The sequence below is a fragment of the Mesitornis unicolor genome, unplaced genomic scaffold, assembly GCF_000695765.1.
Source record: "Mesitornis unicolor isolate BGI_N332 unplaced genomic scaffold, ASM69576v1 scaffold17618, whole genome shotgun sequence".
Taxonomy (NCBI): Eukaryota; Metazoa; Chordata; class Aves; order Mesitornithiformes; family Mesitornithidae; genus Mesitornis; species Mesitornis unicolor.
Genome location: NW_010201327.1, coordinates 1 through 63,813, shown reverse-complemented (window position 1 = coordinate 63,813; position 63,813 = coordinate 1). Strand labels below are relative to the sequence as shown.

The following is a 63,813-nucleotide window of genomic DNA, read 5'->3' as shown; positions in this document are numbered from 1 at the left end:
CCCCGCTCTTCTGGGCAAAGCAGGAAGCATGCCCTGGAGTGGGCAGCTACAGCACTACCCCTGGGACCATGCCTCTCTTTTCCCCTGAAATAACAGGGCCAAGCTTTGCTGCAGAGGGCCCTGTGGATGCAACACAAGGTTGTTAAAGGTAGGTGCCAAGGGACTGGCCCTTTAAACTGGCTTCCTGCGGGTTTGTGATCTTGCAGGTATGAAAGGAAGGGGGGGTGGAGTGGGCAAGGAGGTAAAGGGCAGGTTATGGTGCTGTCTCTGAGGAAGAAAGTATGTGTTGGACCAGCTCAGGAGAACCTGAAGGCTCTGTGATAGCTTCTTGCCCAGAGATGGCTATGGAAAAGGGGAAGAGAGAAGCAGGGCAAGAAAAGGGATGTGAAAAGAGACCTTTCACCCTCCTGCAGGCACTCAGATGGACACAGGTGCATGTACTTGCACTCAAAACACTAGGGAGGGCAGAGGTGCATCATGGCAGGACCTAGCTCTGCATCTCCCCATACCCTTTGTCAAGGGTGAGCCAAGCAGATGCCAGGAGAGCCTCCACCTCTGTCCATCCTGTGCATTGCAGCTGGATACCATCAGTGGGTTGAACCTGCCCCAGACCCTCTTATTTCTCACCTTCCCTTTCCCATTGCTGGCTGGGAGCTGCCATTGGACCTAAAGGGCTGATGCAGACCCTGCCCATGGCTTCATGGGTGTATCTGCATTGCCAAGGGCCATTGTTCCACTGCTTCACATGGCATGGACCTCCTCTGACCACACTGGGAAACAGGCATTTGCCAAGTCACGCTGGGCTTCAGAGGCCAGCTTGGTGCTACACTCTGCTATGGCACCCACACATTTATGCACGCTCACCCACCAGCCTCATATGGACATCTCTCACCTTCCTGCCAACGGAAACTCTTGCCCTTTGCAAGCCTGGCTCGCTCTGAAGATGCTATCAGGAGGTGGGTAGAGGGGGGCTGAGGCTCCAGGTCTCTTTGTTACAAGCACAGCTCCCTCACCTCATGACGTGCCTCCCCTCCTTCTCCCACAAGCCCTCTGTGATCTCTCTCCTCACAGTTACACCACAGTGAGTGCCAGGGCAGAAGATTTAAATCAAAGGCTTCTGATGGTTTCTCAACCCACAGACCAGTCCCATCTCTTGAGTTTGTGTCACTTAACTCACGAATGACCAGGGAATTATTGCAAAGTCTCCATTTGCAATGATTAAAATAGGAGGAAGCAGAATGGAGAGCTCTTGGGTTGGAGAAGATAAGGAGTGGGGGGCTGTGCGTCCACCTGAGAAAGCTGGGAATCCATCCTTGGGTGAGTGGGATGTGGGGGGCTGGGTTGTTTATTCACTTTATCCTAATTGCATCCATCTTCGAGAAGTGAGGCTGACCTGCGTCAACCCAAAGCTGCTGAGGTGCCGTGACTGCCAGGGAGCCCAGGCAACACAAACTGCAATGCATCTCCTAGGTGGGAGATGTGTCTAAGCCTTGCTGGTTGCTACTGAGGACACTTGCAATGCTGTCTGACATCCATCCTGAAGGCATCATTTTCACTGTTCTGGTCCCCTGCTCTAAAGTCCTGACCACTCTCCAGGTGTTTGATGTAACAACGTCCTAGTGCAAGACTTGAGCAAACATCTTCCATGGGGTGCCTGAGGCTCACTGCATTCTCCTGCTTGCCCCACACATGCTTTTCTGGGCTCATGGCATTCCCACATTTGCCCTCATGCACACTTTGCTTTTTTCCCATGTGTCCTCAATTCTTTCCCTGAAGTACTGGCATGGAGCAGAGCACTAGAAAGGACTTTCCAGGCAACCAACCCCTGTCACTTGCATCCATGGGCAGCAATGCAAAAGATCTTTTGGGCCAAGGGCTCACAGAAATACCATTACCACATTGCAAGACACCTCCCAAGCTCTTGCTTTGCCTGACTACCATTTGTGTCCATCTGGTGTGCTGGTGGCATCGTTTGACTCTTTAGAAGACTTATGCAGGCTTTTACAATTGTACCATATCCCAGGCTTGGCTCCGCAAGGCTTTGAAATGGTTTTTTTTCAGAATTCCATTAGTTCAAGCACTCTTCTGACCTAGGACTGCTTTGCTTCTCCTCCCTCATCCCCAACCCTGCCAGCAGTGGAGGAAGAACAGCCATGTCTTCACTGCAATAGCTAAACCAGACAGGGACAGTGGTGTGTTGACTCAGCCCATGACTCTTGTGTCCTGCAGGTTAGCAACCTGAGCTCTGAGGAAATGGAGAGAGGATCAATGCATTGCCTTCTCTTTGCTGCAGGATGTTTTTTTCCCACTCTCCCCCTCCTCCTCCCCCTTGCCCCTTTAAGCTCCATACCACTGCGAAGCAGAGAACTCTCTGGGTGCAAACTGCAGGGGAAGCGGTGGGAGGGTCAGGTGAGGACTGAGAAGGGCGAGAGGAAAAGGTCAGTGACGCAAGCCCAAAGCGATGGCTCTTGGCTGAGCCGCTCTGCTCTTTGTCCGTGGTGCGCTATTTCTACTCGGCAACAAATTCACACATCTGGGGACCACAACTTGCTCTTCCTCCCCCCTCATGGGGGCTGAGGCAGGGGAGGGGGGAAGGAGGGAGAGATATTGAACCAGGCTGCCAGCATAATTTCCAAGACCAAAAGGGATAAAAAAAAACAAACCCCAATGAGCAGTCCTTTTCAACAGCCACCTTCCCTCCAGGCATCGAGCATCTCTGATGAAGGAACCTGCTGCCTGCAAAGGGGCTGGGGAAAGAAGGAAGAATGGGGAGATCCTTTCTTTTGGGGTGCAGGGGAAGTCAGCACTGGGGAAATGTCCTGACATCCCAGTCCTTGAAAAGTAAAAGCAACAGAGCAAGTTTCCCCTTAAAATTAAGGTCTTACCTGGGGAAGCCATAACTAAGGGAGGGGACCCTGGTGCCTGTGGACACGTTTTGTCCTTGGCGTGTTTCCAGGGTAAGCATTTGAGTGGAGCCAAGTGCTTGATCCCCTCCGTGTTTCCCCACTTGGCTGCAGATGTGTGTGAGCGTGCATGTGTGTTTGCCTGCACGAATGTGTGCACAGGTGCAGGCAGAGGTCATTCCCCCCAGACTTTCTCCACAGCCTGCTTCCAGCTGTGGGGCACGGCACCCTGCCTAAAATAGCCCTCATAGCCCCATGCTGGCTGCAATTGCTCTTTTGAGCTGCAGGGAGAGGGTGGATTAAATTATAACTGCTTCAATGCTCTATGCCCTTTCCTGTTTCTTATGCAGGAGGTGCTGGAGCAACAGGGAGTAATAGCATTCAAAAGAGCATCCACCTCCAGTCCATGCATGCCACGGTCAGGAACCAGAAGAGGAGGAAAATGACACCCTGGTCTTGTCTTTCTCTCAAGGAACCAAGTCCCATTTCCCCTGAGACCTTCACATCTCACTTCCCAAATACAGGCACAGTCAAAGGGGCAGGTGTGATGAGATGTGACTTAGGCTTTGTGTTTGTAGCAATGAACCTGAAATGTCTCACATATAAAGGGCTCTGTGTTGCATCTCTGAAGGAGCACATTCAAGGCTTCTTAGAGACCACAGTGGGGAAAATAGTAGTTTTCACACTGCTTGTTTTTTCTGCGGGTGGTGATCTTGCAGCATTTACCAGGATCTAGTTAGTAGTCAAGCAGACTTTCCTACTCCAGCCCCCCTCATCCAGAAAATGAAGTCTTCAATTGCATGCAACTGTACACAAAAACCTTGTCAAGCTGCGGAGCCTCTCTGCTACAGGTGGTTCACCTCAGAGGAGGGCTCCCTAGGAGGAAAAAATCTCTGAAGAGCAAACCCAGAGCTGAAACTCTGACAGAGGTGGGCTCTCTGGAGGAATGAGGAGCCCTTTGGGCTGACCTGTTTCAGAAGGTGATGCATCACATGGAAGACTGAAGTGCCCTTAAGTCCTTGGGGTCAGGTTGTGGACCTGGACTTCACCCTTCCCTTCTATTTCTTCCATCCAGGCAAACTGGTTGTGGCCACTGCCTTTCTCATCATATCTTCTGCCTCCCGAGGTGGGGAAGAAAGAGTAAAGTGCTTGTGAGCAGCAATGTTAGAGGGGCAGATGTGGAGGGCTGAACCTGAGAAAGCACAGAGCAGGGGAAAAAAATGGGTCTTCTGACTGAGTGCAAGGGAGAGACGAGCATAATTCCTGAGCATCGAGCTGTGCAGAGATGGGCAGCTGACTCCAAACAAGTAATTTCTGTTCAGGGATTTTAATGACATGAAAAGTAATAAATGCCACAGTCACAAATCAGTAAGTCCTGGAGGGGTTTAGGGGGGAGCAGAGGATTGGCCTTTGGATAAGCATGACATCATCCAGCAAATTTTAAAACAAATCAACAATCTAATTAACTCCCTTTCTAGAAACTGCTCAGGCACAGAGGTGAAGAAAACAGAGAAGGAACAAGGATAGCTATGAGCAGAGTGGGGGCAGTTGTTGTAATGATTTTTTCCTCTAGAGGAGTAAGGGAAATGTGATTAAATTGGGAGCAGGCTTTGCTAATCAAAGCACCTGAGGGTTTATTCCCAAGAATCTCCTTGCAGTATCATGTCTCACCTTCAAGCAATTTTGAATATACAATAAATCTCTGAATTCTTCTCAATTTATTAGGTCTGGAAGCCATTGTTGCTTCATATTAGACTGGTCAAGCGTTTGCACACAAGCCCCTCTATTTAGAGAGAGATGTAATACATTGGCAAGCTGCAAAACAGAGCAGGGCTTTATCTTTCCAAGACTGCCTAGGTAACAAGGTAATAATCTCCCTCAAGGACGAGAGCAGTCACTGGTGCTGAATAGCAAATTGACCAGTGTTCAGCTCATTATCATGCTCAAGCACAGATTTGGTATAAGGCAGGTTTCTGAATCCAGGGTTGCCCTCCTGTAGATTGTATAACTTGCACAGGAACCCCCTCTTCAGTACAGGTCTGTGAGCAAGTTCAGATGCTCTGCCAATGCATTTTCAGCATTCAATGCCAGGGGAACCCTTAGAGGCTTGCACAGGCACATTTTAATACTAGAAGTCAATAATGCCCCTACAGACCCAGGCAGTGGACACCTGTGTGTGATACAGGATCTGGTGCCTGGCCTGAGAATCTCAGTTCTTGAAGATGGAAAGATGTCCTTTACACCCTGTTGTCTGCTGTGGAAATTGAGACACAGAGAGGATGTGAGAGCTGTACAAATACGTCAACAGTCCCACGGGTACGCCACCTTCCTTCCATTTCACACTTATGAGTTTTCCATCACAGGTGTGCCAGGCTAAGATCATCTGCACACAGAGGCACCACAATTCAGTCGACAGAGATCACTGGCCACACTGCTATGACTCAAGCAGCTGCTGTGCCTCACACACTACATCCACAGGCTCAGACAAGGGCATAGGTTCTGCCCTTCCTTCATGCTTCTGAGCCCAAGTGTACCAAGCACCAGAGTGCCAGGCCCAAGGTGACAGCCCAGGTCTTCAATGAGTGTTTCCAGGGAGGGACTCCAGGTCCATGCAGCCCTTGGGGCACCACAAGCAGCCACTGGGGAGACAAGCATCCACGCTTAGGAGCTCTCTTAAGCCTCAAGTCTGCTGTGTGGGCTCCAGCTTTTCAGACTAAAGTCCTGACACTGTCTAGTTCTACCCAAACATAATGAGAAGTCCTGAGTGGGGGCATCTCGTGACTGTCCCATGCTCTTGCTCATGAGTTCATAGCTGTGTGTTCACAGCCAGGCAGCCTAAGAGTGAAACTACTCGAAAGTTATCGTCCTTCCCCTCCCACCTTTGTTTCCCCACTTCTCTGGGCCTGTGACCATCACTGTCAGGGAGTGAAAGTGAACACCTCCTCCATCTCCTCCCACTTGTGGCCCCAGACTTGCCACAGGTGAGAGTGTCCACAAATGCCCCAGCTTCTTACCACTTTTATCCATGTTCTTCCATAGCCTGCAGGGCTAGGGTTTCCCTACTTTTAAACATTTTGTGTATTCATGTGTAAATGTTGTCTTCTGCTTTTATCAAGTGGATCTATCAGGACACTCTCTGTGGGACAGAAGTTAGAAAGGAAGAAACACAGGAATATAATCTGCTGTGTAGGTGGGCTTAATGTTTGCCGGTCAGCATGGTTTGTCCGTTGTGATACCTGGTCCCAGAATTTAAACTCCATTGCTTAAATGCCTTTCCACTTAAATATGGTGATGGAGATTAACCTGAGAGCAGCGTTTATCCTCTAGCATCCCTAGGGATGATGGAGAAGGAGGAAAAACCTCTTTAACATCAGCCCAAGGTTCCATTTTGATACAAAGCAAAGCCTCTTTTAGACTGGTAACGTGAACAAATTCAATAAAGAGCTCACGGATACACCAAACAGCAGTTTCCCATAGGGCCATTTTTACAGACTTTTTTTCGGAGTAGAACCGCAATTTAAGGGTAAAATAACGGCAGATGTAGAACATCGTCGTAGTTTTGAGAAGCGCATGTATACGAATGGCAGGAAATTCAATGTAAAGGTTGTAGTTAACACAACATTATTTGGAAAGTACCAGAATTAACCTACAGAGCGTCTACAGATCTTCACAGTGTATCCTGTCAGGAAGCAAACATGGGTGGCCATCAGGGCATCTCTACCCTCATCCTCTCACCTCCTGCCGGCTCTGCACCCTTCCCACTGCTCAACCCAGAGTGGAATGAGGACAGGACATTGAGATGGATCTACTGAGCCCTCCACTGAGCTCAGCCCTGGTGAGCCAGATGGTTTGTAAACCACAGGCAGGGAGTCCCAGTTAGCCTGGGACTCCAGTCCCAGCTGAAAGCCAGCAAAGGGAAGGGATATGCCCAGCCTAACGACAGCTAATGAGTTGATGAATAGCGGAATAGTTTGATATCACGTGATAATTTTGTGCTTCACACTTATTCACTCTGTCTGTTCTCCTGTTCACCTCTGCCATTCTGCAGAGACTCTTAGTGGACATGGAACTGAAAATGAGAAGTTTCAGCAGCACTGTTCGTCTCTAATGAAAACAGAGAGGGGGTGGGAAGGAGAAATACGAGCCTATGCATAAACATCTGCCCCAGACTTGGGAACTTTTAAAGCTTACATTGCCCCTGAGACACCAATCTGGCCAAAACACCACCTTTAACCAAACCTCCAACACCACACTTTTACCTGCTGCTTTAACACCAAACAACAACGCTGACTAGTGAGCTTGCCTGTCTCAGTCACCACTATGGGGACAGGAAGGTAATTACAAGAACACCTCGTATGTGTCACTGACAGTGTAGGTTTTTTGTCTTTTGACATTACAAATGGTGCCATTCCTAACAATATCAGTGTAAAGGAGATAAAAAGTGCCAAATTCTCAGTAGCATGGCATCCTGGTCAACCAGGTCCAAAAACTGTGCTGACAGCAAGGGTATTTATCTGTATCAGATGCAGACTGGACACAGTCATGGTATCACATCTGTGTAGGAAACCCTTTCTTATGCTACACAGTTGCTGTTTTAGTACATTTTAAAGTGTGTTTCCAATAGAAATTCAACATGCTGTGGCAGTCTGTATCTCCACGCACCAGTGTTTAGCTGTCTGTTAGCTGGTCCATCAGACCATTCCCCTTCCCTCCACAATTCTGGAAAAGTCAATCAATTCCAGTCACACATGACAAAGAGGTGTATACCTAACTACTATTAAGCAAAGGTGGCTGGATAGACAAGAGCTGGCTCTCCATTAGGACCCTAATTGGGAAAGTCTTCAATGTGAAATCAGTCCTGACTAGATATCAAAACATTCTGCTTGAGAACCTATCATAGAGACCCAGACCTAGACAAAACAGTCTCCAGTGAGTTGGATGACCAGATAAATCCTTGGTTTCCACTGTAGCAGCTGCTCATCTTCTTTAAGGACTGAGTACATTTAAAGTTTTCCTCTTATTTCATTTCAGGTACCACAGTGCATAAACAATCTTGTCTGACTGTTTCATAGTAACAAAAAAAAAAAAAAGAAAAGAAAAGAAAAGAAAAGAAAAGAAAAGAAAAGAAAAGAAAAGAAAAGAAAAGAAAAGAAAAGAAAAGAAAAGAAAAGAAAAGAAAAGAAAAGAAAAGAGGGAAAAACAGGGAATCAGTGGGTTGGAGATGTTTTTTTCCTTGATAAGCTGAGCAATAAAAAATAGGTACTTTGTGGTCTTAAATTCCCAAAGTGATCTCTAGTCTGAAGGAAGGCATAGAATTCTCAGTCTGAAGGGCAAATGGGAAAAATGATGGTTAACATGAATACTGCATTGTAGCTGCAGGGCTGGTGATACCAAGAAGTTACTCATGGAGCACTTCATTGCTTCAGCTGAGGACTTCTGCACCAGAGTAAGCCACATTCATTTTAAGAGCTCCTGGGAAAGGTGGGCTGTGCCCGGATAATACACACCTTTACAGCTCCACCCTGGTGGGAGCCTCCAAGGTGCAATTACCACAGCCAGTGATTACCAGAGCAGAAGAGCACACAGCTCATGCTCTCCCCTGCTCCTCTTCAACAGAGGCTGGCTGGTCAGGTTCCCCAGTCACCCTCACAAAGAGTGGCCATAATAGGAGTCTTCAGATAACTAGCAAGAGCATCCAGATGACACCTCTTAGACTTCTGGCCCATGTCGTGAATGATGAGGAAAGAAGTGTTTCACTCCAGACCGATGGCTGAGTGAGTGCTTGATGCTGGATTAACTGCAATGCTCTTCCAGAAATGGGCATGAGGATCTGCTGTTGCAACCTTCTTCAAAGTGGCTCCACCCATGTCTCCAAATCACTGTTTTGCTCCAACGGTATTTTTTTTTTTGAGGTCTAATATCTTCTAAGATCCAGTCTCTGGGCTGGGTTGCCTGTAACTAAAAAATCATCCTCCTCCCAGATTCTTTTTCCACTACCTGAAACCAAGATCCTTTTGTTGTTAAAGGAGGCCTCATCCTCCAGGTTTATAGAGTCCTCAAAAAGGAACTGCCTGGAGACTTGAGATTAGCTTCTGGCAATTTCTGGTCAGGAAAACCTGCATGCTGGATCTGAATGTGGGTCTTGAGCTGCTCTAGGAGACAAAGATGAGGAGTGTAGAGTGTGGTGACCACTGTGCGTACAAAAAGAAATTCTCATCATCTGGCCCCACACCAGTGGCCATCTTCATGCAGCCCAGACCAGACAGGAAACATAATGTGCTACATTTCAGAGAATTATATTTGTGTATGGAAAAAAAGAGGTGTGCATGTACATGGCTATCTGTGAACCAAGCAACCATAGGGTTGTGTATTTGCAGCTGTGCTTCTCTTTTGACTTGGGAGGGGAGGGCAATGTGTGCTGGGGAAGACATCTGCCTGCGGCAAAAGGATCTTCTAAAACTAAACCTTCCTGGAAAGGCCTGTAAGGGGTTATCAATCTGTGAAGGCGAGGGCACATTAAAGCTTTGGGGGAAGGTGGACATATTTTTTTGCATCCCATCTGGTCTGTTGAATGGAGAAGCAGTGCTGAACAGGTGCTTGTCTGGACTAGCTGCAAGGCTCAGGTCGGACAGGGTGATTCTTTCTTCTGTGGAGCAAGTGGGATGCTCAGCTTGGTAGGGAGGCTGTGGGATGGATGTTCCTGTGGTGTCACACCATCTGCAAGCATGAGGGCTGTGCCCCAAGCTTGCCCCAAGCTTGCTCACACTCAGCACTGCCCTCATTCCTCTCCTGCTCTGACCCAACATGGATCCTCTGAAACTGGGGCACTGGTGGGGAGACTGGTTTCGTTCTAGTGTTGCTAAGGTCAACAAGTTGAGTATTTTTCACAAAGTGGTCCACGGAATTTCTACCACAGATTGACTCCTATTCCCAGTTTCAAAGTGATCTGTGCACGTGTGCAGACCCTGAGAGTGATATGAGTGATCCGTTTAGGTGTCTGAAAAAGGAAGCTATGGGTCTCTTGCCACTGTCCCAGATGGACAGGCCCTTCTCTCTCTCTTTTTCTTCCCAGTGATAGTTGCAAACTGGTCCCAGTATATCTAAGCACTGCAATCTAACACCTGATCCCTCCACCCTTGTTTCTGCACCTATTGCTTTACCAGCAGGAAGTAGAACGTGGTTTGGGGCTTTTTATTCTCGGCCTTGCTAGCCTTTTCGATACTTCAGGGCCTCGTCTCAGTCTGACAAGGCAAGCAAGCAGCAGCTTCCTGTGCAAAGGTGAGAGGGAGAAGACAGAGTGAGACGGTGCACATAGGAGAAGAACAGCTCCGCAGCAGAACTGCTGGGCTGGAGGCATCTCTCCATCACCTGGACATGCACTGAGCTAGGATATCCCCTTCCATCCCTCTCCCTTTTCCCCCTCCCTGTTCCCTTCACAGTTTGATGTCCAGCACCTGCTTCCACCCAACCCTGTGACCTGGTCCCTGGGGACGTCCTTCGCCTTGACTGCCGGGTGCCTGAAGCTGGAAGGTAAAGGGGGCGATGCCAGCTGTCTCCCACACGGGGGTGGCTGATCTGAAAAGCGTCTTGGAGGGAGTTTCAGTCTGACAAACTGAATCTAGCTGCTGGGGAGGGCTGAGCATGTATTTATCTCTCTGTCTCTCCACAATCCTCTCAAATCATACCCCACATCTCACAACCACGCTGCCTGCTTGCCTTCTCTCTCTTTCTCTCCCCTTTTTCTGTTAATGCATTGTCGTCATGTTTTTCTTCCTCTGAACCTAATCTTTTATCACAACGGGAATCGATACGATGCCTCATGCCAGCCCTTTATAAACCCTGTCTTTCCACTCCCCTGGCAGTCCCAGCAGGCTCCAGTGGGACTCTGTCTTGTTTTGCTCAGCTCTGCCTGGGCTCCAGGCTTGCTGAGAGGTGAGAGTGGTCCCTTGTTCTGCAGGCAGAGGAAGACCTGGAGGTACAGGTGTCCAGGTGGATGGGCAGAGGAGAGGCTTGGATGTAAAGACCGTAAGCTCAATCTGTCTAATATGGAGCACAGCTATACAGACTCCATAAAACAACAAATCTCCCTGGGTGCCATGGGCGCATGACGGGTGCTACAGATTTTCCTAATTACAAAGCCCAATTTTTCTGCTACACCTAAAAGCATGGCTCCTTTGAAGGCAGTGCAGGGTCTACTTGGCAAGGATAGTGCAGGGCTTGTGTGTAATATTTTGTGATATGGTAAAGCCTTGATTTTCCAGAACCTGGTAAACTCCTTCTCCTTGATTTCCTTCCCTGTCACAAACAAGCCATTCAAAATCTACCTCCTAAGCCATGATCACTGCAAATAACTTTTGTCAGTTACAGCCAGAGACCCCTCTTAGTCAGCAAGCACCTAGGGCTTATCAAAAAAAGAAGCTCCTCAAAAACGCAAGCCGTGCACAACCAAGGCAGCACTCTCTACCTGAGTCAGCAAGCAGCCTGAAACAACACACACAGACGGCCGTGCATTGACACACAGATTTCCAGAAGGCATTGCTCCTGCAGGCAGCCTGCCTGTGGTGTGCTGCAAATGGTTTCGGTGCTGAGCAAAACACCCAAGGCAGAAAACAATGAGGTGCTGAGGGAAAAGCACAGACTCTGGAGTAGAAAGGGTGAGAGTTTCTAAGCCTGAAAGATGGGCACTGACTTTGAGCCCTGTCCTGGGACAGTGAATGCCTCCTGTGAGATGACGTCTTCCTAATTTGCATTGCTGAGCTGTGTTGGGGGGGCGTCTTCTCTCTTTCAGTGTGTCACCAGTACCGATGAAGCCCTCTTTGCTGCTTCTGTGTCACCTCTGGCTGTTCAGCCTCACGACTCTCTGGCGGGCATCAGACTCAGCACAAGGTAAGCAGTGATTCTCTTCATGCCAGCTGAGTGAGCAGGAATTGGGGGGTCAGCTGGGGTAATGTGTATGCTGCGGTGTGCTGCTGTGCAATGCTCGTGTTGTAACATAGAGCCAGAGAGTTACAGGTCTCTCATGGGCACATCAACCTTCACGGACATAGAGAGGCGAGCAACTCTGCCTTTTGTACTTGGAGAGAGTTATCCAGCAGAGGAGTCAGTCTGTAGTATGGGATGGGGAAGAATTGCCTGAGGTCATGGTTACAGCCTAATGTAATTTATAATTCAGCCACATTGCTGTCCATCTCTTCTCTGCTGGCAGGTGCCTCCAGCCTAACTTGTTGGTATGACTCGCGGGCGGCTCTCTTCTGTGACTGGAACCCAGGCAAGGACCTGGTTGAAGCACCATGCCAGCTGGAGATCTTATCAAATTCATCTTTTTGTGACAGGTGGGTGACCGGAGAGGCTGAAAAAAGCCAATGCTTTGAATGAAAAGTGTCCTGGCAAGTTTACCACTTAATAAAAAAGTAGGCTTCGCCTCCCTAGGTCAGGAGTAGTGGAGTCATAGAGCTGAGGGGCTTTGTCTTGAACTCTGTCTGTAACCCCATGGGGGCTGAGATGCTGGCCACTGCTCAGTGTTTGCCATCTAACAGTCCCAAACTGTCTAGCACAACCCATCTTCAGCTCCATAGCTGTCTGTGCTTCATTTTCCAAAAAAAAATCCCTCTTCCTTGGTAGCCACCGCCTGGACTGAAAAGCATTTTCCATGGAAATGGAGGATATATAGAGGTGGGGAGGAGTTAAAGATATTTGCCAGGATAAGCTGGGATGCTGCAGCCTGAGTAACAATAAATGGCAGAAGATATTGTTTACCTGGTCCTTTCATCTCCCTCAGTTCATGATGTTTTCCTCTCCCACACATCTGCCAGCAGAGGGGTGGGTGTGTTGCCATTACCTCAGTGAGGACTGGCTGAGTCTATGTGGACTCCAAGTAAGACATGTCCAGCCAAGAGACTTACCAGCCTACCCTAGGGCTTTCCTGGGTGCTTGTCACAAGGAGAGGCTCAGTGGGTGGGTTGCTTGTGACTGTCATAGAAACACCTCCCATGGGGTGAGATGGGCAAATACACTCTTGAGCCTGGTACATGGACCTTGAAAACCGAAACATTTATGTTGCTCTATGGGTGTGAATCACAGAGACTGGGGCTGGAATTTGGACTGGATTTGGAACTGTGCCATTGCTTGACCAGGGTGCCAGGACACCACCTCTCTGCACGATCAGCAAGTCCCAGGCTTGATCTGACCTTACAGCTGGAGCTGGCAGTCCAACCTGATGCTCCCTCAACTGCAACCCCACAGATGTTCTCCCACCCTGTCATCCCCTGTGCCATAGCTCAGCTTAGGCTGTCCAGCCACTCTTGTCAGAACAGAAGAGAGGTCGTGGCGCAGCACTCCCAAATGTGACGTGATCCTGGCTGACTGGGGCTTGACCAGGGGTTGACCTGGTTCAGAAGATACATCTCACTTGGTGTCTGAGATCCTACAGGACTGCCAGTGACTTGAAGGAGACCTGTAAACCCTAGAGGGACTGAAACACGCACCTGTCTTCCAGGGCCGCCTTGGTGCATTTGTGGGCAGCAGGTGTGTTTAGGCTCTGCATGCCCCCTGTTATCAACAGGAACCAGAGAAGGTAGCAACAGAGTTTTGTGAAGGTCTGGAAACTGGAAATGTGCTGTTATATTTGTCTTGGGGTGTGTTGAGTCTCCATGTGCCAGCACATAAAATTTGCCTGAGTGATGCAATGGGGCAAGAAAGGAGGATTGCATCCTTGGTGTAACCTGTTCAGCAAATACGGTAGAATGCAAAATGCTTTGAAAGGACTTTCATGTTACATAAAGTTTGACTAAATACAAACCAGCCTTGCCCACTCACTGCAGTTCTCCTGCTTAAAACCCAGGTTATTTCCCTTACCTGAAAAATTCAAGGAGCACTGTGAATTACCCAAGGCAGAACACATGACAGGACTGAGGAGATGCATCAAGACCTTCGGCAAAAACAGTAATGTGAGTAATTCATTTAAGATGTCCTGGCTAACAACAAAGTGGAAAGGATTTGTATGTGGATTTTTGGGTGCATAAATAGTGTGACAACCAGGAGCAGTAGAAAAAGCCCAAACCTAAAGCCTGACTCCAGTTCTGGAGTTGAACTTGATACGTATTTTGATATGCATCGCTCCTGTGGATTCCCCTGCAGGTGGGACTGGCTCCATTGTGAGCTGGGCTATGCTGTCCTGACACATGCAGAAGAGGTGGACAGATCATGTGCAGTGTCCCATGTCTCATTTACCTGGGTTTTGCCCTGATCCTTTCCTCTGAGGAGGGGTGGATATCACCAGCTCCAAGGTCACTTCTTGACCTCATTTTCCTTGAAGAAGACACTACCATTTTCCAGATCATTAACTACTCTGAAGTCTGGTTAAATGCGTCAAATGTAAGATACAACAACACATCACTGGAGCTAATGGTGATGCAAATCCTCTAGCTTTTATTCTTTATTTAAATCAGTCTTTTTTTAGACTCATTATGTATTTCCTTCAGTCATGCCCAGAGTTAATGTAGTCCTTGTGTTTTCAGAAAAAAAAGTACCCAAATATGAGCTAATTTTCCTTATTGATAAAGTCACAACCAGTTCTAATGACAGACAAGCCTTCTTACATTTGCATATCATGTGCAAAGACAAATTGCAGAGCTGGTAAACGGCTCTAAAATATTTTCTTTCTAATCAAGCTAATTTCTTTCTATTGCTTATTTAATATTGTATGATGTATATGGCCCTTTAGTATCATTGCATTTCAAGAGTAATATTTAATACTAATGTCATCTCAATCTTACCAATAAACACAAAAAGTTTTAGCAAAAATATTTTTTCTCAATAAATGTCACTCACAGAAAGTAACTTTTTTCCTTCTTAGTCAGCACATACAGCAGTCCTAGCAAACTAGCATATTACAATATTCTGTGCCTTTCTCTCCAATGAACAAAAAGAATTTCAACCACATGAATTATAAATCTTTCATTCCTCACTGACCACTGAGGCTTATGTCCTTCAGCCACAAATATAATCCATACTTATTGTCAGGTATTCCTAAACCTCTTATGCATAGGCAATGCTTAGAAATATGAATGCTTATCGATGAGCCTTCAGTGTCACTAATGGCGGATTTCCCTTGTAGACTCAGTGCTTCACTGCTGCAGATCGTCTTACCATGTCTGTCCATTGCCAGATTGGAGAGAAAAGGTCTATACCTGCGCGAATAGAAAATTTCAGACCACTTGCAAATAGTGAGTACTCATCTGTCTTGCAGTCTCTGAAGCTTCTACATGAAATAAAAGCTGATTTCTCTTTCCCATCCACCTCTATGCAACATTCATAGCTGACTTGTGTCTTTTCCTTGTCCCCTGCGACAGCTAGCACAGATGATCCATGTTGACTCCTGCCACTCACTCGTCTAACATGTAGTGTCATGTCAGCCACTTCCTGTTGCCCTGTATCTGGGACACCATTAAATGAGTGCTTTGCACTAGGAGTTCTGGCTTCAAACAGCAAACAACAGTTCATCTCATCTCCTGAGAAATGCATGCTGCAAGAAGGAGGGAAAGTTTTGTCCTCTTCCCCTCTGCTTCCTACCAGATATGTGTTCCCACTCTCCTTTGAGTCAGTTTTGGCATGCATCAGTCTTTGCTGAAAGGATTCGGTTCACTAAGCCAGCAGAGATACATCTGCTTGAGTCACTTTTTTTTGCTGGATATGTGAGTTTACCTGATTCAAGGAGACATCCAATAGACTTACTGCAAGGTGAGGCCTTAGAAGTCATGGCTGGAGTCAGGGATGGGGAAAGATCAGCCTAGACAGTCTGTGTAGCTCCATCCCCTGTGGCCATAGCTCTCTGAAAGAGCATCTGGGAACTAGCAGTCTCCCCAGCCACGTTCCATTCCTGTCCGTACAATTGCCTTTTGGATCACCCCTACGAGATAGGATGCATGGCCATGTGGAACTGATTGCACTGACTGCAGGGGCCACTCTCACTGGCGCACAGGATGAGCTGCCTTTAGCATAGCCCAGAGCCAATATGCCTTTTGCCTTCAATGACAGTGGGGAAGAAGGAGGAAGAGAGATGGGGAACTCACTAACCATCTCACATAGCCATGGCTGGCTGGACCCTGAGAGCACAGCCAAGACACTGACCATGCTGCAATGGGGTTTGTGGTGGAGTTCTGTTATGGACAGACAGTGTGGAGGTATCAGTCTTGCTCCTTCTCTCTTTCCAGTAAAGCTGAGGCCTCCAGGGAATCTTCAGCTGGCTAGCAAAACTGAAAACACCTACAACTTAACATGGAGCCTGAATATTTCCTCTCATTATTTGGATGGGGAGCGGGAATATCAAGTGAGGTACCGAACCACGAGTCAGTCCTGGGAGGTGAGTACAGAGTAGGGTACTGGGACTTGCCACCTGAACATCTTTACAGCACTCAGAACTTGCTCCTAGACTTCCTTTCACGACAAAACCAGTTTTGGTGAAGCTGGAGAGAATGACAACCCCCATCCCTTTATCTGTCACCTGCTGCCAGTGTTTGGTGATGACAGAGGCAGATGAGAATCTTATTTTACTCAGTGCTGTCATAAAGAAATCCAGACAGCTCTGGGATAGACCTGAAACAGACCAAAAAAAGCAAAGTAAAGAAGACTTTTCCTTCAGGGTGAATAAGCAATGCATGAGGCATAGGGATCTGAGGCAGGTTCTCTCTGAGGATCTTAGAATAAATGGGTACATTATGCTGTAAGCCATGGCAGTGTGTGGATGATGCACTAATTTTGCTCTTCTCCCAGGAGGCCAAGAACTTCACCATCGTGCAGGACCAGATGTGGGTGGTGTTTGAGAGCCTCTTCCCTGACTTGAAATATGAGGCAGCTGTCCGTGCAAGGCCAAGTGTCTCAAGTACCTACAAAGGCACGTGGAGTGACTGGAGCAAGACAATAGTGTGGAGGACACATCCTGACCGTAAGGACCTGTCAGGCAGTTCTGGCTTGGAGGGGAAAGAGGGGAAAACAAAGTAGAAGGGCCAAAGCAGGCTGGGAAAGCAGGAAGATGATGGGTTTGTGGGAGAATTGTGTTAATCGAAGAGTGATCGAAAGGTCGGAAATGATCTGTCCTTCCTAATCTGTTAGGTCAGGCTGGCTCAACAGGGCTTAAAGGCAAAGACCCCCTGATCAAAGCAGAGCCTCTCTGACTTCCAGAAGCCAGGCAAAATCCACAAGACGTAAATCAGGGACTGCTTCCCCAGAGCAGTCAGGCCAGCTGTCTAACTTGCAGAAGCAGTGGCCAAGTCTGGCATTTTCCCAGGTGCTCCTGTGATCTAGGAACATAAATCCAGCTTTCTGAAGTGGCCCAGTGGTTCAGATTCATTGATCAGTGAAATGCAGTGAAACAGAGCACTCAGCTCTTGAATCAAAAGAGACTTGAGGTTAGGAAGCAAAGTCTCACAGAGAATGAAAGAGACTTACATGCATGTAAGTTCCTTCCAAAAAGGTCTGCTGAGACTTGCATCAGTCATTACCATGAACCACAGCGTGGATGACACCTCTAGCCTTGAAAGATAGTGCCCTGAGCAAGTCTCTTCACTGAGCCATTGTCTGTGGTCTCTGTCATTTCTTTCACAGAAAATAAGCAGATAGATAGAGGTTATTCCCTCTCATGTCCCCCCCACTCTGCCCCTGCTCAGCCCATCCTTGTTGTGCCTAGTGCTGGTATAAACAGAGGAGCTATGTTTAGAAAGGGCACTGTGTTGCTGTGGCGATCAAATTTTGACAGTGTGTGATGTCAATGAATTGGATACAGCCGCAAACTGTTGTCATAGCAACCAAGACCCAAAGATAACCAGGGTACCAGAGGCAGAGGAGACAAAGTGATCTTAGTAGCATCTCAAGGACAGGCAAAGAAAGAACGTCCTAAAAATGTCTCCTCCTCCTTTTATTTTGATCTGCTCCCTCACTACTACTCCAGAGGAGATCTGCAGGCCCTGACCAAGGGGTGCCAGGGATGGAGGGAGATGGATGTGGCAGGCAACGGAGATAGGCACCAGAATAGCAAGACCAAGCACAAGTGTACAGGGGAGATGTGCATGAAAGAGACAGATTAAGAAAATTTTGAGAGAATGCCAGCCAAGCCTGAGGAGAGCTGGCAGTGCTGGTAATGCAGGCACTCAGACTCTTTCTCCTAACACTACAATCCAAGTACCAAAATCATGATGTATTGGAAAGCTGGAACCTTCCTAGCTTCCTAAAGCTTTCCTACACTTCTCCAAAGAAGACGTCAGCCCCTTGACCTCTAACCTTCTCCATCCTTGGTCCTCCTGCCTTCTCAAAGACCCCTGAACCCTATGACACTGTCTCCCCTACTGACTCATATTGCTGTTTCAAGTCTCCAATCCTAGTTATGCTGATTTTAGGACTTCCTGCTTTCCTTTGCAACGAGACAGACAGGTTGATGGACATTTCAACCAGTAGGCTGTGCCACCTCATCTGTGGCAATCCCTAGCTGTGGTGCTGTGATGAACAGATAGTTCAAGCTGTTCAGCACAAATTATCTGCTAAGCAATGCCAAATAGGCTCTGAAATCCATCTCACCTCAAAAGCATCCTACACAACACAACCAAACTCATTTATCTGACCTGTATATTATAATTTTACATCATTGATCAGCTTGAACTGCCATGGAAGGGCTGCAGCTCCTGCCTCCAGAACCCTGGCTAAATTTTCACAATAACTCCCTCATTCTCTTTCACCTTGCAGAAAAATCCCGGACGGTCCTGCCAGCACTTATAGTGAGCACTTGCATCTTTGTGATCATTGGGACTGCCTTCCTTATTAACTTACGGACCTTGAAATGGTAAATGAGAATCAAGTATTCTTCTCTGTTCTTCTCCCATGTCTTCTCAAAACCAGAGCTACTTTTCACTTGGCATAACTAAAGATAGAGAGTGACTTTAAAATACGGTTTATAGCCCAACCTTTTGAGGCTGACATTTGTCTGAGGAGATATATCACCACCTAAGATGATGTGGTTTCACCACCATCATCGCATTGTGCAAAGCTTCTGTGACCTGGTGCCGTGCCCCAGCCTAATTCAAAACAGCTGCCTTAGCACTTCTGTTGCCAGTGTTGTTCCCTGACAGGAATGCACCAAAATTGCCTCTTCAAAAGCAGGCCACTGGATTGAGCATAGCCTCAGTAGGGAGGACCAAGCAAGCCTAGGTACCGCTACCTTCTCACTTAAATACTCCAGCAAGAGCTCAGGCAGGACATGGTGATATTTGGTCTGTAGTCAAAATGAGTACAATTCTTCCTCTCCCTTGTCTGTGCAGTCCTAAAGTGGCTCATCACATGCTAGTAAACATCTACATGATGCTTGAAAAATATCTTTGCCAGTGCTTCTACCCAGGTGCTGCTTTTATTCAGGACTGAAAGAGTCTTACAAGGTTACTCCATGCAATAATATGGGGAGTGACTTGTGAGCATGGTGAGATTAGAAATGGCCTTAGGTTTTCTCATCTCAGTACAGAAGCAGAGAAGCAGGATGCTGATGTTTGTAGCAGGCATCAGGGAGAAATATTCTCAAGGATGAGGCAGCAGAGGCTGGGATGGCTTCTCTGTAAGGAAAGGAGGTATATATTGAAGGAAAATGGATACTGAAAACGTCACTGGTCACTAAGTTTTATTTTGAGTCATAACGTGAGGGTTAAGTTTTACCTATATGGTGCAGAGAGAGATAAAAAGGGCTCCTTTCTCCAACAGAATATAATTAACCTGGGGGAACTGGATGGGGAATAATGCTGAGGTAAGATTCAAGGAAGGATTAGACATGCATGAATAAAAATAGCAACTGCAGTGATGTAAGGTAGTTTATATGCAAGAACCAGCAAATTCTGATGCTTCAGAGAGTACACTGATTGCCTCCAGAGGTCAGGAGGGTTTTTCCTCAGAGCATCTCACACTGAAGTTTCAGCAAAGAGCTGACAGGACCAGCCAACCTCTCTAAGGGACTGAGGAGCAGATCAGACCTCTTCATACTGCCTTAGGATGACAACACACTGGATCCAGTAAAGTAGAGGGCACTGGGCTGGTGCAAGGTCCTAGCTATACTGCACAGTGTCATGCTAACAGGAAAGACAGATAGCTGTGCCACAGCTTTGGTCCTGTGCAGGCTCTGTGGTCCTCTGAGACATTGTGGTGGCAGCAAAGCAAAGAGGTGGAAACTCACAACACCAAGAGTTTGGAAACAAGGGAGACCTGCCCAGCTTGTCATCAGAACAGGGGGCTCAGGTGGAGAAGTTAAGGTGACCAGCCAAGTGAATCAATGAACTGACTGTGCAGTGGAGTGTATTGTCCAGTGCCAGATGTATCTGCTTTATGTCTACCGCTCAACCCTCAGCTACTGCATTTCAGGCTGCTCAGGAGCAAGGAGAGACCTCAGGCTTGTTCTTATTTTACCTCTCCCTGTGCCAGGGTAGTTAGTTCCCATGAGCTGTGATGCTGCCTTCTACCCCCACCACAGTGCTAGATTGGTCAGAATCAGGCTCTGCTTCATTCCTCCTTCTCATTTTCTTTTCTCAAGGTTTAAGAAAATCCTGAAGATTCACATCCCAGACCCTGAGAAATTCTTTCCCCCACTCGTTTCGGTTCATGGAGGTGACATTCAGGTATGAGACTGGGTTATGAGGGAGAAATGAGGGCAAGAAGGGTCCAGCTGCACATGCCTAGGACGGACAGCTGGTCACTGGACCTATGTGTGCACACACGACACATGTGCCTGCAGCACCAGCTGCTGGGTTCTCCGCTCGAGTTTTATTTTCTGACCTTCTAAAACCTGACACTCGGCTGAGGCATTGCTAATTACAGAACCGAGAAACGGCAAACCACACAAACCTCAGCACTCTGCTCCCCTAATGGGGAGCCTGAGTGAAAACAGGGGACATGCAGGAGGGAGCTTGTCCTCTCAGATCCCCTTTCACCTCGCTTCTGTCCCTCCCTGCCTTACCCAGACTGCCCAGCTCTTTCCCAGATTTCCTGCTGTGATCTTCTCCTCTTGGCTGTGAGCCTTTCCACTGCTCCTAATATGAATTGCCATCACATCGGATGGTACTTAGCTGTTTTCTGCATTCTTCTTGTCTCTTTCCCATCTTTCTCCACCTCCACTTTCTCCCTTCCCCTAATATCTCCAAAAGTAAAGGCAGCTGCAAAGAGACAATTACCATTCTGTGGAGTATTAAAGGGAGTGTCAGATGCAAGACATGGGAGATGATCCCAATGGGCATGCCACTTTAAGAAGGGTAAAATCAAACTGCAGAGACTCCAGAGGACAGCAAAGCTTTGGAAAAACCTAAGTGCAAAAAGTCTTAGAAAGCTTAAACTACAGGGGAAGAGTGCGGAGTAGAGGGGCAGGGGTGTGCAGCAGGCACTGAAGACACTTTCTCAGTGCAGAAAGAACTAGAGAAATTTGCTTTACTGGCCAAAAAGTCAATGAAGATGGATTTTATCAAAACCAGTTTATTTTTAAGGATAATGATGTACTGCAGGATGTCATTCATGAGCACTTTAGACAAGAAAGCTACATAGAGCTGTGTAAATATATCATAAACTGGTTCAGCACCCAGGCATAGATTGAATGAGATGCATCTAAGTACTGGTTTTCATGTTTCCATCTTCACTTCATATTATGGTCTTGTAATTTTTTTTCTTCCTTTCACTTTAATCCTCCATCTACTGTTCCCCACCCCAGAAATCTTAAAACATAGGCTTGCAAGATCTGCTTTTGATTTTAAAGTGACAGAAATATATACTCTTTTTGAAAATCCTGCAGATGAGACATCATGTACGTGACATTCCCTCCCCACCACCTCCTGCAGCTATTGCTTGGACACAGAAAAAGTCATTTGTTGTGGGTGCTCAGAAGAGACATTTGGCTCCTCCCTGAGTGTGATACTTTGGGCATAACAGTCTCTTTTGTGTTTCTTCTCCATCAGAAATGGCTCTCCTCCCCGTTCTCCACATCCTCGTACTGTGTGAATAGCACAACCCCAGAGATTTCCATGCTCGAAGTGATGCAGAAGAATGACCAGGAATCCCAATTTCTACTTTCCAAGGGAACCCTGGCTCCTGATCCTCCATTAGAAACTAGTGGGAACTCTGTATCCAGCTGCTTCACCAACCAAGGCTACTTCTTCTTTCACTTTCCCAACTCCTTTGAGATCGAGCCCTGTCAGGTCTACTTCACCTATGAGCCTTTCACCCAGGAAGGCAGTGGCAGTGAAGATGGCGAGTCTTACCATGCTCTCCCCTCCCCAGATGCCTGCACACTGACAGAGGACATGCCAGTGTTGTCCCACAACTTCCTTCACTGTATCAAGGCAAGCCAGGGCTTCCAAAAGAGCTCCTTCATGGAAGAGGCAGAAGGTGAAGCCCAGTGGGCTATGGCTGTTTCTGGGGCTCTCCGGTCAAGTGAAGGTGCCTCACCAACGCCAGTTCTGAAACAGGATGAGAAGGTGATGGACAAAGCAACTTTACAACCTGCTGAGGCACTGTGCCAGCTGGACACTAACTTTCCTGTCCCACCAGACCTGCATGACAGTGATACTATCGATGTAACAAAGGAAAGTGGGAAGGCAGACCCTCCAAATGACCCCTGTACACCAGCAGCACCTGATACCTCTTCTTTCTCTCAGCCTCCACCTCTAAGACAAAGCCAGGATGAGGATCCATGCAGAACAGTCTTCTCCAGCCAGGTGCCAAACACTGGTGCCTACCTTTCCCTGAAGGACCTCCAAAGCCAGTACAGCCATGTCTAGGCTCCACATCTGCCTGAAGGAAACCCACAGGTGCAAAAGATCTTCTCTGCAGTGAGGGCTAGATGGCCAGCTTTTCTATACAGGACATGAATGTGACTTCAGCACCAAACTCATTGGGACTGTTCTTTAGTTAGGCTGGAGAGCACAGTTACTCTAGAGGGCTGCAAAACCAGGAAACAGATAGGATGGACAAGGTGTGAATTCATGGATGGCTACATGGGTGGCACTAGTTATCGAGATAAAGTGTTAGTGAAGCAGAATGCTGGAAATGAGAGGACATTTTGCTTGGAGAACTGGCCTAGTGGACAGTAAAGCAACACATGGGGAATGATAAAGGCCCATTAGAGCTGTTCAGTGGCTACACAGCTAACGGAGATGCAGAAGCTTGATTCTTAGGCATACAGGGCAACAAGGACTTACCTTCATAACTGAACCTGTTTCTCCACTATTACTGGATCTAATGGCATCGAAATCCCTTCCTACACTGCTTAAGTCCCATCCTGAACCTCACCAGCTTTTTTTTTTTTCCTTCCCAGCTTCCAGTAGGAGGCCGTGCCAGCACTTCCATGCTCTGCATCTTGCAGTAAAATAGCACTTAGCTTTGAGGCTGAGCAAACACGTGGTCCATTTGCCTTCTCCCAGCCTAAAAACCTCTAATGGGAGGGAGAAATGCCTGAAACAGTGGATATGAGATTTTGCACAAAGGACAGTAGCACTGCCAGTCAGTGCTGGGGTTGATGGTGAAATGGATTAAAACATCTCCTCCTGACTCACCAAGGGTGCAATATTTTCTGTGATGTCCCCACTTTAGGTTTTAATCAGAAATTACATTTTGAGCTGTTCTGTCCAGCTTTAGACTCAAGTCTTTAAGGTCAGCTCAGAGTCACAACTCTGTCAGCTGTCTAAGCAGTGCAGTGTAAAAAGAAATCCCCATTACTGGGTTAAAAATACTGGGGAATTCCCCTCCCCCTCCTTCTTTCCCCCAGGTCTGATGATGGTAGTAAAAAGAACGTACACAATTTCCCATTCTTGCTGCAATATTTTTCATGAAATCGAAAGCCTCTCTGCCCTGCTGGCAAAATACGGTTATTTGACTACGATAAGCTGATTGTAGAATAGTTCATCCCACATCCTGTACTAGTGGAAAACATTGCAACAGTGCTGCCCATTCCTTCCATTGCTCAAGGGAAACCATTGCCTAATTAGCAGCAAAGATGCGGTGAATGAGCCCAGAAAACTAATCCACGAATCAGCACCTTTGCTGAAAAGAAAACCTCAATCCACTCATAAAGAATGAGGATAGCAAAGACTACTTTTTTTTTTTCCTTTCTTTTTCCTCTGCATTTGCCAGTCTGGGTTGGGAAAAAGCAGTACACCACAGAAGAAAAGTGGCAAGGCAAAACTGTTCTGGTTGCATCCATCCCTGCATTCAACATCTGCACTGTCTGTCTGTCTGCTTTCTTGCCATAATTCTGGACTATTCAGCAGTGGGAAAATACCAGCCCTGTGCTAAATATCTTTCTTCTAAGAGTTTTTATATCAAAAAGGTCAAGAATATCTAACTTGTTCGTACTTCTGTCACCTCTGTGATATTACCCAGAACTAATTATTCCTTACCTCTGTCTGTTCAAGTGCTGAGCTTCTCCTGTGTCCTGGTCCCACACCTGACCTTGCATTATGCAGTTTGAACGTCAATGTGAGTCCCAGTTACGGGGTCACCCACTGGCTTGGATTTCAGCTCAAAAGAGCCTGCAGATGAGAAGGCTGGGAGACCTATACCTCTACTCCTCAGCTTCTTCACCACCTTCATGGGCTGCTCCATTGTTTCCAGGAGACAGCAGGTGAAGAACCCACAGCTTTCCAGATAAGGAAGAACAAGTCTTGCCCAGCTGTTTGCTGTACTTCGAGAATCTCCCCAGATGAACTTCAAAAAGAGACACTGAATCCCTTGCTCTTAATGGGCAGTTTGCTATTTTACATGGGCCAAGGATCCTAGTTGTACTGATGGTTATCCTGTCCCTATATAGATCTTCATAAGCTTCTCAATTATTCACGCTGCTAAGATGAAAAAAGCAAAGAAAAACTTTGCCTCTTTGTAAATAAAGTAAATATTAAGGAATCACCGGTGCTTTTCTGTCCTTTGGGGTGAGGGGGTTGATTAACAGCTTTTCTAAATAGGGGACTAGGTGAAGCTTTGCTTGGACCAATATACCCTTACCCCTCCTTCCTACTCCCCAAGGGACTCGGCCACCTATAACAGAAAGCAGAGATCTTTCTGTGGTCCTGCTGCGAACCCCTGAGGACTATCCTGCTGGCTCTGTATTTTCCTCCCCCCTTGTGAAAAATGCTGACAGCTTTCTAGCTGGCAAGCTGTTAGCACTGCATTCGCAGCCATGCTGGGTGTGAATGTGTGACACACTGCGGCAGGAAGTGCTCAACATCAGATCTGGTGATAACCGGACCTTTCTTCCAGGAAGGCAAGATCATGTGGTCTCATATGTGAGTAACCCAGGTCGTGAATAGTACACCGTGAAAGGTGTAACACTCAGTGATATGGGGTCCTTTCTCTGCTGGGCTCCCAAGAGCTCATTGGAAATGTCACATGGGTAGCAGTCCCCTCTCAAGCTGATGCAAATGCACAGTGTATGGTTGGTAAAATCACAGAAGGATGCTACAACAGTGTCCATCAGTACTAAAGGCAAACCAAAGCTGAACACCGGCTCTATGTGGAAAATCTTGAGCTAGCCACTGCAGACATGAGTCCTCTCTTTATCTTAAGACCAGAGACAGCAAAGATAGCTGTCACATCTCTCACCTCCTTCTTTCCAAGGTACCTTGTTCATAAATAAACAACATCACTCTCAGCCCTCTCCTACATCCCTTCCTTTTTTTTTTTACTGTGGAGAAGCAGAAAGTAAAGGTTACTTGCAGCAAACTAATTCCTCTGAAGTCAGATCTGATCAAGGTTTAGAGTCCTTGGTTGGTTCAAAAGCCTGTGGTGATAGATGTGGTATGCTTGCTTAGATAAATCAGATTGAGATTCTATATTTTTTGTTCTGCTGAAAACACCAAAGGAGGAGAATGCTTCTTTCCAGGAAAGTTGGATACAAAAAAGTAAGGTCTCTGGCACTGGGAAATACCGTCAGCTGAGTTCTGACACTGTGGCAAGTCCTCATAGTGTAAGCTTGTGAGAGCCATATACAAATACATTTTTTGGCTCAAAGTAACTTTAAAAGTGAAATCTGGTCTCTTAAATCTCTTGAGCAGTTCTGAAAGCATTTCTTATCATTCTTGCATGCCTCAGTTTCCCATATTCACAGCAATTAGTTAGCTGAGATAACCACACTGGCACATTCCCACCTATATACTGCAGTGTTTCATCCACATTTAACATTTATCTACTAGAATCCACTACAAGGCAACTACAGCAGCAGCTTTTGGTCTTCATGCAGTCCCAGATTAAACCAGGACCATTGGCACAGCTGAAAAGAGCTATCCCTGCTCAGCCACCCAAATGAGCCTTAATTTGCTCAGCCCTGGTTCAATGCCACTGGCTGGAACTCAGCCCCAGATCAAGAGCTTTCCATGTCCCTATCCCTCCCTCCCCTGCTTTATTGACAGAATAACTCTATTTACTCTGCTGTAGCTGGAGTGTGGTTGCTTTTCGTGAAAAACAAGGGTCGCGTACAGAGCTGTATGTAGAAGGTATTGCAGAAAACATAGGAGAGGAGAATCTGAAGCTAGAAGAAAAGCAGATGCTGGAGGGAGGAGCAAGTGGTGGTGCAACGGAGTGAGAGGAGCCCAGCATCAGGAGAATGGGCAACGAGATGCACAGGAAGACCAGAGGGAGTCTTACAGTTCAGGACTGAGAGACACTGTGCCTTGTTTTCATCTTCATGACCAGTGTGGTAACCAGACCTGCTGTCTACTGCCATCTTTCCTCCTTCAAGCGATCTACGGCTGCCAGCCAGCATCTGCTCTATCCCTGTGCTGGCAAGTACACACCCTGCATTTTGCCTCTCCTTCCAATGGGACCAAGGAGAGTAGCTAAGAAATACAGCAGTTGCTCAGCAACTCCCTGTCCCCTGAGGAGGACCACATAAGCTATTTGTACCAGCCTCCTGGGTTATTCTCTGCACAGCTAGAGGTGCTCCTACCCTGACTTTTTTCAGGCTCCCCCTGCTCATCCTGCAGATCTTCTCCTGCTGCAAGCCTCTGAGACCTCCATTTCAGAAACAAAAAAGCCATTGCACAGGGTGTGCTGACCCATCGTGACAGGACGGGGCAGGACAAAGGCCAAGCTGAAGGGACATGGCATCAGGTTATTGATTGCTGAGAAGACCTTGAGCTTGGGTAAATAGATGTCCTCTTCTCTCTCCCCCTCTCCATGCGTGTGTGAGCTGGCTTGTGTGGGGGGTGTGGGCCAGGCCTCACAGGCAGCAGCAGGTTTCAAAGGTAGGTCTGCAGCTCTGGGGGAAACCCCGGTGCCTACCATCAAATCTTCTAACAGAGAGGTTCTTCTGCTGCTGCTTCCTGCCCTCCTCCCCCACACACCCACAACATGTGCCATTCTTTGCTTGTGCCTGCTGTTTCTGAAGGGATGCTGTGATAGAGGAGAAGTGCCCTTGCTCTCCTGGAGCACCCAGCCTAGTTCACTGGGGAGGAGATCCTCCTCAAGGGGTTGCACAGAAAGATGATCCATGAGCAGCAAGTGAGGGCAGCCTGTGCTGAGCCTGTTGATATTACATGCCTCTCTGGAAGGTTGCATTAGAGCAAGCAGATGTGCAGCTGATTGTCCAAGTGCTAATGTTCACCAAGCTGGGTTTGATTTTCCAGAGGGAGTTCCCTGGTGCTTATGGTCTGCAAGCACGTTTCCATGTTGCAAGGCAGCCTGGAGGGCCTGGGGCTCAGTAACTGGGGGAAAGCAAGAAGATTGAGAAGCCCACTTGCTCCTATCATGTGAACACTCCATGTATTCACATGGACTAAATTGGGCATCATCTTTTTCTACATCTGCAACAAGTCCCTCCTGTGCATTCATGTCTGCACAGTCACACACACCACTGGGCACGAGGACAACTTGCAGACATATAGACAGGGTGCAGGCATTCCCCAAGACCTCTGTGCCCTCCTATGTGGATGCGTTCACATCCCTTTCCCCTCCACCCACAGAAACACACGAAGCCTTTTGGGGCAGCAATGCACTGAGTGACTGCAGAGGAAGGAGGAGGAAGGTGGGCGAGTTAAGCAAGATTAACATGGCTTTTTTGGGCAATGGCATCCACTTAGAGTCTGGGACTGACAGAAAGGGAGCAGTCAGGAGGAAGCAAAAAAAAGCAGCCCTGGGGTAGACAAGGGGCAAAGGAAGACAGAAGGTGTCCCCTGTCACATGCAGAGGGTTATGGAGGGCTGAGCGTTGTTCAGATGCTCTCTCCTCACTAGCTCAGTACCTGAGCTTAGCCCTGAGACACACAGTCTGGTGGGAATGGCAAGGTTTGCTTACTTTTAGGAATCAAGAGTAAAATAGCACAGCAGGCAAAGTGCAACTTCAGGCTCCCAGGCTCTGGTTGTTTTGTGCAACTTCTGTGTGCATTTGGGGTCACAAATTTTCTTTTGCATTGATTTCTAGGTCAATAAAATAGCAGTTTAAAAACCATTCCCTGCTGGGGAGGACACCACTTTTGTCTCTGAAGAAATTAATTATTGTACTCATCTGTGGTTTTGGCAGAAGCAAAACCCAGGGAATGCATTTGAAAATTGAGGGATTACCCAGGAGGCATAGACAGGACAGTGTCCTGGAAGCCTGCTTCCCACTGAATTAGGAGTTTTACTCACATTTGCACTGAGCAAAGACTTCAATGTTTAGCACACAGATCTCTTGAGGCTATATATCTTGGGAGAGGAGCACAGAGATAGCAGAGCACCTTCAAAGAGAGACATAAAGGGATGCAGAAAACCCAGCCTGACCATGGTGTGCTGTGTCACTAGATGCCCCTGATGGAGGCCAAGGAACAGGAGGAAGATGCCAATTCCCTCTCAAAGGACGGATCAGAGACTAACTCACGCGACTGCCTCCGCTATGTGCCCCTTGGGATAGCCTTGCTTTTGTTGGCTGGAGCTGCTGCTGCAACCTGGTATTTCCTAGGTAAAAATTCAACATGTTTTGTCCCCATGCAAGAGGTGGATGGGGTGTAGTCAAGGCAATGCCCAGCCCAAAGCGTGCTAGTAACTCTGGGTGATCTTTACAGATTCACACATAGAGGTAAACCCTATCACATCACCAACGTAATCCAGTAGTGTCTTCTGTTGGCAGACTACAGACCATGGCACCTGGAACCAGCCGTTCTGCAGTTTTATTCTGGCAGCCTCCAAGTCCTCAATCGCCAATATTCCCCGGACCTTGGGCAGGTGGAGTCCAGAGCCTTCTGGTTGGAGTCAGCTAAGCTCCAGAAGATGGTGAGGGCAATTTCATGACCAAAGCTGGCCCTGATTACAGTTCAGTGAGTAGAAAGAAGAAAGGAGTCGGTCAGTTACCCCCATCCAAGTGACAGACTTAGTGGGTCCGTACAGCAGAAGGGATGAACCATAGGGTTGGCCGTAGGTCCTTTGCCACTGTAACACTGCACAATACTTATCAGACAACATTCTCATTACAGCTGAAGGAACTGATTCATGCCACAGAGCTGGGTCGATACTACAACTCAAGCACAGTGTATGCCTTCGGGTGAGTAGCACCCAGAGCATTTTTGCTTGTTTGTGTGTGAAATCTTCTAGTCAATTGTACTCTGGTTTCACTGAATCTGACCATGACAAACTGCTGCAGTCCCCACCATGACCTCTAGGCCAGGCTGGGCAGTCCATATCCAGAATGGTTCCATCATGACAGAGCTGGGGATATTTTGATGTTCACGTTCATCTGAGGTCATGATGAAAAGCCAACACTGGAATTTTTCAGAGAGGCAAAAGTTCAAGAGATTAAAAAAAAATACTGGGAAGAAATGAAAAAAAACCAAACAAACCCAAACAACTGGGCTTGGCATTCTCAGTAGAAACTAAGTAGCTGGAAATTAATTTCTCTAATTAAAGAAACCAATTTTATGGCCTGATTCTATGAACCAGAAGGGAGAGGTCAGAATGCACCATGGAAATAATATTGCAGCCAAGGAGCATGGTCCATCTGGGAACAGGGTAACAGTGGAATGGGACAGATGTGGGACTATAGCTTTGTAGATCTTCACAGTAGATCGAGAAAGTAGGAATACCTTCCAAACTGATGTATACATTTGTTTCTGATTTTTTTCCATGAAAGACTACATCCCTAAATTTGTCCTTCAGCTAAGGAAAATTCAAATTTTGATGCAACTCCATTTTCAACTGGGGAAAGAAAAGTTTCACTTGTGATTCTTCCTCTAGCCTTTTACTGAACAAAGGTTTGTTTCAACATCTCTTCCCCCTCCCCCAGCCAATTTTTTCTGCCAGCTGGTTGAACAGAGCTTTCCCAGTCACAGCCTCCTGCAGCTTGAGCCTGGCCAGCATTAATGGCTTGTGGTAGGGTACTGAGTCATAAATCATCCACTTGTCACCACTGGGAGGTGAGACAATGAAGTCTTGAGTGGTTTTTTTTCTCAAACCCTAGTCAATAGTAACCACAGGTCATTTCTACCTGAAATGAGACTACTCATTAGGCCAATCTTGATTAATTATCACATTAATTTGACCGTGTATGGTCATCACTGAAGCCAGATGGCACAGAATGGTTTCCTTCCCCAAAGGGATATTAACTAGCACCATGGATGCAGCATCTCTCCGGCCCCACTCTGTGTGGTTTCCATGGGTCATGCACAAATATGTCTGATCTGTGGAAAAAGTGAGGGATTATTCTCTGAGGTTTGCCTCTCCAGTGATGCTGGAGAAGAGGAGAGGATATTTAACATGCTTTTTCTCTGTTAGGGAGGGGGCTCTGACCTTCTTCTTCTGGTTTGCCCTCCAAATCCCTGAGAGCCAACAGAAGGACATGACTGCTGAGAGGGTAAACACAATGCTCCACCAAGAGCTCTCCACCAGCTTCAACAGGTCGGGCAGCCTGTCCTACCAAACGGAGTATAGGGTGAACCCAGACTCGCTGGTTCTGCTGGGTGAGTACCAGCTGCTCAGATATGGCCTGAGCAGTCAGAAATACTCCACAGTTTATCAGGCACTGAAGGGAGAGAGGTTACATGAGACCAGAAATCAGTACTGAAGAGGACAGAGGAAACCTAAAGAGTACAGGGAAGAAGAGAGGATCAGGAGGCACAATTACACATTTTTCTTCTTCATAGAGGAGAACCGAAGTTTGATTTTAAAAAAGTACCCTTTCTTCAAAAGATTAAAGATCATTGAAGATAAGGCTGACCATGACCAGCTAGGTGACTTTTTTTCTCATTCATCAGCTTTGGCTTCTGTGGAGTAAGATCTTACACACATCTTACACACAAGATACTTCATGTTGCTTCTCTCCTTCTGAGAGTGTCATTTCCAAGTTTCTTCTTCCCATGAAATGTGACATCTCCAAGTTTGGGTTTTTTTCCCCCAGATACATTATCTTGCATTTTTTCTAAGGTGAACCTTACTTTAATATATCTCATCCATATTTTCTTTAACTTTTCCCTCCATGTCTCAATTGTTTTGATTTGGGGTGTGGGTTTTTTGTGTCCCCAAAGAAAATTTGTTTTCCTCAAAATTATTTTCACTCCCTCATCCAGACCATCGTGTTCAGATTTTATTCTGAAGCTACATTAGCATCTTATGAAGACATCTCCCTCAGCTACCATTAGTCACTTACTTCTACTTGTGATCTGTTTCCAGCATACCAGACCTTATGCTCAGTTAATTTAAATTGACTTTCTTAAGAAAGATATCATAAGACAATATGCTAAATGCTTCCAAGTCAGCCCATCTAGCATTTTCCCTTTCTTTGGTCACTCCATAATGTAACTCATAAACAAACATAAATGATGGTGCTGTTCTTTTAGCTGTTTCCGATTCCCTCTTAATGATTTTGCACCTGTTTCACTGTTTTATTCATTTCAGCAGACCACATTTCTTTCTATTCTGGAATTAGCACGTTAGTTGTAGTTTCTCCATTTCCTTCTGCTTTCCATAGGCCTTTCAGCCTCCCTCTCCAGTCAGAAGTACAGTCCAACAACTGTGGCGAAAGCCAAAAGCCTCTTACACTGCTGGGCCAGGGTGACCTCAAGCCAGTGACTTAACCTCTGGCTTCATTTGCTCTGTAAAATTAGAGTGAAAAAATAGCTAGGTAATAGCAAGTCATTAGCACTTCATTGCTTTCTGACAGACTCATTTGCTGACCTGTGTAGCTCTAAACATTAAGTCTCTCTGCAGCCTGCCTTAGGACACAGAGCTGCAAACCATTGACAGAGCTGCAAACCATTACAGGAACCTCTCCAACACTTCATTTTTACTAACAGCTACACTCACCTCAGGACACTAACATCCCCTTTCTCCTGAAGAGTTTCAGGGCATCATTCTCCTTACAGGAACCCAGGTTTATTACCTTCAGATAGAAGAGTACTTAATATCAACTCAGCGTAGGTCCTTCCCTACAGCACATGAGCTTTTGTAGGAGCCTGTCTTATGCCTGCAGGATCATCTTTTCCACAACAACATCTGTTTTTACCATGACAAAACTACTCAGCTCTCCCCACAGAATTGCAGGCTCTGCTTAGGAGCCACGAAGGATCAAAGCCATGACCTAGGCAAACCCCCAACAGCAATTCTCACACCCAACTGACCTCACAATGCCTTTTATTTTAGCAATTATTCCCAATAGCACCTGATCTCTGGTCGCTCCCAGTTCAGCTGGGAAGCTGGAGCAAAGCCCAGCTCTCCTAAAAGCATCGTCCTCCCTATGACTCTGTTTTGCTCGTATCTGTAGCCCTTTCTCTGCATCTCCCTTCGCCAGAGGTGGACTCTATAAGAATGTTGAGTAGCTCATCAACCTGTGGTCATCAGAAGACCTCCTCCCCCACTCTCAGTAACTCCCATGTGTTTGATGGAGGGTTATTTAAACTGGGAGAGCAAAGGAGAGGTAAATAGAAGGTGAAGGCTCTGGGAAGTGGGATTGTCCCATGCCGTGTGGCTGGCATTGGTGGGGTGGGGGAATGGCTGCCTGAGGCAATGCCCAGCCCTTCTGAGAAGGCGAAGAGGAAACAAGGAGAAAAGACAGAGAAGCTTGTGGTGGGCTGTAAAGCACAAATTAAGGCTGCTGGAACTGGGGCAGAGGCTGGAGAGATTTCCCAGAGAGATGGGGGAGGGAAGGCATGACTGATACAGGTCCCTAAAAGCAGACAGAGAAACACCTTGAGCATGCCCCTTGCCAAAGTTGTGGGCCATTTACATAGGAATGAAAGGAGTCATCGCCTGCCATGTTAACATTCAGATACTTCCAGTTTATCTTTTTGTTTATCTTCCTTTATATATTTCCTTTCTAACAGAGTCCAGTGTGAAAGACATAGTAGTGCTGAAATCCACTCTGGGTAGGCTATCTTTTCCTTTCCTTTTGAGTTTGTGACTTTATGGGAGGGATTTTTACAGGAGATGGAAATCTTGTTGGCTTCCTGGAGTTGTAAATCTTGGGAAGGAGAGATGAGAACAGTAGCAAGGGAGAACCAGTGCCGCTGCTTGGCCAGATCTAAACTACACAATGTGGCTACAAGCTGGGCCACTCTGAGAATCCCACCTCTTCCCCAGTAGTACACCACTGCGCAGAGGTACCAGCTCCCAGGGACAGTGCAGCCACCTCAGTAATGTCTTGTCCCTGTCCTGATGAGTCCTGTCAAATAGCTTGGTGTACTGGTAAAATAGTGCTAAGTTCTAGCCTCATGAAATCCTACTGAGTGGGGTGAAGGCTTCCCTGCATGGCTCTGCACTGGATGTGGTGTCAGTCATTTAGGAGTCTGTTGTCTTAGTGATGTTCAAAGGTGGCTTTGTTAATTACAGACAGTGTTTTAAGTGCAATGCCTGGCGGCTTGCATTAGATATGGTATTGGAAACTCACCTTTAAGTTGACTTCTCAAAAATCCTGGTCTGGAAGCCTTCTGAAACCTGAAAATCATACAAGAGGGATGTAAATTGAGGAAGAATATGGGGGTGAGAGGAAATCAGTATGAAAAAGAAAACTAAGCCACATTAAGTGGCTTAATTACACATTACACATTCATTACACATTACATTAAGTGTAAGATAACTGTGTTTTGGTGATATTTAAAACCTGAAGCAGTATTGGCTTAATCAAAGAAGAGGGAAGAGTTCTTATAAAGTGGAGCACTGGTACAAGGAGACTGGTGCCACTGAAACATATATAAGAGTAAAGTTGAGATCACTGGGATGAGTCAGCCTTACCCTGAAAAAGGGCTCACACTGATATCCCAAGTGACAATCCCATATCTTAATGTCCCTTACAACCACCCCCTAAGCCTCGCTTTGCCTCTATTTACATTACCCCGAGGTTTAGATACCTGTATCTTTCCCCTGGATTCAGGTTGCTACAGGTACAGCTATGTCCTGGAGGATGACGTCCTAAGGCTGGAGGGTCCTGACTACCTGGCCTCCAGTTGTCTTTGGCACCTCCACAGCCTCAAGGGTTACATGATCAAGCTACGCCTGGAGTGGACTCTCACAGACTGCAGGGACCGCCTGGCTATGTATGACGCAGCTGGGCCCCTGGAGAAACACCTCATCACCTCGTAGGTAGCTCCTGAGCAGGGTGAGCACGGCGGGGAAGCCGGGCAGGATGGCACGACACACCACAGCAGAGGAAGGTGTTAGACTACATCAGAGGAAATTCTCTTTGATGCAGAACCTGCATCTCACTGCTCAGCTAAGTCACTGATGTGGGATATCACACAGCCACTCATGCAGTCTGAGAGATTACAGCACCATGAGCTGTGTCTCTGCTGGCCCTGTATTCTATTCAGTTAGTGCCTCATAGAAAGAGGCTGTGCTGTGGATAACACAGACCTCCGTTGTCTTTCTTTCTCATTCTTCTCTTTCATTTTTTTGTTGCTTACTTCACTCCCATCCTTTTATCTCTTTCCCCTGAGGATCTATGGTTGCAGCCGGCAGGAGCCTGTTGTGGAAGTCCTTTCATCTGGTCCCGTCATGTCCATCGTGTGGAAGAAAGCCATGTACAGCTACTATGACCCCTTCATCCTCTCAGGGCAAGCGGTGCCCCTCAAAGGTGAGAAAGACTGGAGGAGGGCAGCCATAGATACAGGAGACAGGTTATGTCTTACAACATCACCTCTCCTAGAGGTGCTCCATCCCCATTAAAGGCAGAATTCACTCCAGATTGCAAGGGTAGTGCTGGTCAGTAAAAGGCAGGTGAAATTTTTCTCCCTCACCTGGACTCATACATTGGCATTTGGCTCAAGTCTTTACAGCACAGGCTCCGGCAAGCTGAGCCTAAGTGATGGTAATATTTTAGGAGTAAACCCAAGCTCTTGTGCATGGACAGGCCAAATGTGATCTGGACAGCACATCCAGATGCACTCGCAGATAAACACCAATTCAATGTAAGAGTCTAAAGCATCAATATACATTATCGTTACCCTTCTCTGAACAAGTGGAGGAGTCTAAAAGTCTTGCCAGGTAGAAATGGCCTCTTGAGGAACTTGGTGAGGAACTTGAGGTTCTTGGTGGAACCTCCCAGTCACCTTTAGCATCAGGTCTTACAGCCCCTTTTCTCCTCTCCTACAATGGGATGAGCACCTGGTGTCCCTAGGCTGAGGTTGAGCTGACAGGTAGCAGGGCTTTGAATGTCTGTATTTACAGCCTGTGAAATGAATATAACTCTGCTGGAACGCCCGGAGCTGCAAGGGAAGATTGGCACCCCACACTACCCCAGTTACTACTCACCCAACACGCAGTGCACCTGGCACATGACGGTAAGACCAGCTCCCACAAAAGCATCCACAACCTCCCTGAAACCCACTCAGCACTCCCCACGTTAAGGGTGGTACAGCCAGCACTCTCAGTCAGATCATCATGGGAAGCAAGCAGAGGGTGACAGCATGCCTAATCTCCACATAAGGTGTGATTCTGAAGGGGAAGGAGGCTAATATTGCATGCCATAGCAGAGATACCATATTTGAGGAGGAATCCAGTCTCCAGAGGAGCTCTTCAAGGCAGAACCAGATTGCTAGAAATTTATATGAATTCAGTGCTTTAAGACCAGCAGCAGAGTCACCCTGGGCTGCAGTATGGCCCCAGTTTAGATGCTGCTTCCTTCTGGCCTGCAATACATGAATTGCCAACTCTCCCCTTCACACGTACCCTCCTCATTTCTGTTGGAGTGGGCTGCAGCACTCATAGGAGCCATCCCCACTCTAGTCTGGATCCCCTTGTCTGCAGGTCCCGTCCCTTGACTATGGAGTCACCCTGTGGTTCGACGCCTACGCACTCAGCAGACAGAAGCAAGACCTGCCCTGTACCCAAGGCCAGTGGATAATCCAGAACAGGAGGTGTGTGCTGGGGGCCTTGTTTCTGTCTCTCACTTTCCACCTGGGACTAAGATGAGATTAATCTCTGCAGATTCCCTGCTCACTTCAGTCCCCAGGTCCGAGCAAGGAGAGCCTATCACCATACTCAGTGGACATTCTGTGCTGGTGCCTCTTGCTTTTCTACTTCTTCTTCAGCCTCTCTTATTCGCAGGCTCCCCGGTGAGCACATTTCTTACAGATTTGCCTCAAGCTACCAGCCTGCCTTCTCTGACTTGCTGTTTGCATCAGGCTTCCTAGTCTTCTCCTGTGTGTGTAACCTTGGTGTCCTCCCACGTCTTCTGTGTTTGCAAATCTGCCTGTCACCACCTCTGCAACATTATCTGTGTGTGCCATTGCCTTGCATCCACCTCCATACAGATCTTCCACCTAGCTCCATATCCTCTTGTTTTGACTACAGCCACTTCCCTCTGTGGGACTTCCTGAAATTACCATCTGTACATAGCTGGGGCTGCTGCCTACCACTACCCAGCTGCAAGGGACCGAGAGCTGCTGCACTCCCATCTCCTCAAAGCAGGCTCCAAGATGGATGGATCCAAGGCTTTTGTTTTTCCTCCTAGTCACTGTAAAATTGCCCCTTTCAGTCCAAACCACCCCCAGCCTGTCTCATTAACTTCCTCTCCTCTGCTTCTGTGGGAGTAACTTCTTTTCCTCTGAAGGGCCTGTTCCAGAATCTATGTTCTCCTGGTTTAGGATTTCCACTTTTTCTCTCCCTGCCCCTCTCTCTTAAACTGTCGGTGCTGCAGTTTCTACAACATGGCTTCTTAGGGAAGATAAATAAAAGAACTGAACTGCTTCAAGTGGCCTGAATTCAGTGCTTGCCCACAAAGTGGGAAATGTCCAAAGATAGTAGGGTCACTTGACTCGCACATGGCCTGAGGGCAGAACTGGGTCACCATACCCGTAGACTGTTTTCATCCTGTTCATCAGGCCTAATTTTGCCCAGTTGCCCCCAGTTATTTGGTGGTGAATATCATGGCCATTTCAGCTGTTTCCCGTCTCTCTGGATCAGTTCCTACCACAGCATTCATGTGTGGTCATTTCTTATCCCTGTTTATCTCTGGGGCTTCCTCAACTCAATTCTTCAGTCATTTTAGGGGAGCCCCTACATTAGTTACTCTGCCTTGCACACAGAGAGGCCCCCTTGTTTCACCAGGGCTGCTCCATCCTCAGACTGGCCTTGCTCAGCTACCAAGATGTGACCAGGCAGAGCGAGATCCAATGTCACCTCTTCCATGTGTTGACAGGGCATGGGTTTAAATCTCAGCGTTTTTGCATTGCTCTTTCATAGTCTTATGCTATAGTAAAGGCATTTTGCCTTCGTGGCTTCATGCTTACAGCCAGTCTGTGTGGCCCCCTTCCTACCCCAGTCCCACTGAACACCCTTGCCCCACTTTGTTGTCTTCTCCTCCTTTGCTTTCCAGGACTTCTCACCTGTGTTTGCTCCTCAGGTTGTGTGGCCTGCGGACCCTGCAAGCCTATGCTGAGCGGATCCCAGTCACATCCTCAGCTGACATCACCATCACCTTCACCTCACAGATCTCCTTAACCGGCCCCGGTGTACAAGCAGCTTATAGCCTGTACAACCTATCTGATCGTAAGTTCAGGCTCCTCCCTGCTACTTTGTGTGGTGGTGGGATTCCCAGCTAGCTACCAGCAGCCTCTGTGCACTTGACTTGTTTTAGGGGAAACATCTTGTGAGCCCTAGGTGCCACCTGCCCTTCAGACACATACTCGCAACTGTGTTGATGCACATATCACTGATCTCCCAAAAAAGAAGCAGCATTTATGTACAAACCTGCTTCTGCACATGTGGCCCTGCCTCATGTTGCCAGAGCATCCATGCGCCACAACCCAAGGTCAGAGTTGCCTGCAGGCTGATCCCTGTGCCCGCATCACAGACTGGCCTTGGGAATTCAATGAGAGACCATCTCCATCACAAAGTAACTTTTATTTCTACTATTAGAGAGAGCTTCCCTGCTCACCTTGGAATCCGTGCCAGTGAGAGACAAATAAAACCACACACAATTACACATACACACATATGCAAATGCATGCCCACAGTCTGTCTTTCCAAGGTTTCTCCATCTCCCTCCTAAAGGGTGCCTGTAACACACACCAGACTCTGAATATGTGCACCTGGCACCTGACAACACACTTCTAACACCAACACTCCAAGGCCTGACCAAGTTTTTATAACAACTCCAGATAGCCTATTTCAGCTTTCCTGCAGCATTCAAGGGCCACGAAACAACGCTAAACCAGAGTTATGACACACCAGGTGGGTGGTTGTCTTGGCTTTTGCCCATTGGTACAATAGGAAGTAGAGAAAGAATCCTCCTTTCCCTGGTACACAGCCTGGCTCTATTCGCCCTTGTTCAGAGTGGATGACGTGGCAGATTTTGGGGAGTGCAGCGAGTGTAGGTTGCTGCAATACACGTGTGGTCAGGAAGGTGTGCAGCTCCACGCTCCACTTTCAAGCCACAATGCTCTGCTGCAAGGAGGTTTCCAGTCACTGGGGACTAACTCCTCTCTCGTGGTTACACAGCCTGCCCAGGGGAGTTCCTGTGTCTGGTGAATGGCCTCTGCGTCCCAGCCTGTGACGGGATCAAAGACTGCCCCAATGGGCTGGATGAGAGAAATTGTGGTGAGTGATTTCTTCTCCCCGCTGGTCCATGGTCTCAGCAGGACACAACACCTTGCTCCTCCAGAGGTAGGGAGAGACCGAGGAGGATTCAGCTGGCCGAGGTACAGCCTTGTACCTCCACTCTAAGAACCCATGCACCAAAAGCTCGAGGCAGACTGAAAGAAGCCCCCTGCCCAGGCAGTCTCCCACCTTGTCTTGCTTCCCCCCTACCCAGGTCCTACAATCAACCTCAGCCCTGGCCTACAGCCCCCCCTGCTGGCACACGACTCAGCGTCCCCCTTCCAACTCTCCCATCTTATCCACACTGCCCCTAGCCCCCCCACCGCCCTGCTCTACTCTGCTCTCTCCCCTCTCCCCTCAGGCCATTAATGAAACTTGATCTGCACAGATCCTCACCCATATATTGCACTCTACTTTGGGAGCGTCTAAGTCCTAAATCAGCCATCGGTTTTTCATGCCAACAGCAGTTAGTGCTGATGCAAACACCATCCCTGGCATCCAAGGACCCCTGCAAAGTCCCATTCTCATAGGAACACCCATTCAGGCTCAGGCATGACACCAAATTCATCTACTCTTCCATCTCTGGAGGAAGGAGGGGCTCATCACATTGCTGCCACCACTAAGTTTTCATTAGTTGTCCCCTAAAACAGTCTTTTTTACAGACAGAAAGATCCCTGAACCACTGGAGACAGTGGCCAATTCTGAAAGATTCAGAGGAAGGTATAGAAAAGCACAAAGTCAAAGGAAGGAGAAATCTTTCTCAAGTAAGTTTTAATTCAGTGCTAGAAGTGTGAGAGCTCTCACAGGATGGCCAAGATGGGGTTCTGTATTGTCTGCAGTCTTGCTGATGGTGCACTCTGTCCCATCATCCAGTTGTCTGATGTCAGGGCTTGCTTGTTTCCCTCATGCAGACAAGGATACACATGGATTTTTTATGAATACCTAATCCTTCCTTGAATCCTATTAGCTTCTTGGACCTAGGGATATCTTGTGTCATTCACTTACACAGGTTAACACAGACCAAGACTGTACAAAACAAGTATTTGTTTCTTGGTGTTTACAGACATCTCTTTATATTTGAAAAAGAAAATAGAAGCATCATGATTTCCTTCATTTCTTATACTCTTGCCACTGTTGCATCTTTGCTTATTCACTCCACGTCTGTATGGAACTGTCCCTGTCTTTAAAACCAATTATCATATTGCCTCAGACCTTCATGTGCCTTTAGTCATCTGGAAGCCTCACAGTAATTATGAAAGAAATTATAGTCATTGCAGTAAGAAAATGCCCGGGAGGTGCTGGCCCACCATATTTGGTGTTGCACATAGATACACACAAACACAGGACAAGTTTTTGCTATCAAAATACATAATCAGAAGTCAAACTCTGTGACAGATGGGCCATCTCCATTCTGAGCGGCTATCAGATCTTATGGACATTAAGGAATCCACTGTCATTCAGGACTAACCTATCAGAGAGCAAGGGGAGAGGCTGCTCTGTAAGAGAAGGTGACCCAGGTGTTGAGGGTGACAGCAAGGCAGGAGGAACCTCACCAGACAGGATGCAGTCCTACAGAACATAAAGGCAAGCAGATCAGGTTTGCAGATGGTAACCTGGGGTCAACCAAGAGTCCAGTGACCACAAAGCAAGTCCACAGTGATGAGGCAGGTCCAAAGCCAAGCCAAGAAGTCAAGGAAAATTAAGTCGGGATCAGCAAAGTGTAAGACAGGGTGCAAGCATACCTACAGCACAGATCAGGCAAAGACTATGCAGTGGCATTATACCAGAGATGGTCTTAAGCACACCTTACGAGGTGGAAAGAGGTCACAGAGCCTAATGGTGCACTTAGGATCTTGACCTTACCCCTGATGACTTGTCCTGCATGCCTAATTCCTGGGCACTTCCCTCTCACGCAGTGTGCCCTGCAAAGTTCCAGTGCCACGAGGACAGCACTTGCATTGAGTTCAGCAAGGTCTGCAACCAGCAGCTGGACTGTGCCAACGGGAGCGATGAGGAGCAGTGCAGTGAAGGTAGGGAGGGGACAGGACTGGGCTGACAAGTATCTTTCTGTTGGTAGCATACTTCCCTCTTTCAAGGTAAGGACACCAGCTTGGACTTAATGTCCCCACCGTGTTCATAGTGTTTGCTCTGTTTGTAGCTGACCAAGATTTCTCAGGAAATTCCCTGTCATCATATATGGAGTTCCCCCAAGCTCTCTGTTGTCCTTTTTTCCCCAATCCCAAGGACTTCTGGCTGTGTCTACAACATGCTTCCCTCCCTCAACTCTGTCTCCCCTCTCTCTTTGCAGGGGTCCCCTGTGGTCCTTTCACCTATCGCTGTGAAGATGGGACCTGCATGAAGAAACCCAACCCTCTATGTGACACCACTGCAGACTGCAAGGACCTGTCTGACGAGAAGCACTGTGGTGAGGAAATGCTCGGTTGCGGGTCAGCCAGGCAGGTTCAGGATGTCACATAGCTTCAGGTCACCCTCTCTTTCCCCTGTCACCCCAGCATAAGCACCCACCCTCCCTTGTTTCACCACCATCTCCCTACCCCAGCCCCATGGCAGCAGTGCCATTGCTCCATCCTGCAGTGGCGGTGGCAGCAGCAAAAAGCCAGCTCTCTGTGCTGAGCTGCCAGGAGGCACTGTCTGCTCTTTGGATGGCTGCTCCCCATCTCCTTCAGGCAGACGGCATCAGGCCAGATAGACATGTCTCACAGGCCAGGTCCTACCCACAGACTGCCTGTTGGACCACTGTGCTGGCTTATGTGAAGTAATGCCATCCTACAAGGCTCCAGCCAGGAAAATCACCCGTGACTGCCTGGTCACTGGCTGGGAAAGAGCTCTTGTTTTGATTTTCCTGCTTGGTATTTCTGGAGCCTCGGTGGGCAGCAAAAGGGGATGGCTCCAAGGCTTCCTGGACAGGACGGCAGGTAGCACAGACAGGGCACTGCCTCAAGGGCATCCCCAGGCTGCAGCTGGTGGTGGGGTAAGGCTGTGCAGGCATCAGCAGGGGCATGTGCTGGGATGGAGTGCTCACTAGACCTATCCTGGGCAGTACATAAAACATCTGCTGGCTTGGTAAGTCAAGGGAGTAGAGGTCCAACTCTTCAGTTGGTTAAGTAGAAAAGGAAGGGCAGAAACAGTGTATCATGTTCTCTTCCTACCCTAAAGTACCTGCTTGTCTCTCCTCCTCCTCAGACTGTGGGCTGCAAGCCCCTCTCAGCCGAATTGTGGGTGGTGCTAATTCTGTGGAAGGGGAATGGCCATGGCAGGCCAGCCTGCAAGTTCGGGGACGTCACATTTGCGGGGGGACACTCATTGCTGACCGCTGGGTGGTCTCAGCTGCACACTGCTTCCAGGATGAAAGGTAAACAGAAGGGGGAAGATGCTGGACAGGAGAAGGATTTGCAACACTTCCTATTGGGAAAGGATTGTCCAGCATGTCAAAATGTCACAGAGCAGCTGCATTCTTTCTCTGGCACCTGTGCCACACCTCTCTGTGGCTTGGAGCTGGAGAAAGGAGTACGGATACATGCACTAACAAGTAAGTGGGTGTGCAAGAATGAAAAAAAAAGGGCAGTGCTGGGATTTGCAGAGCAGCTTTGGAAGGGCAATGGCAGAGGAAGACACTTCAGAGCTACACCTTTGTTTTGGCTCTGGCTTGTCCCCATGCTGTCACAACTATGGAGGCATCAGCAGTTGCCAGGATAAGGCCAGAATATCATTACCTGCAGAGGATGCTGTTTGGGTCCCATGCTGCCCTCCTCTAGGGTCTGCCCTTTCAGGACGAAGCACACTTTCTCCCCTAGATCCTTCTGCCCAGTGTACATACCACAACAGCAGTAGTAACATGCAGATCAGAGGGGATCACCCATTTTTTCAAACTGGAAAGAAGTGAGGAGGAGGAAGGTCCACAGTTCTGCTGGGCAACAGGGCTGGGTGAGGGAAGGAAAGTGCACCCTCAGGCCCAGTCTCCACCTCTTCCAAACTCCCCTTTTCCTCCTCTGTTGAGCCAGTGGGGATCCCCCACTTCCCCCCTACTGCTGGACTTCCCTGGCTGCCCTTCCTTCCTGGTTCCATGTCAGCTCAGGAGGAGGAGCTGCTGGTCATCCTCGGAGTGGTGACACCAATCTTGATAGGACTGGGACTACTTTGCAGCTCTGCATCTCACCTGACCCTGGTGAGACCTCAAAAGACTGCAACAGAAGCAACCAGGCTCTGCCCATCCTTCTGTGTTCATGTGATGCTGCATCCTACAGATTGGCCTCCGCCTCCATCTGGACCGTTTACTTGGGCAAATATTTGCAGAATGCCACCAGCCACACAGAGGTATCCTTCAAGGTGATCCACCTCTTCCTCCACCCTTATTATGAGGAGGACAGCCATGATTATGATGTGGCCTTGCTCCAGCTGGACCATCCTGTGATCATCTCGCCTGTAATCCAGCCCATCTGCTTGCCTGCCCCTTCTCACTTCTTTGAGCCTGGCCTTCATTGCTGGATCACTGGCTGGGGAGCCCTCAAGGAAGGCGGTAGGTGCAAGGTCTTTGCTGGTCACCTACTGTAGGAGAGTCAAGGCGGAAACAAAGGTTCAGATGTGGGGTAGGCAGAATAGACTTCTGTTCACCCCACAGCATTATGCCCCCTTCAACCTCTTTGATTTTGGGTCACAGATTGGCCAAAGTTACCCAATGAGTGCCTTAAAACCTCATTCGGAGAGGCAGGCATGAGAGTCTGGTAAGCTGTATGGTGACAGCATATGTTCCTTCATTCAAAGACTAGAATAGCACTTCAGAAATTAAAGGTCTGACCAGGTGCTATTCAGCTATGGTCACAGCATGGAGCAGCCCAGACCCAAAGCCCAACCCCATGCCTACACAGACATGGGGGCTCCTATTGAGTCATTCCCCAGGGATAGAGCTTGATCAGAGAGAGCAGAGATTAAAAACTGCTCTTCATCAAGCCAGCATTGGATCTCCTAGGGAATATCTGTCTGCCGCTGCTGCAGCAACATTTTCCCTGTGTCAAAGACCCTAGGACCTAGGTTCCACCAGCAACACCTGTACTAGTAAATTCAATGGGAGCAGCGCAGGGTCTGAGTGCTATCCCCCAGGGATCACACTGTGCAATTGTTAGCATGTGCTCTGGTACCATTTTGGTCACATAGCACCTGCACACTACTGGGGGACAACATGAGCCAAGACCTGTTCCCATGGGGTGGTACGGATGAGTCCATTCTGTTTTCTGAGGAAAAATTTAGCTGTATGGGCATGGCCCCTTTATGTTCCCTCCTCATGGGGAAAACAAGCAGGCTCAGACTGTTTTCTAGCAGTGCCTGACACAGGAATATGGATATGCTCGCCTAGGTCAGCTTAGCACCTTCACTCACACTCACAAGCTTGCTCCATTTGCTTCCTAAATGGAAACATTCATGGGTCTATCCGAAGTGGACACTTCTGATTGGCATACTTAGCCAGAAGAACTTAAGAACCATTTCAATGAGAAGTAAATCCAAAATTCTTACATCTCAGAGGCTTCCCCAAACCAGAATTCCCTTTGTCCCAAAAGCTGAAGTGCTCACAATATATTCCTGTATGGAAAGGTACTTCAGAGGAATGTTACTCCTTCCATGCAGGTGAAGTATTCTCCTTAAAGTCAGAGACCACAATGCCAGTGGAGAGCACAACACTAATTCAGCTTTCAGCTTTCAGCATGCAGTGAGATGGACATGGGCTGGGGGATCACGGTAAATGATGGAAAGCTCCACCATTGCTCACCTGCACTGCTTTTGGTGGTCTACCTCTCAGGGCACATCAGCAATGTTCTGCAGAAGGTGGATGTGCAGCTCATCCAGCAGGACATCTGCAGCGAGGCCTACCACTACAAGATTTCTCCCAGGATGCTGTGTGCTGGGTACCAGAAGGGCAAGAAAGATGCCTGCCAGGTGACAAAGGAGTTGTGGGATCAGGGTTGACTACCAGAGGTGGGGTGTGACCCAAGTCTCCCAAATGTACTCCACAGCCTGAGAAGAGGTGAAAAGACCATAAGATGCCTGACTCCCTCAACCCTTCCTCTGGTCTAAGTGGTCAACAACAGCTCTGTGGACCACTTCCTACCAACATCTTTGCTTAGACAGGATCCAAATACATTTAAACTTCTCCTTTTCTTATTTTAGCGCATTCCACACTCTTTACTTCCCACTTCCAAGTCTACATCCATCTCTTCTCCCCTCAGCCTCATTAGTATCTGTCACACACAGTAACCCTCATTACCAGCAGCCAAGAAGAATTCCCTGTCTCACATCTCTCCAGATATCCAGTTAAATTCCACCAGCTTCCTTGCTCTCCATATATTTGGAAATGCTACAGAGAGCAGAAGGAAGCAACAGAGCTCTCAACTTCCTGGGAGCTGGCTATGGGGGAGGAATTTGCATGATGAAAGAATGCAACAGGGGGTTGGATGTTTGCACTGGGTACTGTTTTTGACATTGGCCTAGGGTGCAGGGGATGTTGCAGATGACACAGGCATGAGTTGAGGGGATACAGTAATCTGCATAGAGAGGGACAAGGCCAGTGTAATCATCCAGCAGGAGAAGCTTGTGGATCACTATAACCCCATTTTCCTTTCCCTTTCTATAGGGTGATTCTGGAGGTCCACTGGCCTGCAAGGAGCCCAGTGGCAGGTGGTTTCTGGCTGGTTTGGTCAGCTGGGGAATGGGATGTGCACGTCCAAATCACTATGGAGTATACACCAGGATCACTCAAATGCTGAGCTGGATGAACCAAACCATGAGCTGAGAAAAGTGCATCTCTACCTTCTCCCCATCATATCTACACTCACATGGCACTCGTTCCTGATCTTGCTCAGCTGCCTCTCAGAGAAAGAGAGTTTCTGTGTGAGATGTTGTCAGACCCAGGATGCTTTTCTGAACAGGGTAAAAAAAGCCTGCAAGCCTGGGGATTGCAGAGGAAAGCAGGCAGACTCTCTTCCCCCTCAGTGTTTCCCAGGGAGCATCCCAAGGTGTTTTTAGGCCAGCCATCAAAAAGAGCTGGGGTTGAGGTGGGGAACACACCACACCACAATGGTCCCAGGCTGATGTTTTCTGATAAAAGGAATAAGGGGAGTTGAACTTTCAATGAACCATGTGATTCAGCCACAATCTTATGCTGGAATATTTGCTGAAAGAAAATGTGACCGATGTAGTTAGAGATTCCAGTAACTGTGAAATCAATCTGCCTCCCTCTTCCTTCCCGCTGCTCGTCCTTCTTCCCCCTTCCCCTCCCGTCACTCCTCCTCTTCCATCTCCCTAATTGCTTCTTTTCTTAGCTGCCGTGTGCTGATCAGCGTGCTGCTCAGTGTGCTGCTCAGCTCAGCCAGGCAGCTCTTCACGTCTCACTGACTCCTAGGCACAAGTCCAGCATCATAGCCCTGAGCGCATGTTCTGCCTCCCGGCTGGAGCAGCACTCAGCCTCCACTACACCTTCCTCAGGGAAAGTACCTCAGTAAAAATTCTGGAGCAACCTCCCATCCCCTTCCTTCAACTCCTCTAAATACCTTTAACATAAAGGATTCTCAACTGCTTCTGTCTCCTAACTCAGATAATCTAGGAGGTGAAGGAGAGGGCGTCAGGGCACAGTGCTTAGATAGTAACTGCTAGGGGTTTGGTTTTTTTTACTAAAGATATACACATCCACTATGGGCCACTCTCTGCAATTAGAAATAAAATTAATTTGAGGGGTTTTTTGACTCTAGTTTGCCTTACCTTGTTAAAAATTATCTTACAGTTTGAATCTTATTGACCAAACTCCAACCCTGGCACTGGCAACTGGCAAATTTCCATACACCTGCCCTCCCTCTTTGCTGTCCCCCAGGCACGGTGGGGACAACACGCAAGTTACGAGGTGTTATGATTTAGGGGTGCAGATACCAATAAGCTAACCTGCTCTGTAGGCCAGCTGCCTGCAGTAGGGATGCAGCACAGATGCAGTGGGAAATACCACAAGTCCCCAGAAGACAGGCACAGCACAGCAGCTTCTGGTGGCTCCAGGTGAAGAATCCAAACTCCCCTTCTCCAGCTCCCACACCCTTCTACAAGCACCAAATTTCTGCCACTTGAAATGAGAGGCAGCAAGGAGGAACAGACTGTGGATTTTATTCAGGAGTTACAACCTGGTGTCCTTACAAGCAGCCATGAAACAAACACCCCGCTCCCCGAGACAGGGATCTCCTGGTGCTAGCAGACATTACATGAGGTGCCAGCATGTTCCAGGTACCTGGGCAGCACACCTGTCTCCTGCTCACTCTGACGACAAGATACCAAGAAGGGAGATACCCAGCAGTGGGGCACCCCATGAGCAGTCCAGGTGGCCCAGAAAAGGGCAGTGGCTCTGCATTTGCCTTCTCGTCACAGGCACAGACCAGCTGCAAACAGCAGAAACGGCAAAGACTGGTCCTTCAAAAGCTACCACCACCTTGGAGCCCCAGTTGCATCCAGGGCGCTCAGGAAGGGACCGCAGACTGCAGTGGCTGATCACTGATGTCCCCAGCAGGGGCCACTGTGACATTAAAGAAAGCCAGCCTGCTAGGCATGGCAGGGGGCCGTGGGCTCCAGCCACTACAGCAGCCCAGGGTCTCCTTGGAGCATCTGCCTTCTTCTAGGGGCTGTGGCTCAGGCCTCCGAGGTGAGTTTGTAAAAAAGAACGGCTGCATGTGAAGAGTGAAGGGGACTGGACAGTGTCACTGTGGGGCAAGGGGCTGCCATACACTGCTGTACAAAAATAAAGGTATAAACCAGAAACTGAAAAGCTGGAGTGGAGTGTTGAGATCACATCCTCAGACCTCTGGCTTGTAACAGCTAGAGAAGGAGAGAGAAAGAGATAAACAAAATCAAAAGCAGAGAAAAAAATTATTGAGCATGGAGGGGAGAGTGAGAAAGAGGAAAAGGGAAATGACAGAGGAAATGAGAACAGAAGAAAAAGAAAAGAGATGAGGAATGAGGGTGAGAGAACAGGGAAAAAGAAAGGAAAAGTCTGTGTGATTAACATACACTCTTTTAAGAGAATAACACTCAGGTCCCACAGCCATGGACAAGGAGGCTCTCAGAGGGAGAGAGAAATGTCTGCCAGCTAACAAGGGCCCTCCACCAGGATGGACAGTGGCACTGAGCACTTCTGGTTTAACAAGAGCCCCACAGTTTTCCAGTATGAGAAAGGAATCCTATTTTTAAAGTTTTTTGTACCTAGCCCCATGCAGCCTGGCCAGGCAGCCTCACTGAGCAGCAGGAGGAGCAGAGAGGCTCATTTCACACACAGCTGCAAGAACATGTGGAATGTGGACTGGCCGCTTCTGTTCTGCCTTCACCACCCTCTCCCACTGCACTCTCACCCTGGAAGAGTTGGTGGGGGAAAAGCCCAGGGAAGTGAAAGCGAGGAGGGGGAAATCACAGGCTGCCTTCTGCAAACTCCTCTCAGGCTGACAGGGAAGGAGCTGCGGACAGCAGTCTGGAGAAGCTATCTGGCATGTGTGTCAGGCAGACACATAGCAGACTTCCCCCTCTTACCCATGCTACCCCTGCCTGCTTTGCATTAATTTACACCCCTCTTCATTTCTCCCAGCTGCGCTCTCCTTTCTGCTGCCAGAGCCTCTGGTCCTGTGCTGTAGGGCCTGCTTGGTGGGTAAAGCCACACATAGGATGAGAATCAGAAAAGCCGTCTTAGGGATGAGTCAATCTCCCCTCCCTCCCCCTCCCGCCCCAAGCTCTATAAACCAGGGCCATACCCACAAAGAGGGAAGTGAGTCACTCATGCAGAGCTCAGGCTGGTGGGAGCTGAGAGTGCGGACAGGTAACGTACCTGCAGAGGAGGAAAAGTGAGGAGCAGAAAGAGACAGGGCCCCAGGCAGGGACCACTCTGAGCCCTGGGGGGCAAAGAGGGAAGGATGCTGGAGGCTGGGGAGTGGGGCAGGATGGGAGGCAGGTGACAGTGCGGGACGGAGATGGAGGGGTGCAGGAAGGAGGGTCCGGAGGAAGAAAGAGTTTAGTGCAATCCCGAATAGATGGACAGTCTACAAATGAAAATATAACCATGAATAAACCAAACCATTTAAAATATAAACCAACAGCCATGGTAACAGCTCTCCCCTGTGAGCTTTATCTCCAGAGAGACTCAGGCTTCTGGAGTGGACTTCCCCCACACCCCATACCTGCCCTAGTCCTTCCCTGTTGCTAGCTGTGAGTTCTCACCAGAAAGGTGGACGGGTCTATGCTGGGGGGTTATTTTTATCATTTTCCTCAAGGATTTGCTGCACCTTTCTCCTCTGCTTCTGCTTCTGCCTCTGCCTCCTGCTCCACCTCCTGCTCTTCCTCCTCCGGGTCCTCCTCTGTGCTCTGTGGCCCAACATGCAGGACAAAGGGAAGAAAGAGTGGAGATACTTGCAAGATGAGCCATAGCAGTTCTTTCTGACACACAAGGGAATAAAGCAATGGTCATGACACTGGAATAAAAAGAGAACTTTCCCCGCGGCCAAGACAGCTCTGGCTCAGGGAGTCTTCCTCTGGAGCATCAGGCCAGGGCTGTCTAACCTACTGACAAGTGGTATGATCCCACTACCCAACAACTGCCATCTGTAGCTCCTTCCTGCATCCTAAGTGTCTACACAATGTCATGCACGGCCACAGCTTTCTGTCCTTCCCTCAGAAGGGGAGAGGATGATCTCCTGCCCCTTAGACTGGGACTTGGCAAGGAAAGAGAACACAACCTTTGGGGAAATCACACTCTAAAGGCAGAGTGACACACACAGCATGCCCATGAGGAGGCATGAGGGAGATGTTAGAGTAGCATGAGAAGTGCCAGGGTCACTTGCTAAAGCCATTTGCCACACACAGCTAGACACCACCACTCTCAACACGCGCACTCCTCCTTTTGGGCAATGGGTGTAATGTCAAGGTGCTGAGCACCAGGACTAGCATGTGTATTTTATCACTGAGGTGTCCCATGGTCACAGTGGAGAGAGGAAAGAAAGAGGGAGCAAACAAGAGTGAAGGGTCTCATAGACAACAGGAGCACAGTCATAGCAAAGTTGGTCTCACCTTGGCTTTGTGACTGGGCTCAGAGCTCAAGCCATTGGAGGAGCTGTACAGCTCTTTGGAGACCACACACAGGAACTCTGTCTGATCCTCACTGCCGTAGTTATAGGATGAGCCAATGTTCACAAGCTAGAAAAGACGAGAGCAAGAATCACAAGCACATGTTACTGCAAACATTCACTTCACCTAGGGAGCGAGGCAGAAAGCCCATCTAGCAGCATGGAGTTCAATCCCTACCCCCAATAGAAAGGCCTCATAGTTAAGCTAAGGAGGCAGCACAGAAAACCAGGAGGAGTCAGCCAGGATCCAAAACAGCTTGACCTCACACAGCATCCTCTAACCTTCTAGAGAACAGGCAAGAGAGAGCCAGTGTCACAGCATCATCAATGACCGACCCAGTATTTTCAGAGAGGGAAGGCACCTTGCCTGGGGACTGTATAGTACCCATGGTTTTTTCCCCAAAATACAACTCTTGCCCAGCCTCCTCTACCTTACCCATACCTGCTCAAAGCGCCATCCATCTGACATAGTGGAAACCATCTGAGTGAGCTCCTCTTCCTGGCACTGTAGCACACGGTAGACATGCTTAGGAGGCACCTGGCAGCAAAATTGCAGAGCATGTTGACAACGAGCAAATGCTAAAGGCTGCTGCTTTTCTCCAGAAAGAAGTGGTCATACCCCTTTTTGACAGACTTGTCCTCTTCCCCATGTACCAGACTAAAGGGGAGTGGAAACCACAACCAAATTTTCAACTGTGCTGTCATGGGAAGCAAGAACAACAGCATCTCTTCTGGAGAGGAGAGATGGAGCTGAGAGCTTCCTGCATTGTCCCCAGAAGGTACTGGGCTCTTTGGATGGGGAGTTTGCATTTGTCATTACAAAGTCATTTATGCAAATACCACAAATGCTGACGGGGTTTTGCAAGCACAGAGTGAGTATTTTGCTGGAGGCTTACAACCTGAGGCACACATGATGAAAAGTGAGATGTCAGCCAACACTCCCAGAAGACAGATTTTAAAAGGTTATTGGCCGTGACAGGTGTGATTGTGCCAGAGGACTGATTCCTCATGTCTCATTCTCTGCATTCAACTCTTCCACAGACATCTCTTCACCTGTTCCCTCTAGGTTTCTCTACAGGTATTCCCATACTCTTCACTGTGATTACACTCCTAGGACTCCCTACACCAGAGCTCTCCTCTCTACGCCTCCGCTCTCGTCACAAACATCTTTCCATATCCCACAGCAACCAGCTGGCTTCTTCCAAATAGAGAGGCTGATTTGCTTTCAGGGACTATATCCAGCATTACTTCTAGGGATGCAAAACAAACCTGTAACTTGTTTATTGTAACTAAAATGGTGGTGGTCTGTCTCCTGCAGGATTTTGCTATGCAGACATTAGCACATAAACTCCAATTAGCTGCTTCTTTCCATTCCTTGCTGCTTCTCTCAAGTTCACTCTCCCTCTAGACTCACCTCTCCCTTTCCACATTCCCTCCTTTGCCCACTCCACTCTATCTTTCCTTGCCATTTCTCTCCATACCTGAGTTACTGTGAAGTTTTTCTCCTCCAGTCGATCCTTGATGATTCGAATTAAAGGACCAATGTTATAGAACTCAGCTTCCTCCAGGACCCCTGAGAAAGAAACACAGAATGAGCACTAGCTACCACCTTGTTCAGGTCCTTTTTGTAAGGCAGTGAACAGCTAGTTCTGATCTTGTCACCAAAAGACCCTAAAAAAATCCCAACTGTCCTCCTGGGTCAGTTGGAGTTGCACCCACCTTGCAGCCCCATATGATTTCAGATGGTCTTTGGGTGTCTCCCTTGTGCTTCACCTCAAAGCAGGTAAACAGAGAAGTGTTTTGGTTTTTTGTTTTCTCTATGGTGCCTGCATCCATCACCTCTCCTGAGACTCACCTGTTTCCTAACAGGCGTTCAGGGAAAGGGAGGTGGGCTCCCAGAAGGTGAGTTAGGGGCAGGTGGCTGGCAGCCAACACTCACATGTCCCCAGGGCAGTACACAGTGCAGGTGGGAGGACTGACCCTTCTCTACCTGACACACTCAGACCCCTTCAAGTCCCTCATTCAGCTGTGAACATCTAACAGGTTAGTTTTGTGCCAGGCAGAGTGTCTGTGGCAGGAACAAAAGGCAGCATTAAGCTGTGAACAGAACTCCTGTTTGTGCTTCAGCTTTGATGTTAAAACCTTTGGATGAACTCTGTCTGGCCTCAAGATTACAAGCAATGGCAAGCAGGAAAAACCTCAGAGTCTAGTTTTTTGCAATTCTGTACCATTGCTTAGATATCATTTGGGAATTATAACTCATCAGATGATTCGGAAGAAAAATTTCCTTGTGTTAGGTAAAAATATGTAAAACAGAAAGACAAGAAGACTAATGAACACACAGAAACTGTGCTTGGCAAGGGCTGGACAGAATAGCCTGTCTTTGGATTTGGCTGCTTGTTACACTCTAGCATCCAAAAAATAACGAGGCATTGGGGATTGCTGGCTGGTAACACTGTGATGATGTTACTGAGTTATCCTGTTGGATCCTTGTCAACCTCAAATGAGGGACTGGTTTGTCTGGCTTGCTCTGCTGGAATTGCTGCAGTCCACAACCCATCAAAGCACTAGAAGCATAAACTGTGTATCACTGATTAATGATGGTCTTTATTACAGTCAGTAGAAGATATGAGCTTGGTCTCGTTTGGTCTTCTGGGTTTTCATTCCTAATTAGAAACACTCAGTCATTAACAGAAAACTCAGTCACAAAGCCTGGTGAAAGGGGGATCAGGAACAAGTAATAAAATGGTTTATTGAGGCTGAGAGATCTTGCCTATTTCTGTCTCGGTGACATCTCTGCTGACCTAACAGTCATGAAGCCACGACACCAGTAGAATGCCTTTCCCACCGATTCTAAATTCCCTTAGTGAAGGAAATACCTCTATGCTTTCCAAAAGCTGCATGCAGGGATAACCTTCTCAAATCCCACCCCCGCCCTCCAACCTCAAGAAGTAGAATGAGAGACAACAAGGTCAATAGTAAGTCCTACTGTGTCCTGGCTATGGCAGCAATGTTAAGTGGGAAGCTTCCGAGCTCCAAGACTCACCCTCTTCAGCCATATCTTTATCCAGAACCAGCTTCCCGTGACGGAGGAAGTTCAGGATGGGTCCAAAGTAAGTGGGGTCCCGGTCTATGAGGTAGGCACCAGTCTCATCCTAGCAACAGAGATAGACCACGAGGAGAAAAACCCCATAGGAAATGTATCACCTGCCCTCAAACGCTCCAGACTAAAAGAAAATACAAACCCAAGCAAAAATGCCCACTCCTTGGAAATCAGGGGCTCTGCCCATGGTTCAGCTCCTCTTGGGTACCATCACTTACACAGCACACATAGCAAAGTACCACAAAGGAAGAAGATGCCACTGTCAGTCCTTTGTGAGATGATCCAAAGCATGATGATGATGGACCAAAGTACAAGGATCCCAAAGCACATGCATGCTCAGGCAGTGACACAGAACAACAGTCAGCCAGTATGCAAAGGCACAGCCAGGCAGGGGAACATCTTAGCCTGCACCCACAGGTGAGGTGGAGAGCAGGCCTTTTTGCAAAGCTCATCACAGCACCACAGGGTTTTGGAGAAAGAAACATAGATTTTTTTAACATTTTGACTGCACTCTTAACTTTCTGCAGGTTTCATTCCCATGGTAAATGGCACCAGACTCTACAATTTACTCTCCTGAGATGGACTACGGAGAGCCCCTAGCAAAACCAGCCCAGCTTGGATTTTAACTCCTGCATCGTTATGCTCAGCATGCCCATCTCAGCATGGACCAACCCAGCTGAGAAAACCTAAAAAATGTAGGCCTCAGGCTCCTTCTGCCACTGTGCGTACAGGCCTAGTGTGAGAGAGGAGAGAGACCCCTTTTAAAGGACAAGGCTGAGTCGTGCAGATACAGCTGGGAGGTAGTCCCAGGGGATGTGGGGAGAGGGTGCAGAGGGGAGATGGCCGCTCTTTTCTCCAGTTTGGGAAGACAGTGCCAGGCTACAACACAGAAAGGTGGGATCTGGCAAGGGGAAATCCTTCCTGGGAAAGCAGGGAGGAAGAGGAGGCATTTTTTAGTTCCTCCTGCAGCTGTCGGGGGTATGGCTCCACTCCTGCATCCCTCCAAACCCTCCCCATGCTCAGTGAGGCACGGTGCGGGAGGCAACCCAGCTGCCTTACCCGGTCCGACTGCAGCTCCTCGCCCTGGCACAAGCGACACAGGAAAGATTTCTGCTCCCGGCACAGGGTCTGCCTGGTGGTGAGGAAAACGGTACCCCCCACATTGAGCCTCACCCACTTGGCCTGGGTCCCAGCGGGTGCCTGCGTGCCCCAGGTGCACCGTAGCCCCACGGCACCCTGCATCTCCTCCATGCCCTCCATCCTCATCCTCATCCCCCGCTTCTCGGCGTGCAGGGACTGCCGCAGGTACTGCCTGCTGGGGAATGCCGGGATCTGTAGTTTATCTGCCTCTGTCTCCGCAGCAGCCGTGTTTACCGGGGCCCAGGGTCCTCTCTGTGACCGCCAAAAAGGTCCCGAGGGGAGGAAGGATGCTCTGTGCTAGAAGATATCGCTGCGGCTATTAGCAGCAAGCAAAATTGTGCTCTACAGTGCTGATGCTCCCCGGCTTTTCCCCTCTTCCCATTTGCACTAACCCACTGGGCCGGCCAGCACTCCTGTGGTGTTATGCAAAACTCGTCAGCATGTTATTTCCACAGACATCCTCTCTGGCTCTTTAATAGTTTCTGGGAACTGTAGTTTGCAGGAACAAGCACAAAAGGGTGCTGGGAACTGTAGTTTTCCCAGCCCTCTGTCCCTGCAAAGAGGATGCTGTAATGAGGGGGGCTGCACTGTACTACACGACTCCAGCGGTGCGGCTGGGAGGCTGCCTGCTTCCAGTGCTGGGTCTTGCCTGCAAGCTCCCTCGGAACCTGCACCCTGGCACTCAGCAGATTGAGCCCGTCAGTGCTGTACTCCACAGCTTTCCCTTCAGGAGATCCATTACCCCAGGCTCGCAGCTCAGTGCTGCATCAGTTACCTCGCTGTTCTTGCTGCAAAATGTGCAGACTGCTTGCTAACTTATGTAGGGACGCTTTTGGGAACTGCATTCTGGATTTGCATGAAGTGCTGGCAGGGGGCAGGAACAATTTTTCTTCCAGCTTGGAAGGGTTGCTGACTCAGCAAAGTCCCCCCCTTTGCTGCCCTAGCAGCACAAACCACGCCAGATAGAGGCCCCCTGCATCCTTCCCCTGTGCTCCTGCCACCCCTGTCTGTGTCTGGGCAACAGAGAGCTCAGATTTTAACTTAGCTCTGTGCGGAGTCTTATCTCTGTCTCCAGATACAGTCTGAGGCTGATGTGCCAATCCTGCTGTACCGAATTTAGCCCTGCCTCTGACACTGGCTCCTGCCTAGCCGATCCTGGCGCTCAACAGCTCATGGCTCATGGGACTCTGTTCAAATGAGCTCCTTGGCACCGACACAACCCAAACGAGCTCTCTCTCCAGTAGCTCTGCTTTCCCCACTCCCACCTAAGCACAGTCCTGCTTGCCAGCAGCTCAAGCATATTAGGAACAGAAAGGCTGATGTTTCACCTGAACGTGGCCCAAAGCCTTCCTTCACCTAAGCTACTTGCTGACTCTTTCTTGTCAGGGCAATGCAGCACTGCAGGGACGCCATGGAGCCTTGCAGACACTTTATTGCTCTTGATCTTTGTGTCTTTTGAGGTGAGGATTTATTGGGGGAAGAGGGTGGATAAAGAGAAAGATTATGTTGTATTCCTATATTCCTTTTCTTTTTGTCCTTCACTCTTCTTGTAGTTAGAAATCACTCCCTTTAATCACTACAGGACATGAAGGCAGTGTCACCCTTCCCCCAAATCACCCAGGACTTCCTTCACAAAGACAGTGCAAGTGCGTACTTTGCTCCTTCTGTGGAGGAGTGCAAAGGGGAGGAGGGGATGAGAGAGTAACACGAAAAAGGTTTCAAGATTGCTGTCCTCTAGCTAATTTAAGCACAGGAACAATTCAGCTGCTGTAGGCTGTAAATGCAAATAACTCTGGATCTCCTTGGATTTGTATCAGGAACTGGCCAGTATTAGGGAGAGGATGAAAAATTACTTTTGCCTACCTGTACAGAGCAGACTTTGGCCCAAACTAGTGCCCAGCCCTTGGACCAGTCTCCACTGAGCAAAGATGCTCAAATAAACACTGACCTGAGCTGAAACACTGAAACACAGCTCTGGGCTCTGGGATTGCTGCCCTCATGCTTCTGTCTCCGAGTCAAACCATGACAAATCTGAGACCTCTGCCCTGCACTCTGGTGTGCAAGGGATGCAGGACCCTGTCTGTGTGGGCTGCAGCTCCAGCAGAGAATTAAGGCAAGGGCTGTGCCTCTCTGATATGAATGCAGCAGTTGAGGGTGGCGGCCTATAGCCCCTTATCTCCCTCTCCAAGAAGTCTGTCCTGCCTTAGTCTTCTTTCTCCTTCTATCAGGGGCTCATCCTGTCTCCCTTACCTCCTCTCATAGCTCCTCAGCCTCTTGCTCCCTTTTAGGTCCATGTCTTGTTTCAGTGCCTTCTTCCCCATGTTCTCCCATGCCAATGCTGCTCATGGGTCAGGGATGGTCTGTATTCAGAGCACGTCTTCCTCCACCAACACCAGCTTCCATTTGTGGCCAGCACCTCAAGGTTTGTTCACCTCAGGGCCACAGTGTGAAAGGCTAGTTGGTAAATCTAAAGAGCTACACTATGAGTAAGGACAGAAGTCAAAGTACACCACTCCCATCCCCAGAGCCTTCTTTTCTGCAACATATAGAATAAAATTTATTGGAAACTCCCCAGGCCAGGGTGTTTCCCATAGCACACAAAAATCCTCTTCAGGAAGAAGTCAGTCTGGGGTCTGTTAGCAACTGAAATGCTATGATGAGTTGGTGGTGTAGGCTGAATACAGGCCTGATTCACACACCATCACCAGACATAGTTCTGAGATGCAACTAGCATGCCCTAGTTAAGATTCATTAAAATAAAGCAATAGAAGAGAGGAAAAATAAATTTAAATAATCCAATGGCTGTTCCTTCTGCTTTGATGATAACTATATATAAAACACACACACACAGAGACAGGAGCAAGCACAAGCTTACATGGAGGAGTGTGACTGTGTAACACCATACAGCCCTGTTAAATGCCCAGTTAAATTACGGGGACAATTGCACAGACAGACTGGGGCAGGAAAAGCTGGACAGCCACTGGGTAGACAGGTGATGGAGCTGAACAAGAGATGAGGAAAACACTGAGTTTCTAGTTTCAGCAGCCAGCAGGCCTGCACTTGCAAACCTGCAGAGAGCTACACACACTGCAGCGCCCCGTACATACATTGCAGCCTGATGAGTCAGCTGGGTACGTGGCGTACAATGCGTCGCTGATGCTGCGGAGCTGCTTGCAGGGAATTGTTGCATTGTGGAGCAGCGGTGGGAGCAGGGGTCACCGTGTGTTGGCACAGACAGTGTCACCGCTCTGGCAGACTGGGAACAAAAGTCTGGGATTAGAGAAGAAATTGTCTCCTCTCTCCATAGGAAGTGGAAGGAAGGACAAGCAACGCTTTGACATTTTACTGTTAAGCTAAGAGTGAACTAGGCAAAGAAAACTCCCTACACTGGACTTGGGGGTGGGAGGAAGACCCTTCACTTGCAGCCAACAGAGTGCAGCTTGACTGTCAGCTGAGCCAGGCATATCAGAGCCAGAAGAGAAACACCCCACAGCACACAGGCAAGCTAGTCCTTCTCCAGCTCCTTGTGCTTCGTTCAGTCTGTGGGCAATGTACCTGCATTCAAAATAGTGTGTAAAGTCTGTGTGTATATGCACATCACTCAGCACCTCTGCTGGGAGAGTGCAGGGAGGAGGGGAGAGAACAGTCATGTAGCACCCAGTTGCGAGCAGGGACCAGGAGAGAGGAGAGGAACAAGAAAAGCCCCTGCAGGTAACAGCAATTACCATTGCTCATGCAGTGGGTGTTAGTGGGAATGGACAGCAGCGCTGGCAGAAGAAGGGATATATTTGGATTTGGGAAAGTTTGCAGGGGAACAAAGGGTTCGATGTAAAAAAGTGCAACCTGACTGCTAGGCAACAGTAGGGAAGGAAGAGGAAGGCAGGGTATGAAGAAGACATGTGAGGAATGAGGGACTGTGGGATTGCTGTTGGAGAACCATTGACCTGCCTGTTTTCAGAGTCCAAAACTACATCAGGACAGAAGTACTGCAGATAGTAAAACATACCAATAAACCAATAAAGAGTTTGCATGCTGGCCTCAGATTTACAGAGAGCACTGTAAAAGCTGCAGTCTCAAATCAGCCACAGTTCAATGTGAGCCTCTTCCTATATCAGGGCTGTAATTTTAGGTTACTTTTTAGCCACCATGAGCCCTATCCCACCAACGATATGCTATTCCTCTTTCCCAGTGGCAAATTTTCCACAGGAGAGCCAGTTTCCAGTTCCCATAGGAAACCCTCCCACTGAGTCAGGGACATAAAGATCTGCAGAACATTTATAGTCCTGGTGCGAGTCCCCTCAGCTGTTCCATATGTCCAGTAGCATCTGGTATGGCTCAAAATAGGCTTTTGCAGTCTCCAGGCTCTGGAAACATTGTCTCGGTTTCCACAGCCTTCTCAGTGCTTTGCCTGCAGCGTGAGAACAGATCACAACTAAAAGGAGTAAGAGTATCCGAAGACACTCTTGGACAGATTTTCGGTATGTGATGTAACAGGGCATACCCCAGAAAGACAAAGTATCTTTTCGTGGGGAGGAAGTTCTCCATTTCTCCTCTGTGGGGAAATCAAGGCAAAGCTAAGTATCTAGTAGAAGATTTGCCAAAAGCTGGGAAACTGAACTACTGACATTTTGTGGTTCAAAACCTGGCTGGGAAAAGGGTAGTTGAGTACTGCCAAACTTGGCACACACAGCAGAGGGAGGGAAGTGCCCTGCTAGATAGCATCGAGCCACACAACCAAAACATAGAGCAAGGGGAGAGGGAAATCTTCCACTTGGTTTGCGATCTCCAGGTGGATGGCTGGGCTGCACCAGACACCTCCCTGTGACACACAGGACAGAAAAGCAGCTCAATCTCAAGAGGAAGCCGAGAGATCCCCACAGACCTCAGTGGAAAACCGGAAACATAGCGCTTAAGGTGTGTTGGCAAATGTTCTGGAAGGACAAGAGCAAAAGCCATCTCCCTGCATTCACTGGAAATTATTAACAAAAAGTTTGAAAGAATATGTAAATTTTCTCTAATTGAATTTCCCTGGAGAAACAGAGCAGTCTGTTTGTACATAGGGCCCTGGCCACACGTTGACAAAAATCAGCCTCACCTCCCAGCCACGCCTCGGGTGTTCAACCTTAATAACCCATCACGTGAAAGCCTCTTAGCTTGGCAGACAGTGGGAGAAGCTGGAAATCCTGAACTGAAAAAATGCCACAAGCCAGATCCTGCTGTACAACCTCATACCAGACAACACAAGTGTCTTTAACTCAAGGTGTCTTGAAAAGCAGCACTTGTGTTGCTCAGATTGGAAGGCCTCTCCACAGAGAGTTTAGCACCATTTGCTGTTCCCAGCCAATCATCCCAGCCAGGGCTTATTCTTTTGTTTTTGCAACACCATACTTCAGCTTAAAAAGGGGTTTTCTGCTGGTTTTTTATTGTGTGGTTTTTTTAAGTGCTCTCAGTTACACACTGCAATCAGACATCCTTCATGACATGCTGACTAGTTCCTCCCTTTCCCCTGCAGGAAACAGTTCCTAGAAAATTACCCAACGTCAGAGAAAGCAAAGTGTTGCTACCAGCCTTTCAAAACACAGTGATTACCTGGGTGGGGAAATTCATAAAGCGTGGGAGTAGAAAACCCTTCCCTAGGAGGAAGAAGAAAATTAATTAAACCGTCAATTAGATCCAGAAGTGAAAGCCTTAAGAATTTGCAGGGCATGCCATAACCTGCAAAGGAAGCACTTTTGGGAAGTCTAAGCCCAGAGAATGAAATGGAAGTTGTCAAATATAAAGGTTTATTATTTTATCCAGATCTGTGTCTTGCACTGCATACTAAAGGGTCACTCACTTCAGACCCCTGCGCACTCTGTATACTCAGCACTTGCTGTAACGTCAGCCCTAAGTCCCTGAAGAGTGAGGTTGTTAGACTGGATGTGAGGAGGGAAACTGACTGCTTGCAGTCACTGGTGGAAAGAAGGGGCAAACTGTATTTGTGGGCGGGGAGGACAGAGGAAGAAATCATCTGAACAGTGAAACTCACAGGAGGTGAGCAGAAACAGAGCTTGCATGCATGCAGGCCAAGCCCAGGAAGAAGCCAGGACCGCAGCCAACAGAGGCCAAAGGAAATGAGAAGAATAAACACTCTTCAATAAGAAAGTATACAGCCCTCGTATTCAGTGGCTCAGGGGGGACCCTGCAAACCTGTGACCATAAGCAGCCATAGCATCCCCTAGAAAGGACAGCCCCATCATTAGATGTCCACAGGTACCTGTTGCTGCGAGGCCAAGAGCACAACCCGTCTCATTAACTTTCTTAGTTAACAGTGGGCCACAACAGGTGCAGGCTAGCTATTTTTTTATTTTTCAGAGAAGAAAAATCCTAGAGAACAAATTCTTGAACACTGTCAAAGAAACCCAGGAGTATTTCACTCTCAGATATAAGACAATAGTCTTGGGGAAAAATACTTGCCATTGTGGGCTACTCCTCTGTAAGTCTTGGTTCCCCCTAAGGTTTTTAAGGGTACATGGCAAGTCTCATGGAAAGAATGGAAACATCCATGCACTCCAATTTTCACCATATGAACTTATGCCCAATCTTTGAATAGATCTGTGACTGACTAACATGGAGTTCTAGGGCAGAAAGCAAACAGACAAGGACTGAAAGGAGATCAATGATGAAAAGTCCCAAGAGAGAGGAATGCCATTATCCTTCCTGGGACAAAGAGCTCGTTGAGGGTAAGAGAAGTAGCTCTGCTTATGGAGAGAGGGAAACATCTCATTTGAATCATCAAGACAAAGTGATCCCATAAAAACAGAGTTTGTGAAAAAGAATCGCCCAAGCAACACTCATGTAAGTTCCACTCAGCAGAAAGATCTTGAAATACATGTTTATTTACCCTTTTTTAAGTCCAGAATCTTTTTTTTTTTCCCCAAGAAGGATTTTGGACCATGGGGATACAAAACTGGCTAAGTACACATTGCAGTTAGAGTCCAGGCGCAAGGAGGAATCCAAACCACGTCTCTACCTAAGTGCCAAACAGGAAGCCACATTTGCTTCTTTAACAGCTATATCTTTGCCCAAAGTTTTGCACTGAAAATGGTCATAAAGTGCATGGATGGCTTCTAGGACAGAAGCAGAGAGCAGGATCTCAAGGCACAGTTATACAAGTACAACCATCCTGTAAGTGAGCAGGGTGGAACGTCCCGAGTCGTGAGCTTGGCTTGACTCAGTTACTTCCCCATGCTGCCACCAGCACTCTCTCCTTTCCATCTGATAAGGTAAAAATCAGAGTCACAGGATGGCTAAGGCTGGAAGTGACCTTTGGAGGTCATCTGGTCCACCCCACCTGCTCAAACAGGAGCACCTAGAGCTGGCTGCCCGGGTCATCTTTATGCTCCTAAGCGGCAGTGGTAGGGTAAGGAGAAAGTGTCAAAGCGCCTGTACTTGTTATCCAATACCTTCAGCTCACAACACTTAACCAGGAATGCTAAACCCATCTTTTCCAAATCCTGTTTCAAGGCGAATTATCTGCACTGGTGGGAGACGAAGCAACTTATTTACGCTGTCTTCCCCTTTCCCTCAGAAATAATATTCTCAGGCTGCGCCCTCATGTACCACTCCACCCAGGCCCCATCGTACACCGCAACATCTGGCTTGCCACAGAGGTATGCCCCCAGAGCCACGTGGCAGGCAGTGACCCCAGAGCCACATGTGGCTACTAGCGGCTTTGAGAGGTCCACCTTCTTCTCCTGGAACAGACTGCGGATCTGCTCAGGGGTCTTCTCTAAGCCAGACTCTGTGAGGAAATCGGTGAAGGGGATGTTTGTTGACCCAGGGACATGACCAGGCTCAATTCCTGGAGAAAAAGCAATACAGATAGGAATTAACCTCTGCTGTCTAGGAAAAATCCATTGCAAAACCCATTCTCCGTTTTATTAGGAGGGATATTTATTATTTAGTGTATGTTGTTAAAACAAATACATTTATGTTAAACTTTGCTTTACTAGATTACTGATTACTCAGGAAGGACAGCTCTAGCCTTTAGGTTACCACATGGGCACAATCCTGCCGAGCTCTGTTCCTCCTCCTAGCTCTTTCCACATGTTCCCTGAATCAGAGCAATCCACTCTGATGAGGCCCTGACTAAAGCGCCTCCACAGGTCCTTCTGAGGGGAAGAGTAGCATCCGTACATGAAGAGACCAATGAACACCTTTGAGGTGTATGAAAGCTACGTTCCTCACCCCAGCCCCTCATGTGAAAAAGCTTCCCCACTTCTGAATTCTCAAAGAGCAACATCTGCTAGTCAAAAGGAGAGGAAGACAGGTGGATATACTGCCTCAGGTCCCAGCCCATAAAGGACAACCATATTTCTCTTCATTACCTCTACAGAGGTCAAACTGATGGGCATCTAAAATGAAGCCCCTTTTCATTATGCCAGTGTCTCAGGAGGCACATTACCATCTCGGGGCTCTGGCTCTACTCCCCGGAACCGTCCTGCAGCGCGTGCATCCACTAGCTGGAAGCGATGGGAATCCAAGTTATCTAAGACGTCCTCGTACGTTTTCACCATGGACTTGTCCAAGGAGGCGTGGAACTCAGAGGGAGCTACTTGGCTTTTCTCAGAGGTCAGCACATTCCCCTCTCGCTGCCAGTTCTTCAGGCCGCCATCCAGAAGGGAGACGGCTTCATGTCCAAAAGCCCGGAACATCCACCACACCCGTGGCGCCGAGAAGAGACCTTGGTCGCTGCCATCATACACCACAACATGGGAGTCATTCCCCACTCCCAGCTTCCCCACATACTCAGCAAAGTCAGAAGCCTTGGGCAGCATGTGATCGTAAGGGGAAGTACGGTCGCTGCACTGGTCGATGTCAAAGAAAACCGCACCAGGGATATGGCGCTCCTCAAATTCCCGCTTCGGGTCACGCTTCATCTTCGGCAAATACCAGGATGCATCCACGATTCTCAAGGCCAGTCCAGCTTGCTGGGACTTGATGGCTTCTGAAAGCCATTTGGCAGACACCAGAGCACGGTAGAGCAGTTGTTGCGACATTGCTCCCGAGTCCTGGCTGAGATCACCCGATTCCTGGGGTATGCCTCAATCTACCTGACTGCAAAGGGAAGAAAATCGCAAATTAGTGACCAGTCTTATGGAAAGCAACTGAACAAACATGTGTTTTGGGAGCTGCGTCTGCACTGAGGTGCTGGCTGAGCCTACTGTGAGAAGTTTGAAATTAGTTTCACAGAGCTCAGCCCAAACCCTGCCCCGAGCAGGTCAGCCATGGGGCAGCCATGGCACAGTCCTGCCCAGCCCCTCCATAGCCCATTTGGCCCCTCCCCCTCCAGCGACCACCAGCCAGTGCTGACAGCAGCAAGAGGGGAGCAGGGTGGCCCCAGGGACCCTGAGCAGAAGGAACCGAGTACCTCGGGCTGAGGCATGGCCCCACGACAACGGGGGCTTCTGACCCATCACTCCCGCCGCCCCGGAGCCCACCTCCAACCGAGACCTTACCGGGGCCCTAGCGCCCCTCATGCAGGACGGACC

At 48.2% G+C, this 63,813-nt stretch overlaps 4 protein-coding genes across 4 annotated transcripts; 2 read left to right on the top strand and 2 right to left on the bottom strand.

Moving 5' to 3' along the window:
* The first annotated feature begins 11,707 nt into the window (after positions 1 to 11,707).
* IL2RB (interleukin 2 receptor, beta) lies at positions 11,708 to 22,687 on the top strand. The gene is made up of 9 exons (XM_010190041.1): positions 11,708 to 11,789; positions 12,109 to 12,235; positions 13,744 to 13,849; positions 15,019 to 15,127; positions 16,115 to 16,263; positions 16,674 to 16,845; positions 18,636 to 18,732; positions 20,458 to 20,542; positions 21,866 to 22,687. Exons 1-9 carry the CDS (start codon positions 11,708 to 11,710, stop codon positions 22,685 to 22,687), a joined length of 1,749 nt encoding a protein of 582 aa, XP_010188343.1.
* A 5,988-nt stretch (positions 22,688 to 28,675) lies between these two features.
* TMPRSS6 (transmembrane protease, serine 6) lies at positions 28,676 to 45,692 on the top strand. Its single transcript, XM_010190038.1, has 17 exons — positions 28,676 to 28,832; positions 29,001 to 29,143; positions 29,344 to 29,411; positions 30,638 to 30,822; positions 33,181 to 33,222; positions 34,227 to 34,431; positions 34,789 to 34,925; positions 35,519 to 35,631; positions 36,098 to 36,207; positions 37,695 to 37,840; positions 38,792 to 38,890; positions 40,807 to 40,920; positions 41,199 to 41,315; positions 42,095 to 42,263; positions 43,156 to 43,427; positions 44,703 to 44,839; positions 45,534 to 45,692. Exons 1-17 carry the CDS (start codon positions 28,676 to 28,678, stop codon positions 45,690 to 45,692), a joined length of 2,373 nt encoding a protein of 790 aa, XP_010188340.1.
* A 1,500-nt stretch (positions 45,693 to 47,192) lies between these two features.
* KCTD17 (potassium channel tetramerization domain containing 17) lies at positions 47,193 to 54,397 on the bottom strand. Its single transcript, XM_010190040.1, has 8 exons — positions 54,200 to 54,397; positions 53,084 to 53,192; positions 51,519 to 51,610; positions 50,480 to 50,575; positions 49,982 to 50,107; positions 49,201 to 49,279; positions 47,734 to 47,749; positions 47,193 to 47,316 (listed from the first exon to the last, which is right to left on the bottom strand). Exons 1-8 carry the CDS (start codon positions 54,389 to 54,391, stop codon positions 47,193 to 47,195), a joined length of 834 nt encoding a protein of 277 aa, XP_010188342.1. The 5' UTR covers positions 54,392 to 54,397.
* A 7,363-nt stretch (positions 54,398 to 61,760) lies between these two features.
* MPST (mercaptopyruvate sulfurtransferase) lies at positions 61,761 to 63,381 on the bottom strand. Its single transcript, XM_010190037.1, has 2 exons — positions 62,727 to 63,381; positions 61,761 to 62,123 (listed from the first exon to the last, which is right to left on the bottom strand). The coding sequence occupies exons 1-2, from the start codon at positions 63,319 to 63,321 to the stop codon at positions 61,825 to 61,827; spliced, it is 894 nt and encodes a 297-aa protein (XP_010188339.1). The 5' UTR covers positions 63,322 to 63,381; the 3' UTR covers positions 61,761 to 61,824.
* Positions 63,382 to 63,813: the final 432 nt, after the last annotated feature.

Coding starts and splice junctions, on each gene's coding strand:
- IL2RB (XM_010190041.1), top strand. CDS start 11,708: ATGAAGCCCTCTTTGCTGCTTCTGTGTCACCTCTGGCTGTTCAGCCTC. Junction 15,128..16,114: donor TTTCAGACCACTTGCAAATA/GTGAGTACTCAT, acceptor CTCTCTTTCCAG/TAAAGCTGAGGCCTCCAGGG. Junction 20,543..21,865: donor TTCATGGAGGTGACATTCAG/GTATGAGACTGG, acceptor CTTCTCCATCAG/AAATGGCTCTCCTCCCCGTT.
- MPST (XM_010190037.1), bottom strand. CDS start 63,321: ATGTCGCAACAACTGCTCTACCGTGCTCTGGTGTCTGCCAAATGGCTT. Junction 62,124..62,726: donor AGAGCCAGAGCCCCGAGATG/GTAATGTGCCTC, acceptor CTTTTTCTCCAG/GAATTGAGCCTGGTCATGTC.
- TMPRSS6 (XM_010190038.1), top strand. CDS start 28,676: ATGCCCCTGATGGAGGCCAAGGAACAGGAGGAAGATGCCAATTCCCTC. Junction 29,144..29,343: donor CAGCTAAGCTCCAGAAGATG/GTGAGGGCAATT, acceptor TTCTCATTACAG/CTGAAGGAACTGATTCATGC. Junction 34,926..35,518: donor GCAAGCGGTGCCCCTCAAAG/GTGAGAAAGACT, acceptor CTGTATTTACAG/CCTGTGAAATGAATATAACT.
- KCTD17 (XM_010190040.1), bottom strand. CDS start 54,391: ATGGAGGAGATGCAGGGTGCCGTGGGGCTACGGTGCACCTGGGGCACG. Junction 51,611..53,083: donor TAAAGATATGGCTGAAGAGG/GTGAGTCTTGGA, acceptor TTTCTTTCTCAG/GGGTCCTGGAGGAAGCTGAG. Junction 50,576..51,518: donor AAAACTTCACAGTAACTCAG/GTATGGAGAGAA, acceptor TTTTGCTGCCAG/GTGCCTCCTAAGCATGTCTA.